At 38.9% G+C, this 72,089-nt stretch overlaps 1 protein-coding gene across 3 annotated transcripts; it reads left to right on the top strand.

Moving 5' to 3' along the window:
* Positions 1-3,562: 3,562 nt before the first annotated feature.
* On the top strand, positions 3,563-27,338 carry TMEM168 (transmembrane protein 168). 3 transcript variants are annotated; one of them, XR_774779.1, is made up of 5 exons: positions 3,563-4,825; positions 16,509-16,651; positions 19,113-19,387; positions 23,763-24,818; positions 27,007-27,338. XR_774779.1 is itself a non-coding variant. In XM_010574023.1 (5 exons), the coding sequence occupies exons 2-5, from the start codon at positions 4,202-4,204 to the stop codon at positions 24,308-24,310; spliced, it is 1,590 nt and encodes a 529-aa protein (XP_010572325.1). In that variant the 5' UTR covers positions 3,869-3,883; positions 4,090-4,201; the 3' UTR covers positions 24,311-27,338. The 3 variants fall into 3 exon arrangements, 2 of the variants coding, with proteins under 2 accessions (XP_010572324.1, XP_010572325.1); XM_010574023.1 differs by having other exon boundaries at positions 3,869-3,883; positions 4,090-4,825; positions 23,763-27,338; XM_010574022.1 differs by having other exon boundaries at positions 23,763-27,338.
* Positions 27,339-72,089: the final 44,751 nt, after the last annotated feature.

Below are 72,089 nucleotides of genomic sequence, written 5' to 3' on the forward strand. Positions count from 1 at the left end.
CTACTGACCCATCGCTGGGTTTTGCTTCTTTTTTTCTACTTTCTTAGACAAATTAGGGTAGAAACTACTTTGGGAATGGAGTTCCTTTACGTATAGGAAGGCTCTCGGATAGTTTAGTCTCTAAGTCTGTGTAGACGCCAGGTTTTGCTTAAAATTGCGCTTGCAAAAGTTGACAAATATTTAAAAGTGGGTGTACGCATTCTGTTTTGGATCTCAATGTGATTTGCTCAGATATGTACAACCTGAAACTTTAAGGCCATTAGTTTAAAAAACAAACATACCACCGCCCTGATTTTAAATAGTCTTTGTCTAAACGGTCAAAGTCTTAGCAGAAATGAGTAACAAATAGCTATGTTTTAAAGAATAAGTCAGACATTGAAATTGTTCATTGAAATTGTCTGAATTACTCTTTTACGTTTATTTGGCAATTTCTGCATGATGGGATGCATTAATCGTGAAAATGCTGCCTTCTCTTTTCACCAAAAAGTTGACCACGTGTTTTCGTTAGAAAAAGACTAATAGCGTGGTTTAGTAGCACACCTGTTTGCTAATTGGCTGGAAGATCAGGAAAAGGAGGTTGCATTCTCAGTCCGAGCTGTCGTTTTGCAAATACTTAGTGCTCAAGCAGACTTTCTGTTTTTCCACTAGGAACAGGCGTATTCCCCTGCCCCGGCACTTGGCGCAGCACGTGGGGCAGCAGCAGAGGAGCTTCTCTTTTCTGTTTCTCATGATGTGATAGCAGCAGAACTCCACTTGGCACGAGCTGAACCAGTCAGAGTAGTTTTCTGTCAGAGTGGCTGCTTGCCTGCAAGGGAGTTTGTCAGGGTAACAATCCCACCAGAAAATAATTTAGCGACCGTAGCAAAATTTTAAGCCAGGCGGTAGGTGGGAGCTTCCGCCCTTCACGTATGAGCCAGCCTGCTGGCTTCCGTGAGGCTGTTGTCCAAATTAATGTCTATAGTGTTAGCCCCTTGACTTGGAGGGGTTCCAGAAAGGCTCAGGAATCAAGATGACAGGATGGCATGGCAGATGTGCTTCAGCGTAGCAGTAATCACGCGTCAGTGCTGTGAGTTGGAAGGAGATGGGAGATTGTTCCTCTGTATTTGTGGTTTGAACAAGACGTAACTGGGGGCAGCGGAAGGGCATGTGTAGGAGTTGAAATAAATGGCTCCAGGTGTCCATAAAGCAAATGTTGATTGTAGTACAAGAAACAATGAGACTGCAGACAGTGCTATGATACCTGATGTATTGTGACTTGGAATATGATAGCTAACTTTGGGCTGTGTTATTTACATAAAAGTAGAAACAAATGAAAGGTGGAGAGGAACAGTAAGCATATTGCCAAATAAGGGGAGAAATATTACGAGATCTTAAGCATCAGGCAACTCAGAATTAAGTTTCTATGTGTGAAACATTAATAATGAGTACTATGAAAATGCACCATTGAAATCCAAAGAACTTTAACTTACAACGGCATCATGTAATAACCATTTGCTTTAAGTATATGGTATGAATTCTATTTCAGTTAAACAGATTTTTAATGCGGAGTTCTTCCGAGTAATATCTGCAGTGTTGTTAGGTGTTTAATGTAATTTGCAAATATATGTTACCAAACTTAATTAATTTAAACAATAGGATTTCTTAGGCCTAGTTTGTCTCTACACTAATTACTCAAGCTGGTTTTACACTGGGTGTCAGTCTTCAAATCGGCCAAAGCTTGTAGAAAAATCAGTCAATTCTCTTTTTCTTTTGTTGTTCACTGGTTTAAAGAACGAGAATTTAAAAGTCAAAGAGAGGATAAAGTCTTAAGTTTTGAGTTTCAGTCAGGGTGTCCTGTCATACTTCCCCCAGCATTATAAATACAAGCAGTAAGCTATAACCTAGCTCTGAGTGTTCTTGACACACTGGTTGCTCTGAAGTCTCTGTAAGATGGGCAATTACATAATTACTTAAAAAATTATAGAGGCTATTTATGAGTCTTCTTATGTGTTGGGGACTCTGCCCATAACCTGTATAATCATACTCTTAGAGAAACTTTTTGTTAATAACTTCAAAAGCAAAAGGCTTACATAAATATAAATACTACACAGCATTTCAGTAAGTTTTAGCTAAGGGAATTTGGATGACTGGTTGTTCTGGGGCTCTTTGTAATTTGTGACACTTCTCAAGAAAATTAGAGACAAAAAAATACTGATGCTGATTTTCTTGTTTCTGTACTTTCTTGTGATCCACCTGTTGTTTTCTGCCTTACTTTATCTGGAGGTATAGGCTCTGTTTTATTCATTCAGTGACTCCTGGTTTAGAGTTTCTAGGCACAAAAGGATCAAAATTGGAAGTATATGTGGTTCGCTTTACAGGTAGTTTCACAGAAAGATTGTTCTCTGAGTAATTCTTATCAATTTGTCATTATAACACATTTTGTGTACAGAGTATGGTTGTGATTTCAAAGTACAAAGTACATTTTTTGCCTTTAACTAAAGAGCGCTGAACTATGCCTCTGACAACTTTGTGTTAAGTAGAAAAGTATATAAATACAGTGAAATGGAGATTTTCATGGAAATAGAATTTCCTGAATAACTTTTTTTCCCTAATCATAGCAATTAGTATCATTGTTTATGTGTAAACTCCCTAAGATTAAACACCAATAGGGTTACAGTGGTCCTCATGTTTCAAGGCTGAGTTCAGACCAGGAAGAAGCTTATCCCATAAAAGAGTAATGATCTCCAGTGAAATCTGCCTAGCCACGTTTTCTTACAAAATTCCCCTAAAAATACTACTGTCTGTTCCTGTACTATATTTAAAAGAAAAGCATGTCAGTTAAATGGATCTGAGTAGGAGGCACTTAAGTTCCAAATATAATATTTATCCCGATCATTTTATTTGGGGTTTTTTTTGTGGGGGAGAAAAGTGGCTTGGAGGGGTGAAAGTGAAGGCTTTGATTTTGCATTAAGAAAAGTCTCAGAAAATATTACCAGATCAGTTGATACATCTGTGGGTCCACTCCCCTTCTGTGAAATGGAGATAATTATAATATCCTTTTTCATTATCTACTGTGGGTTAAGCTCGTTAACGGATTATGAAGTTCTTTTTGTAAATCCTGTAGCTATTTGATTACTAAAAGGAAGTCTTGCAAAGCATACTGAAAAGGTTTAGTATAAAGTGAGAACTTATCAAATGTGATGGTGAAGTAAAACAATGTTTTAAAAGAATATTAAACTATTTTAGAAGGTAATGGATATCATAGCAATATTTTGGATACCCACAGATACCTAATATAGATACCTTATGGATGGATTTTGTGGAAAAACTGCACAGGCCAGGTTTGGTTTACCTTTTCCACTCGTACAAATTATGAAATAAGGTGTATGCAGAACCCATTTTATATTGGTTTTAATAATGACCCCAATTTGAATGACCTTTAACAACACACTTCATCTTTATTATGTGCTTTTTAATTTAGATGTTAAACTCCCTGGTGAGAAAGGATGTGTCATGTTTATGCTGTATATGATTACAAGGAATTATTTGCCAGTAAAACTTTTTTAATTCTTCTTCCAGGACTTCAGTGATTCTGGACCAGTGTTACTGAAATGATATTACAGAAGGCAGTGATTGCATTGTCTTTGTTGGATGAAACCCAAATATTTACTTTCAGTCAAGTGGGCAAAACCCCCTAACTGCAGTTTACATGTGTAGGTCACTGCGTTACTGTGTTAGTCATTGTCTGTATGCAGCAATGACAAGGCTAGAAGAAGCAAACAGAGAAGTGAACATGCACTCATCAGTCAGATACCTTGGCTATCTTGCCAGAATCAACCTACTGGTTGCCATTTGCATGGGCCTTTATGTCAGATGGGAAAAAACTGCAGATGCACTGATTTTGGTAATATTTATTCTTGGGCTCTTTGTTCTTGGAATTGCCAGCATACTGTACTACTATTTTTCAATGGAAACAGCAAGTTTGAGTCTCTCGAATCTTTGGTTTGGTTTTTTGCTTGGACTTCTCTGTTTTCTTAATAATTCTGCCTTCAAAACGGATGTCAAAGAAGAAGCTACTAAATATTTGCTCCTCTCCGCCATTGTTTTAAGAATATTATGTGCTTTGGTTGAGAGGATTTGCGGTTGTATCCATCATCGACCAACTCTGCTGACAACAGTTGAATTTTTGGAGCTAGTTGGATTTGCAATTGCCAGCACAACTATGCTGGTAGAAAAATCTGTGAGTATTATTCTGTTGGTCATGGCGTTGGCCATGTTGATTATTGACTTACGTATGAAGTCTTTTTTGGCAATTCCAAATTTGGCAATTTTTGGAGCCATTGCATCCGTACTCTTTTTTCCATCACTGCAAATCCCCACAAACCCTTTTGCCTTGGCATGTTTCTTCAGCTGCCTGATTTCAGATCCCCTTCTCGACGTTTACTTCAGTGGACTTTCAGTTACTGAACGATGGAAGCCCTACTTGTACCGTGGTAAAATTTGCAGAAGGCTTTCTGTCATCTCAGTTGGAGTCATTGAACTAATCTTTTTCATTCTTGCAGCCTTTAAACTACGTGATTTGGATCTCTGGTATTTTGTGATACCTGGTTTTTCTATTTTTGGAATTTTCTGGATGATCTGTCATGTGATTTTTTTTATAACTCTTTGGGGATTTCACACAAAACTAAATGACTGTCACAAGGTATACTATACCCACCGTGCAGAAAACAACAGCCTTGACAGAGTTATGGCATCTAAAGGAATGCGTCACTTCTGTTTAATTTCAGAACAGCTAGTATTTTTCAGCCTTGTCGCGACTGCTGTTTTGGGGGCCGTTTCTTGGCAGGTAAATAATAATCTCTTTATCTTGATCTCCCTGTTGAGAATGCTTCTGAGAATTGTTGGCTCCTTAAAATTCCTGTGACATTTGATGGTGTGCTGTGGCACAGCAATTCAAAGTTGGAACCCTTGGTTTCACCAGCACGCACTTTGAATTTAATACTTTGTGCTGCCTTGACTATGACCTGTTAAGGCAACTGGAACTTACCAGCTTCCTTATGTTGGCAGAATGGGAAGAGTTAATGCTTCTAGGGCAAAAGAAGTGTGCAAAGTGTTTTACGTTTACCTACTTACAAAATTGTTTTGCTTTTGAATTCATTGTGCCATAAAATTTGTTTTCAAAGTAAATCATGGTGTTGAACCCTAGTAATGCTCACTATATTGAGGGCTTTTCTTATGGACTATTTTAATTGAATTGAGTCAAATTCATGTTTTAAGAATGTATTTTTCAATAATTTTGCTTTGTGTTTAACCATTAATGTGGAGTTAGAGATCAGCTGATAAACTGGTAAATTATTGGTGTAGCATGTGTTCTGTGTCTTATTTTCAAATCTGGTTATGCACCACAGGATATGTCCTCTGAAAGACCAGTTCTTAAAATCACACAGCATCTTTGACTTTTCTTTCCATTAAGGATGTTATCTTTTCTTTAGCAGAAAACATACATTTCTCTCAAAATGTTTGTTCAGTGCCCAAGTTAAAGTATGTTGTGTGTTGTCACAGTTGCAGCAGGGTGTTTGGTGTCTACTTTCTTTTTAAAGTTGATCTAAAACAAGACAACAATCATTTTTTTACCCATGCATCTCGTAAATGAATTACATATATATGATAATAACATATAAAAATTACATATTATTTATGGCAGATCCAGTATACAGAAATGTCTCTATAGTGTTTCCAAAACAGTTTGCTGCCCATTCCTGCAGATTTTCTTAGATTAAATAACTTCGTGGGTGAAAGGTGTTAAAGAACTTGGTGGAAAAGGAAATTGACAGTTATATTGTAAGGTTTTGTGCGTTGTTTTTTTTGTTTGGTTTGGTTTTGGGTTTGTGGTGTTTTTTGGTTTCAGGGGGGTTTTGGTGGGTTTTTTTTGGTTTTGCTTTTTTTTTTTTTTTGCATGAAGAGCATTAGAGGTTAACAGACAAGCCTGAGAGGAAGGCTGGGTGGTTATGCTCTTTCTTTGGAAAAGTATCAGCGTGCATAGCAGTAGTGTGGGGGCTTGCAGAAAGGATAAAAGGAAGAAATAGAACCAAAAAGAAGTAGAGAAGAAAAATCCCCAAAATGTATTTACAGAAAGTGAAGGTGCTAATGCACCGAAAGAAGTGGGAAAGTGATCTGGGAGACAGAAGCAATAAAGGTGGAATATCAGCATGCTAATATTGCTAACTCCCATACTTTTTCCTCTGAGAATTGTGTGATTTTATCAAAATGCTAGTCTTTGATTTTTATATGCTACATGACTGTTTTTCAGTAAAAGCAATTTTTTACCATCTTTATCAGATAGTCTTATTAATTTCTCTATCCTTGCCCTCCTCCTTTAACATCCTGAGACACAGTAGTTAATAATTACATAGTTTTAAAATTACTTGGATGAAGTCATTCCACCAAGTTATACTAAACAAAGCAGTCGGACCAAATCAAGTGCGTTTAAGTTGTCCAGATAAGTCACTGGAGAGAGGCAGTTACTTTTGGTGGTGCCCAGAGCCTGTTGCAGGGAGGTAACCACCAGACTTGGACAGGATCTGCTGCTGTACCCTTCAGGGGAAGGGTTCCCTCTCCCTCTGCCATCTCTTTAAAGCACGCAGGTGCTTCCTTCTGAACTGCTTCATTACTGCAGGCTGTGTGCCTAAGCGAGGAGGATTGGTTCATACCCATCTTGTTACTTTTTTCTCTTCACGTTGATTGATAATTCATAGTAATTTTTTTCTGTCTCTGTCCTCTGCCCCAAAATAACTGCAAGTGTTAGTGGTCATTCTCAGTCCTCTCTAATTCTGAAGAAGTGCGGTTGTGCTGTGGAATGACTTGTGTGGGACCATTCACAAGAAGCAAACTGGCAATGCAGCTAAAATCTTAGTATTTGTTATTGGCTAATTTCAGTTTCTAGCATCCTGTGTGTTAATAAGATAAACTGTTGCTCATCACCTCTGTCTGTTAGGTTGTATATTTGCCTATTCAGTGGGAAGAGGAGTAATTGTAGTGGCAAAAATGAAAGGCATCAAACCAAATACTTTCACGTGTCAGGAGATCCAGTTTTTTATTATAATAATTTATTTTTAGTATTATATTTACATTTCTTTTACTATATTTATATTTCTTTCCTCATGTATTTATAGTAACGAATTAGCTTAAGATTATGAACGCAGTTGTCTCCAACTAAAAGCATTTCTACTTCAGAAGATGTTGTGATGTTTGCCTTGCGGATCACTGTGTCAATTTCATCTGTTGTCAGAAAATGAAATACTTTATCAGACCTGGCCAGAACATAATTTAATAAATGGTTGCATCATTTATTATAGTGATTGCAGGAAGCTCCGGCCTTTTCTGTATTTTTCTGGATAGTGTCAGGTTTCAAAATAATTAGAAGAAAGCAAGCAGTGATGTTTATGCCCTCTTGCAGGGCATTTGTTTTTTTCTAGAGGTTTAAGGAAACTAGTGTTTTTTCTTCTTTGTAGGGGGAGTTCAAGGCCTTAAGACTCTCCTTTAGAATCCTGTGCCGGATTTTTGAGTCTCCTGTTTCAGGAGGTCTAACAAGCTCAACAGTAATGCAGCAAACAAGCTTCTCCAGTGAATATATACTTTCCTCATGGTGATTTATATGTATTGTAACAGTTAAATAGACAAATGAGACTGTTAGAGATCACTCTCTGCCTTTCCTCTTTAAAAAGTAATAGTTCTTGCTAAATACCTAGTGGGTTGGCGTTTTGTTTGGTTTTGGTTTGGTTTTAGGAAAACTGCTGCAGAAGAAACCTAGTGACATCAGTATGTGATAGAATTCTTAGGGCTCTGTTAGATGCCTTTCCATGAAAACATCAGCTTAAAGTTTATTAAGGGTCAAAAACCCAAATTAAATATTGGGAATTACTAGGAAAGGACTGGAGGTATCATTATGCTACTGTATAAATCCGTAGCTTCCATATTTTGAATAACACTGCAATGCTTACTTGCCATCCTATAGATGAGAAAACGAGGGAGCGTTCAGAGAAGGGTGACGAAATTCATTATAGACATAAAACAGTTTACAGGGAGGGAATGAATAAACAAGGATGTTTCAGTCAGGAAAAGAGAAAACTAAGTGAGAATATGATGAACATGTAAAATATGTGTGATGTGGGAGAAGGTAAACAGAGACAATAAATGATCTTTTTCAGTGCAAAAGTTGAGGGGAATCAAGTTGGAAAGAAGCAGGTTGGAACCAGACAGGTGGGAATAGTTCCTCATACAGCGTGAGTTAGCTCCAGGGCTGCGTATCGTGGCATGCGGTGTGTGCCGAGCAGTTACACAGGCTCAGGAGGAAGCTGGACAAGTTCATGGGAGCAAATTCACTGAGGTTCACGTAGTATATGGAAAAACCACATCTGGCTCAGGAAGTCCTTGAGCCACCAGTGGTTGGAGTACTCTGGAAACTTATGTGCTTGGTCTGTCCTTACAGTCTTTCCTAGGCATCTATTTGACTTCTTTGGAGACCAGAGATTCTTCTAGATGGACCTTTGGTGCAGCCTAATACAGCTGCTCTTACATTCTTATACTATGGAAATTTTTTTACTTAAATTTTCAACATATTTTATTTAGGAATGCCAAGTATTCCTCAGTCACCAGTTCCTGAAAATGTGTTTGGTCTTTTTAAAATTGTTTAAAATATTTTTTAGATGTGTAAGATTAACAGTTTTCAGTCTTTGCAACTTCGGTTTGGGATTTATGTAGTCGTTTTAGTAAGTGCTAATTATATTTGAAATCTGTTAAGTGTCACCTGGAAGCTGAAGCATTTTTGATTTATACCTTTCCTCACTCTGAAGATGTACTGAAAGCTTGTTTAATGATACTGCATTTGATAAGAGAGGTGGCTTGAAATCACTTCATGGCCTGCCATTTGACCTCCTGTATAATGAATAGAATTGGCTAAAAATCTGAGCGTTGGAAAGGTACTTCCTAACAGTCAGCTATAAATAATTAGCCATAGCATATAAAAAAAAATCTAGCTCAGCTGTGTGTGTTAGGCTACAGCCAGAAATGGGGTGGTGGAGGGGAGGGGTTCTGTTTCATGGAAAACTTTGTTACAGGCACAGTGTATATGCCCTTTTAACGTTTTTAATAACTGTAGTATCTGTGCATCATATAAATCTCAAGTGTATGAAAGGTCAAGACCTAAAGAGACAGTTGTCTGCTAATTGGTGGCTAGAAGTATCCTATTTGATTAAAATTGCCAGAAAAATATCAAATCTCCTTTTGTGGAAAGGCTTTTAAAGTGAGGTCAGTTCACTCGCTGTTGCACACACAGCGGTTTTCTGACTCATGCAGAACTGTTGAGGCTGGAAGTCCTGTTAGCCAACGACCTTCCTTTAAGGGGAGCTTAGCCCTTGTAATAAGCCAGGGGTTGAAAGTCTCTGTTCCTGGTGCTTCGGTATGTGCACCAGGGAAGAAGTGTGCTTGGGAAGAACTGTGGCTGCTGAAAGCAGAATCCCTCTCCAACAGATCAAGCTTTAAATGTAAAGAGCAGAATTGTCAGGTCTGTCTGAAGCTGGAGGATAAGCTCAGGAAGCACGAGAAGTAGAAAAGTCATTTGTTAAAGCTGGTTGCATTCAAAAATGGAGTAGCAGCTTTTCAGTGGGACATGTTTCAGCTAGGACATGGTCTGCTTCTGAGAATAATCCCCGCTTTAGCTGGAGAGGAAAGACACCTTGCCTTGTCAGTAGAAATACTTGGGCGCTTTCCTTGCAAAATCTGCAGGAAGTGGTCTGCACCTGCCTTTATATTTGTGTGAGTAATTTCAGTCAGATCAATAGACTCCTTAACTCCAGCTTTCTCATTTCAGCAGTTACTCACGTGTCTGTCCATAATTAGGCCCTTGGATGGGACAAGATCCAGCAGAAGTCATGCAAATGACTCTGGCATTACTTCTTTCAGAAGCCAATAAAATGATGAAATGATGAAAAATTTGCAGATGAGGGTCTTGGAATTCACAAGGAATGATCTTGGAAAGGTTTAGGGTACTCTCTTTCTCAGAAACTTAAAATCAGATTTGTGAAGTGCTCTGTGCCAAGGTAACTACAGGTTTTCTGAATTACTGGCCAAACAGAATTATTATCCCTGGAAGACCTGTATTTAATATTACCAAGAGATAAATGAACTGTGTCAGAGACAGGTAAAGTAATGGAATGAAGTACTTTCAGTACATTATTCTTGGTTTTAGTGAATTTTATGGGTTAGTAAAATAATGGTATTCATGATATGCTTGAGCACGTGTACTTAAATGGACAGTACTATTGAATTATTCATGGAAGAAAAGTTAGTTTATTGTATGTATGAGTATTTTCTTGTTTTGAGGAGAGTTAGTGATTTTGTACTCTTTATTGTGATGTGATTGCCTGGTGTTTCTTGACAGCTCAATCTACAATGCCATAATAAAATTGAAGGTGGTGACTTTTTTTTAACTTTTCTAAAACCAAGATTATTTCCTGAATAGTAAGAAGTTTTCTAAGTAACATTATATTTACTTGCACATACTTTTGTTAACATCACAGATTAAGTAACTTTTTTGAATGTAAATCATATCCAGTCTTTCTCCTTCATTTTCCCCGGCTTTTCTTCCTGACTTGTATTTTTAATCCAGTCCTCCTCAGGCTTTGCTTGTCCAGTTTAATTTTTTTTCTGTTTTTTTCCCCCAGAGGCCCTGCTGCATCCTCTGGCCTCTCTCCATGGTTTCTCAAATAGGCATGCCACTCCTGCTTTTTTTTTCCTCTCTATCTGTCTGGTCATCTTTAGTTCCCCCCTTTCTTTTCCTCACTGACAGTGTTTTTCCCCTCCTTGCCAATTTGACTTGCATATCTGTGCCTTGCTATTTCTTTGTAGACTTGTCTGTTCAGTTTCTTTGTAATACCTTTATTCCCTCTTTCCATACGGTTTCATCATCTCTTAAGCTGGATGCTAAACCCCCCTTGCGCACTGCTCATCATTTCTTCTCAAACTCACCTGCTATCCTGTTTATTTTTGTTGCCCGTCTTCCTATCTGCGGTAGGTGCTCAGCCCTCCTTGGCTCTCGACCTCTCCAGTCCTGTCCCGAGGGCTACAACAGGTTGCTTGCTCCCGTCCATGGTGGCAGCAGACCTTGCTGCTGTCGCCACCGCTTCCAGAGGCCCTAGGTCATGAAGGGGATCTCTGGTGACCAGAGAAAGAAAGTGTTCATTGTTAGTCCAAAGAATCTGATTTATGTCTTGCTGTCAAAATCTCCTTGATTTCAGAATTCAAATTTTTATATTAAAAAAAAAATCAGAAATCCATTTAGTACGCTTTTAAATTGACAACCACTTCTGGTTTTGCTGGGACAAATACACATTTATTAAAGAACAGGCTTTCCCGTGGTTAGAACAGAAGTCAGGGATGGGAAACATAACACATTAAATACGTCTGCCAGTGAACGTGACAAGTATTTTCTGCAAACTGTTTTTTAGATTTTTCTAGGGCTCTTTTAATAGTCAGAAGTAATGGATTATTTATTGTTCTCTAGAGACTATTATTTCATTCAGTAATTTGTTAATAAGGCGGTTTCCTCTGGTAGTTGATCAACACTGTAACTTTAAAAATTTTGTCTTTAAGCTTCTTTTTACCTGTAATACACATATCTTGTTTTCATTTGGAATAAGCTATCCGTCAAATATTTGTAGATTAGTTATCACATTATCCTTTTTCTCCTGAGCCTTCTCTGTCATGAAGCGTTTACTTCTTTGCTTTTGTAGGATCACTGCAGAGTAGCTAAGCAGAACTTTTTATTTTATATTTACTTACGTGTGTGCGTATATAGATATATAAAAATAGGTAAATATTATTCAGCTTGGATAATAGAAAGCAGGGCAGAATTTTTGCTTATAAATACACAGACATCTTTGTAAATGTCCTTAGTTGTTGGTCTGTTATATACAATCCTGGGCAGCCTGCTGTAGGTTGCCCTGGTTGAGCGTGGGGCTGGACCAGATGGTTTCCAGAGGCCCCTTCCAGCCTCAACCATTCGGTGATTCTGTGATCATCTCAGCTGACATCTGTTTAGGAATTTATTTCTATTTTAATCAGAAGGGCTTTTCTGTATGTCTTTGTAACTGGCTTCAAATTTAAACTAACGTTTCTTTTTTTTTTTTTCTTCCTCCTCATTATTTTTGTTAGTCACATGTCAGTAATGCTCCATTGTTAAATACAGTTCTAGAATTGTTCCACTTCCAACAGTGGTTTACTCCTTGGGACTGGAGTTGTCCTATCCATCAATATAAAATTATATATCTTGGCTGTAAAATACCTCTAAATTCTTCTGGTGTTTTAACAGTTGCACTTAACAATAAGCATTACTTGGAAAGCTAAAGAAAGTGGAAAGATAATACTACTAGTGAATTTCACCCATCTTTTATTGTTTGTCATTTCAGTCATCAGAGGCAAGAATTACATTTTTTTACCTTTTATACATTATGAGAACACACTATGTATTTCCTAAATATTCGTTTAGAAGAAGACAGACAAATCAAAAATCCCCCAAGATGAAGAGAGAAGATGGCTTCTCATGTGTTCAGTGGGATTGCCGAGACGGTCCCTGTCTTCTGTTTGCTTTTTGCGCAGTCTGTCTGAAATCAATGGGCACTTCAGCTACAGGGATGTACTGCAGGCTGAGATTGCCAGTGCAGTCAAAAACAGAATGAAAATGAGTTGAACAGGTGAAAGAACAAAATCCCTTTTTGGCTCTGCCTGTGCATCCATGGCCATCTGCTCCATTAAGGACCAGTCATCAAATCTTCTGGACTTAGTAAAGCACTGACAGTCTCCACCTGGCATCTTAGCAGTTACCTTATAAGAGGGACCTATGTTCAGATTTACTGTAATTACCAACTTAATTAGATACTATTTTTTGCTAGTTCAAGTTCTTACAGATATTTTAAAATGCCACCAGTCATTTTTTGCAGTGCTGAATTAAAATATTTTATTATCTTACTATAGAGCTGCTCTAAACATCATTAATCATTCTCATGTTTGTTAGTGATATATTTCTTCTAAATCAAAATGTTGAAGAAGTGCTGACAGCAAGTGCCAGCATCTTTACATTACATAGATGTCTATACATGTAAAATTTCCATACTAGCAATACTTTCCTACTCCATAGCATAAGATGGCCACTAAATGAAGACAAAATTTAAACTTCACATGGAGCTGAGTTGATTCATAACATTATAGAGCTTATTTCCTGTTCCTCATTAATACTTGGTACAAATTGAAAGCAGGATACAGAGCAAGATGGATCGCTGAGATGATCCTTACAGTTTCTATATAGTCTTGTCTCACAAGTACTTGTGAATTTTCTTGCTAGTATCTTCATATTGGTAGGAATACTTTCAACAATTAAATGTAAATTTTTTTTTTTAGAAGTCAGACTCGATCAGAAGTTTGGTGAAAACTATTAATCTTTGTGATGATCTCAAGTTGTGTTACAGTAGAACACTGTAGGCTTAATAACTTGCATGTGGTTTAGGGGATCTGGGAAATGCAGGGAGTGTTTAGAACAACATGGCATGTAAAAAAACTTCTACAATAAAATTCATATAAAGTAATAATATAATAGTATTCTTTAGGATATTATGGTAGCTGGTTTTTTTATGGGCAAACGTGTTTTTTATTTTATGATGTGTTCGCTGTGATCGAAACACTAATGCAATGTAAGAGCAGTTTGCTCTAACAAGATCCAGGAAAAGTAGTATTTATGTATGCCATATTTATATAGGACGGAAAAGCTGAACGTCATAAAATGCATGCTTCCCGGTCCACGCATTATCTTCCCAAAGTTTAGAAAATCCTCTAACTAACTGATGATGAATAGGAAACTTTTCCAGACAAGCTGTTCAATTTCTGCAGGATCTAAGTATTCCTTTTTTTTTGTAACTTAAAACAAATTATCCTTCTGGTATCTACAGTTGCAAAAGTAACTCGCCAAATCTTGAAACTAATTTAGCTGGAGAGCTCTACTATTTCAACAAAGTCTTATATTTTACAAGGTTTCTGTAGAACAAAAACTAACCAAGTCTTTGTAAGTTTTTATTGCTGCTGCTCCGAGTCCTTTTCATTTTCAGAGTGCATTTGGGAAACTGAGCAACAAAAATGAGCACTTTCTGCTGACATATTTGATACAAAAATTATGTTGTCTTAGTTACAGGATTTTTTTCCTCCTTATTGACAACAAGTTGAGGTTGCACCATAACTGTTAAGGTGTTTTAAGCTTTGCTGCCTTCTGGTGATTTTAGGTAATTTGGGGGAAATTATTCTGAAAATCCTTATTCTGTGACACAGAACTCGAGAATCACTATGTGAATGCTTCTCTGCACTTGTCCTAAATACATTCCATCTGGTCACTCACTCATTGATCCTGACCCTCTGAGCGCAGGCAAGACTGGGACGGGGAAAGGATTGTATCTGGAAGTGTGCAAGGTATCTCCTGAGGTGGCTAAGAAAATTATGTACGTAAAAGTGATTGTGAATCTCCTATAATGTGTGTGTGCTTCACAGGCACACATTGCTCCTTGTAGATTCAAGTTATTGGCACCAAAACGTCAAATCACATTATACCACATGAAATCAGATTGCAGTATTAACACTAGCATTATCACCGGTTGATAAACTGGTTATATCCAAACCAGTTTTGTAGCTCCAGTGTTAGCAAGTCAATAAGCATATTAATTGCACTTCTGTGCTAAGATGTGCAGAGCTATGGGTAAAGAGAAGCTCTCCATGGTTGTTCTGTAACATGATTTGATGTCTGCTCAATGTCACGTTCTCATGTCCTTGAGAGCTAGAAGCTAAATAAATAAACTTTTCATTTGTCATGAATTGTATAAAGCTTAGTAGGAGCTGGATGTAGTTTTGTAGTGGTTTTAGATGTTGGAATTTGAGAATAATGCTATCAGTTAACAGTCACCAGTTAATTTGAGAATAGTGCTATCAGTTATATAATGCTATCAGTTATCAGTTAATATCAGATTCTGGTGTTTGTGGTTAGAAGTGTTGCTGTCACCATTTCAAGACACATAGGTGAGATCCTTCCATCAGAAGTATAATGGGACACTTTTTAAAACTGGGACAGGTAGCAAACAGTGCTCTTCCTTAGGTCAGGAAGCACATTAGATGGGTAAAGCTGTTCTTTCAAACTAAGTGATGTAATATTTGTGTTTAAAAACTGAATATAGTTGAGTTGATGTCATGTGCCAACAAGAACTGAGTTGGTTTGGGTGTCATTTTTTTCAGTATAATTTACTTTCCAAATTATTAATAGCTTTGTCTATATGTTAGGCTGAACTACCAGTTCACATCAAATCACTAAGTGTTAAACAATAAGGCAATATCCAGGTTTTTAAAAAACATTAATATTGTAGATCTATGCAAAGAGCATGAATAAAACATAGATGTGGTCAGAGGCCACAGGACTCTTCTCAAGACAGAGATCTGAATTTATTTCCTTTGCTACATAACAAACATTAATAGCTGCACCATAGATATTAAAGGTCTTGGTTAATTATATGTTATAATACTGTTTCTACCTTTCCTAAAGCATTTAATGCCTCATTAAACCCATTCACATCATATTAAAATAATTAAAATTAATCTGTATCTGTTCTGCCTCTCACTGACAGCTGGCATTTCAGAAGTCCATTTTTATTTTACTGGTACTAGTGGTTGAGACTTAACTTTTGAAACTCCTTTTTTTTACAGAAATCATGTATGTATCAGTGACTGTAATCTTTTCCAAAACTGCTTTTTACCTACAAAACAGGAAAGCTCAATGTAGGATGTTAGCTGTGTGAATGCTTCAAAGTTCCTGTAGTGGATGTCCCTTCTCATCTGATGTTTATGTAACTGATAAAGAATTGTCTTTTTAATTGCAGTAATGTTCACAGATGTTCTCAGAAGTCATCTTTCGTGTGATACATAGTATTCATAAAGAATATTTTAAAAATATTGCATTAAAAAGCAAGGATGGTTAAATCTATATTTTTAATGATGCAATATAGTATGCTATCATTTGATGCTAGGTACATAATATTATGTGTTCTACTTTACTGATTAAGGCCTGATCCTGCAGATATTTACAGATGTACTTATTTTATGCACATAAATAATTTTGTGGCATTTTATTTTGCTGCTTAAATGGGTAAAGCTAAGCTCTCATCAGGGCTTTTAAACCCAAGTCCTGTGCTGTTAGCATTTTCAGTTGCATTCCTTTCAGGAGAGTGATCCCTGCTTACCAGCTGCTTTCTCCCCAAGCCTTTCATTTGTCTTTAGAGTACTTCACTGTGTAATACATGGAAAAATAAGTATATATTATGTAGAATAACTTGCATGTTTCAGGACCCAATTATGTGTGATCAAACACAGGGAATTATTCATAAAACCGCAACCAACAGACTGGAGGGATTTTTCATGCGATACCTAAATCTCTCTATTTACTTTTTTAGCCAACCAATGGGATCTTCATGAGTGCATTTCTCATTGTTTTACCTCTGGAGTCCATGGCTCATGGGCTTTTCCATGAGCTGGGAAACTGCTTGGGAGGAACGTGTGTTGGGTATGCTGTTGTGATTCCGACCAATTTTTGCAGGTATAGTTACCATGTATTTCAACTTCACAGTTGTGTAAGTGCAGTGTTAGCTCTTAGGGGCAATGCAGTGCTGTTGCTTGTATTTTTCAATAATTAAATACAAATTTAAATAATAGGCAGATTTTCTATTTTTCCTTTTCCTCATCTTCCAAAAAGAATGAGTAACTCCAACTCCACCTTTTTATATGTATTGAGTTTGCTTTTGGAAAGCCAATGAATGCTTTTAAGCATAGGCAGATTCCACAGTCCATATCTCACTCAAAGGAGGATTGGGGGATTTGACTGAGTACAGATATTTTACATGATGAGATTTGATAAACCAAACAGATCAGTTCAAAACAATTTTGAATTCTATTAAATGAGATGGTGTCTACATTTAAAGGACGTTGAAATTAGATTTGTGAATGCACTACATGTCAGTTATTGGTATTGTGAATTTACAGCTGATTTTTTGTTCCAATATAAATGTTACCATATGAGAAATGCAGTGGCGGGATCGTACTATTATTATTTGCCTGTTTTTGTGTTTCTCTTATAAGCTTTAAACTTGCAAATGATACTTTAGTCATATAATTAAAATTGTGTGTACACATTTTTTGTAAATGATAAGAACTATGTAAGTTATCTATTTGAGTTACAAGAGAAACAGAGTAGTAAGCTGAAGTGAGAGGCTTAAAAAGAGAACTGCATGGTTTATGAAAACTGCCCAGCTTGAGTATGTGTAATGGATTCAGTGGATAGGGAAAAAAATTAATGGGCAAAGAAACAGAAGGTAGCGTGCTGATCTTATCTAAGTGTATCTTAAATAGTGTAAAATGCTGTAAAAAGAAATTTTCTGAGCTTCTGATCTACAGTCTTCAGCTATGCACTCTTTAAAAAAATCCATGTAGTCAATTATTGTTGGATTAAAAAAATAAATTTTCAAAATTTACATTACAATATAAATAAGTTCTTTTTGTTTCCATGGCAACAATTTAATTTTTTCATTGTATTATATTATTCTGGCTCTGGCAGTTCCCTCTTAATTTTTGAGTGAATGAGGTACTCTTGAGAAACTGTTTAGGACTTCACAGAACTGAAATTTCTTATTAACAAAGCTTGACTTTTTCAGTGATGGGCTCAGTCTTCACTTGCTGAGACAAACAGTAATGATGATGTATTCAATATAACTGTAGTAGTGGAACGTTAGCCTTCGTGAAGGCACTAGACAGGTGAGGAGGTGCAAAATTTAATCAGCTAGACTGATAAAGAAACCAGGTAGCTTTACACACTGACTTGCAAACAAAATACATGAAGAATACATACATACATGCATATATATATATATATATATATATAAAAAACAGAAGTCATATTTTATATTAGTAGAGTAAGACTATCTTCATATTTTCACCCACAAAATCTCTCCATGTCTGTAACTGAGCATAAATCAGGCCAGTTTGGTACAGCTGTCAGTCACACTCCTTATCATTACCATTATTACACTGGCTGAAGAGTGATGAATGCATTTCTTTTTCTGAAAATACATCCTGAAGAGCGGTCCCATAACTGGATGTCTTGCAAGACCAAATGTCTTCTTGTTGTGATTAATGAATAGCTATGTAGACTTAAAAATAAAAGTGTGTGTGTATTTTTAGATATATATGTATTTTAATACATATTTTTATATAGAATATATATAAAAATACAAATAAAATGCATTTTGGAACCCAGGGACTCTATTGTTATATGCATTTTCATACACATATACATATATATACACACACACACACACACACATATCTATATATACATGGTTTGTTCCAGGTCTAGTTTGTAGTTTTCTTAGAACTTTAATTTTCTAAGCTGTGAATACTGTTATCTGAAATGCATTTCTTATGCTGAAAGATCAGCATCTGAACAGCATACACAAGTAAGAATTACTGTATTTGCGTGAGTACCATACTGAATAAAGGCTAGTTTGGAACAGAGAGAAATTAATTCAAAATATCTGAGCAAAATGTATACTTGGATTTCTGTTCAGTCTATTATTGGAAACTAGTTTGCATGATGTTTTGTGCAGATTAGAACTCATTCTCCCTGCACTTCTTTCCAGTTGTTTGTGAAAAAGTGCCTGTCTGAAGGCAGTGCTCTCTCAGTGGGACTTAATGGAATTGTTGAAGCCTACCTAGCGTGTTCATGTTACAGCTCCTCTCTCTCTCTGTCTCTCAGCTGCAGGAATAGCATGGGGTTGAGTAAGGATTAGAAGTGAAGAAGTGTGGCAGAAGGGAGGGGGAAATAGTGGTCCCTCACTCAAATACAGTATTTCGAATTGTTTATAAACTGTATGTTTCAAGTCAATTTGAATTTAGAACAGTGCTACTTTATAGCAGAGAAAATATGCACAGAGGAAAAAAATCACTTGTTGCTGGAAGTCCACTAAGCACAAAATAATAATCATAGCTGTTCTTCTTCTCTTTAGTCCTGATGGCCAACCAACTCTTCTTCCACCTGAGCACGTGCAAGAGCTAAATCTGAGGTCTACCGGTATGCTTAATGCTATCCAAAGATTTTTTGCGTATCACATGATTGAGACATATGGTTGTGACTACTCTACAAGCGGACTGACCTTTGATACCCTTCACTCCAAGATCAAGTCTTTTCTTGAACTTCGGACAGCAGATGGACCCAGACATGATACCTACATTTTATATTACAGTGGTCACTCACATGGCACTGGCGAATGGGCACTGGCAGGTAACTGGTTTGGAGATTTTTTTATTAATAGTTTTGGTATTGATAAACTTTCCAAATCAATTAATTCCTTCTTTAAAAAAAAATCAATACTGTATTGTAAAACTTTGAAGTTTTGGTCACATTTATTATCTGATAGTCCAGAATGGCAAAGAGCTACCAGTCTTTGGAGATCAGGTTGATAAAAGCTGCTGGCAGAAAAGGAAGAAAGGAAAGGGTAATGTACAGAGCACGGCCGTTAAGAGATTCAGAGGCTACAAGGAATCGTCAAAACAGGCAAGGTTGCAAGCTAACTACCTCTGCTAGGGCAGAGAATGGAGAAATGCAGAAGCCCCTTTTGTATGTAGTTGACTTGATCTAAAGCAGCAGCTCTTTCCTTACCTTGCTCTGTATGACAGTCAGGTATGTTACTGTATGAACTTCTGTGTCATCTTTAGTATTTAGTCACTTTGATAAAAATCCTTGTGCAGCTAACTATTCTTTTAGTTGTTCTCAAAATTGTCTAAATATTGTTCACCCCAAGTGTACACGTAGAACTTTAAGCATGATTTCTTATTCCCCTTACAGTTCAACAAGGTAACTCGAAAGATCACTTTTTTTCCTCAGAAAAGTAAAGTGGAAATGACCCCCTTCTGCTCTAAAGACAGATTTCCCTTGTATTTTGAGGAATGTTTGTTCCCTGTAATGAACAAGCATAATCTCTTCTCATTCCCTGGACATGGCAAGAGCCCGCACACCTACCTCTGAGTGAATTATACCGTGTTCTGTGTCACTGTGTGAGCTAGGCTGTCATGAAGGACTGCATGCATGTCCTTAATATGTGCTCTGGTTTTTGTAAAAGATAGAATTAATAAAAGAAATAGGAGGCAGGTCAACAATCCACACTAGAAAAGCAGGTCTTCAAACATACAGCAAACCTTGTGTCATGAAAACAGCTATGGTTTACTGACATCTGAGAGTTCGGGAGTCATTGTGGGCACAGTGTAGCCTCAAGACTATGTAAAGGGCTGGTTTAATGCCTTGTCATGTACTTGGCATAGACCTCACCGTTTCCCCTTTTCCTGGCTCGTTTTTGATCTCTTTACAATGGGCAGTTCTATCTCAACTGTATTCTTTGGTAAACCTACTGAAGTTTTCAAATCTTTGATAGGTTTAGCCTTGCTCTCCTGCTGTATGGAATGGGGCTTCTGAGGTTGCTGTGTGCAAAAGGTGAATCTTGTAGTAAACACCTTGAAAATTTGCAACTGTTTTTCTTCCTGGGATAGAATTAATTCTCTTGGATAGCACTCTGCCTGCAAGCTCCTGGCTGTTCGTCAGCAGTCTCTCTCCAGGGGCATGTGCTCTTGAACAGTGTAGACAGATAACTAGCTTTGTGTGTGGTCATGCTGAGGTGTTCAGGTGCAGGTCAGTTTTCATATGGAGGCTGTATACCTGTTTTGGTGCAACTCCATGCCTGGACTGTTAGACCTGCTGAAGAACAACGCATAGTTTTTTCTCAGAAAAGTTTCATCTGTATCAGTGGGTTAAAAAAGCTACAGCCATACCCTGAGCTCAGCGTGAGTGACGTACCGCAGTGTACGCCAGGGTGGCTGAATGACTTCTCTGAGAATAGGGTGGTCTTGTCCATAAGAGCAGCTGCCGCCTGGTGCATTTGCAGAGTGTGTCCACACACTGCGTGGAGCAGGCTGGCAGTGAAACTCTGCCTCCCACCTGTGCTCCAGCCGGCAGCATAGACGTGGTTGGCTTTCTAGCATATATAGAGCCAAATGTTGCTGCAAAAGTCGGACAGGCTTCCAGCCCAGTCCTGGCTTAAATCTGGCCTGCCTGGAGTGTGACAGGGGAGCTCAGGTCTCTGAATACCTGTTCAGGTAGCTGTAGCCTAAATTAAACTCTGTTTTCACTTTTAGGATAAAAGCCAAGGTAACCGTTAAAATAAAAAGAAAGTTCCTGTGCTAAAAGGTACAGTGTGTAAATGCAGTGGTGTTCAGCTTTCTCACAAAGCTCCTTTTCAGTTCTCTATCCAAGCGCATCTTCAGCTTTTACGTGGAGGTATGTATAGTCACATAAAGGAGAGGAACAGGCAGCTGTCATATGCCTTGCATCCTTTTTTGTGATTAATTTTAGATAAATCATGGAGTGTAACCTGATACTCCTTCCAGATAGCATTGCTGAATGTAACTTGAAGTGTAAACTGACAATATGAAGGCTGTTTGACAGGGTAATTGTACCGCATGTGTTGGACAGTGGCATTTCATGACAGATGGAACATTTGGTCATCAGCTCCAGTAATGCGTACTGTCCTCTGACCTCTGGAGAGGATGAAGAGAAATGGGAACAATGAAATATAACATTTGGATCTAATAGAAAAAGTAGTATCTCACTGCCAGCTTATGCTGTGATACAGCACAGCAGTAGCGGTGTAGTCTTTGCTTTGTAATGACATCTTTTAAAGGAGGCTTACTGGATTTATTAGTTCACTAATGATGTTTCTCTGTTGTTGGAAGCTGAGATGTAACACAGTGGTATAAAAGAAACTGTTACCTAGTCATGCATAAAGTATGAGCAGTGAAAGGACCTGGGAGGTCATGTTCTCTGAGTGAAGGCAAAGGCAAGAGCTGGGCTAATGAAGCTTTGTCTCTGTTGCTGAAACTGTCAGCTTAACTGCCTGCGAAACCTGCCAGAGAACAAGATGTGGCCAGACGCATGGATTTCTTACACAGCTTGGTGCCTAAATCTTGGACTGGCTGATAATTCCATGTGTCTGAGGTCAGTAGGGTTAGAAGCTGAGCATGTGTTTGTGTGTGTGTATGAAGGATGAGATGGTTTTCTTTAGGCAGTTCTATCCAGTACTGTTTTGAAATCACCTGCACCCCTGCATAGCTACACTAAAATCAAGTTTATTTATAAGCCTTTAAATTGTGAACAAATAAAGAAATTTTTACTGCTAATTGACACAGAAGGCTTACCTAGAGAAGGGAAACTGCTTCTATATAAGTCTCTGCTGCAAATAACTACAGCAATTTGGGGATCATGTACCAAGACAAGTCATTACTGTAAGTTTGTATATTAAGATTTTCTTTGGTACTAAATTTTCCAGGTTTGCATTTTTTTGGAGAAGGTTGTAGCCCTGTAATTTTGCTTTAACTGCGATAGCATACTCAAAGCTTTAACTCTGAGCTAGAGGTAGAAATGTAAGTAAGTGCTGAAATATGCAACTATTCTGTTTGAGATTCATCTGGGCAGTTAAATTCTTACTAACAAGAGTTTAAACACTGCTAGATGTACTTATATTCCACAATGAAAATCACTATGGAATTAAAATGCAGTTATTTTAAATCACATTTTTCTACCTTTCTCCTAAAAGTCTTCTTTTTAAAAAAAGAAAAGTTGACATTTTCAAACTACAGTGGTTGTGTTATAAGTCTCTATCATAGCTCCAGCCTGCCAACACCTAGACTTACCAGTTCTTCACATTAGTAGTCATTATGGAGCCAATGGAGATTCATTAACTTGTTTGCAAGATGTTTTCCTTAGGCACTTGAGTAAGTAAGTAAGTACTCTGCTTTTCAAAGCTATGTAGATCCTGCAGTATCCATTACACTTAAGCAGAAGGACTCCCCACTATAGGTAACTTGGTTTAATTACAATCTGCTCTTGCAAAGCATTGTTGGAGCAAGAGCTGAGATAGAACATGAGAAGTTGGACACTCTAGCTGCAAGTGTTTTCTGAACTGATAGGAAATAAATATTGTGGAAAAATTATTATGAGATTTTTGTTTCATTTTGTTGTAAATCCATACCAATTTTCTTGAAGCTCTGAAGACAACTGTGTCTATAGAGTGAATCTCTCCATTTCTGGTCACATGAATTTTTAAAGCCAAAGCGATGGTTATGCCTGTAGGTGGTTTTCCTGTTGTGCTTCAAAACTGTTAGCACATGTTGTGTTCAAAAGTCCTCTCTTTTCCTTAAAAGAGGGGGTTTTTTTAATATTAATAAAAACTTATTAAGAGTCCTTTTTTTCCCCATAAAATTACTAAGATTTAATACAAAATAAACTCTATTTCAGGTTTTCTTTCCCTATTTTGCTATATCCAGATTTCTTCAATAGGCTGTAATTTCTTTCACTATGAGGGAATTTTTTTTTTTTTTTTTTAATCAAGTGTGAGTTAATGGCCTCATCTGCCACAGTAAGTCAGGTGGAATCATTTAGTATCTCTCTGGAGATGTGCAACATCTACAAACAGGGAGGATCAGTTGAAAAACTTCTGTTATATCTGTCCAGGTTGTTAAAATAAGGGATTCTTGGAACCCGCAGTCAAAATACTACAGAGGTTTCTGTTTCTTCATCCTAATATTAAATCTTTTTTTCTTTGTGGCAGGGGGCGATGCTTTACGACTTGACACACTGTTGGAGTGGTGGAGAGAAAAGAATGGTACTTTTTGTTCTCGGCTCATCATCGTTTTAGACTGTGAGAACTCTCAGCCTTGGGTTAAAGAAGTAAGAAAAGTAAATGACCAGTATGTTGCCGTGCAAGGAGCAGAAATGGCCAGAGTTGTAGACATCGAGGAAGCAGACCCTCCACAGCTTGGTGACTTCACCAGGCAATGGGTTGAGTACAACTGTAACCCTGACAGCAACATCAGCTGGTCTGAAAAGGGACGTACAGTGAAAGCGGTGTATGGCGTGTCAAAACACTGGAGTGACTACACTTTGCATTTGCCAACAGGAAGCGACGTTGCCAAACACTGGATGATATACTTCCCACGCATCACCTACCCATTAGTACATTTGGCAAACTGGTTTTGTGGTCTCAATCTGTTCTGGGTCTGTAAAGCATGCTTTAGGTGCTTGAAAAGACTGAAAATGAGTTGGTTTCTTCCCACAGTGCTGGACACAGGACAGGGTTTCAAACTCGTCAAATCCTAATTAGCAACCAAAGAGAAAATGAAGTGAGAGCTCTGGGAACTTTCTCACTGTACCATACTTACAACTTTTTATATGACTATTTTTCTCTGAAAAAGTCTGCTACACTCACTTTATTCAGCTCTTTGAGCAGCTACAGTATATGCAACAGTTAGAAACTGCAATCTTAAACAGAAGAGGGTAGGACTATGATATTTGAGTTTTGTTACTGCTCTGTATGTACATATGTAAGCGACTTATTTAATATGACCATGCATTTTGGAGGCAGTTCGCATGTTCATACGCGTTACGTAAAGCAGCCTTTGTTCAGAGTCACCAGCCTGATGGACAACAGCTCCTGCAAATGTTAGAGCATGCTTGTGATTTATATCCACTGTAAGGTTCAAATACAGGAAAGGAACCAAGCTAATATTCAAATAAATTTATATGTCCTTGAAATTATATGCTGGGGTCAAGGGTATTATAAAACAGCACTGAGCCAAAAAAATAGAAGAATGAATAGCCATTCTAGGTAAGTAGCTACTGAGAATCTTTAGTTTCATTTGCTTTTACATCTTCAGCCCCTGCCTCAGTTCTCTACTGCCATCATCAGTGGAAACCAGCCACAGAGAAGGAAATCAGACAACCCTCTAATGTTCTGATGCTGCTCAGTCAATGTTTTCTGAAGTGCAGTTTGAAAAACTTTCAGCGTTAATTTCAAAATTCAGTATCTTGCTAGTGATCTTTTTTAATTAGTTAATTCATATATGGAATAAAAAGTGCACTGAGAGTTTTTCCCTCACCTGTTAGGGTAGTTCTGTCTTTTCCAGGCTCTAACGAGTTTGTATTTTGAAAAGCTACCCTGAAGGAAAAAAAAAAACCAACCCAAGGAATTTAACAAAGAAAATAATCCATAGATAAAAAATGGAAGTGCAAGTGTTGCCTTGCTTCCATGTTTATCTGAAGTCTTTGCTGTGCATAAAGACCTTGATTCTGTAAAATGCCGAGTACAGGATTGGACCGATGAGTTCATTATCTATTAAAACCACGAGCAAAGTTTGTCAGAAAGAATGGATTATTCCTGTAGGACAGAAGTGAATCCTGAGTATTCCTCACCTCTGTTCTCTCAGCCACAAGGTCCTCATCTTAATCCTTCCACTTACAGAGCTGGATGGGACTCTAGAAATCCTGTCGTGGCCTTTCCTCTTCGGTCAGAGAAGCTGCATAGCTTTCTGATCTCATTTTCTCAAGTACAGAAAATAAGGAGCGAAAGAACTAAGCAGCTAAGACAGTACAGTTTGTGGTGGGTTTCTTGCATATGTGTGTGCAATCCAGTAGTCCTAGGGTTTACTTTTTTATGTTTCCATCAGTATTTTAATAAAAATGTTAGGCATTAGCTGATATTTGTCTAAAATATAACTTATTAATTTTTTTTTATTTAAAGACATGAAAATACTTTAGGAGCTCTTTAAGTCTTTGCCATCAAGGCTTTTTCTAATTCCAATTGAACTTTTTAGCCAGCTAAGTTAGAGAATCTGCTAACACTGATACCTGCTAGTAACTCCTGAAAATAAAATGTGTGATTAAATTATGAGATCTGCAATAGCCAGAGTAATTTGCACCCACCAACTTCAAAATGGTGATTTTGTAGGATTTACAAGTGACAGTCATTAAGTTTCTTCATTAGTGTGTATTACACAACTTTGCTTAGCAAGACATCACCCCCCGCCCCACTTTGCCTCTCTCTATCCCCTTCAATAAAGTGAAGAGTGGATAAAGAAATGAGAGATGAGATGAGGTATTCTAACAAAACTCAGTTCCATTGGGTCTTCTCTAAGTAAATGCTGTGATTGCAGCTGTGTCACAGGTTCAAGAGGTGGCTGTTCTCAGTAAGGAGAGAGGGTAATCGCACCATCTAACTTCAGGTATCCAACTTAAGTTCCTAACATGGGAGCCTGAGGTAGGAGTCATCTCATTTCAATTCAGATATCTGAAAGCTAGACATCTGAGTCCGTGCTAGTGACCTGACGCACTCCACTGCTCATTAACAAAGAGAAATAAGTATTTCCAGAACAATACTAATTTGATCTCTATTTTAGGATGAATTTTCCTGTGATTGTGTCTGTTAGATTTGTTTAGGTTTTGCTTTCATAAGCCAAAGGTCAAGCAGACAAATGCCTCTGTCTGTTGAATGACCTTAGAGGTCTTCTGTTCTAAGTCATCCTCTGGAGCCTGGGCTGGGTACATAAGCTCCTCATTCAAGCACATAAATTGGATACTTGAAGTTAGGCTGAACGAGCATGTGTTGGGTTGCAGAAAAGCAGCACTGCCTCCTTTGCAGAAGTCATTTTCAGCCATTTCTGGTCAACAACCCTTGAGTACAGAGAAAAAAGATTGCATAAAGGCAATCATTTGGTTTGTAAAATCACCATTATTTTGACTGCTATTTCAGTAAAAGTTCATCTGATTGCACCATAAGCTGTTCCAACTTGAGCACCAGAAATTTTTAACAAAGTCCTCGTAAAGCAACACTGTAATACCTGATAGTCTGGGAACTGGGAACATTTGAAAGTCAAGAAGTTAGTCCTTTCTGTTTTGGAAAAGCTTTGAATATCAACCATAACACTTCCCACTAATTACAATAGGTAAATCTTACTCTGTACCTGCTACTGTTAACATTTTTACAGACATCATCTGTATCTTTCTTCTTGTACATCAAGGGGAACAGGAAGAGTGTGGGACTCCAGACCTGTCCTGGGACTGTGAGCAGTATCTGCTCTGCACTGCGGTGATGGGCCTAGCTGTGGGCAGAACAAACACAACAGTTGGTGCTGATCTTTTGCCTCTGTTTTTTAAATGGTTTCCATCTTATCAACTGTTAGGTTTTCTTTAGGATAGACTGGGTGATCATGAGCAGTTTGCTGAAAGATAAAGTCAGCTAAAATACAGCAAAAAGATTATTTGCAAAACTAATCATGTGTTTCAGTTTTCTCAATTAAAGAACTCTAGTTTTCTGAATTTAAAATAGTTTTAACATGAGCTAAGGTATCCCTACTTTTGATTTTGTTGGTTTTTTTAAACGGCAAAGGTATGGTGAAAATCTGATTTAAACTAAAGGAATGTTTACAGCCATTCAAACTATGAGGCCTTTTTGGACAGAGACTGTCTTGTGTGTTTCGAAACACAAGAAAACCAGGGCTGTGGGGTGATGAGCCTCAGAAATTCAACAGCATTAATTCTCCACTTCTACACTGACTCATGTCAAGGGCTCCTACTGTGACCCACATTCGCAGGTGGAATTTTTCTCCAGCTCCTGGCGCTCATGCACCTCCACGAGTCTCTGCCCAGCCCCGGGTGCGTACCTGAGGGACAACGCACCAGGAGCTCCTAATCCCAGTGAGGAGTTACCCCTCTGCTGTTCCCTGTATGAAATACTGGGGCAACGCCTGAAAGAGAAATTTAAATCTAATTCCAAAGAATGTTACATATGCTATCAGTTACGTACAAGTTGTTTTTCTTTAACAAGAACATGCTTACAAATTGTCTGGATGGAGAAAATCTAAACTTTTTTTTTTTTAGAGGCTTGTCTCTGTACTGTATATTCAGACATTTTGTTATAAAGGTTGTTATAAATATATATCACAGTAGTAATTTTATGTTGACTTTGTTTCATTTACCTCCTGTATAGTATCAGCCTTGCTGAAACATGCAAATGCACTAAATTCTACAAATTTAAGTCTTTAAAAGGAATTCAAATTGCAAATTCACAGTAGTATTTTTCTCTGAACAAGTATTGGGGGAAAAAAGCCATTCTTCTTCATTTTTGCACTACCAGAGTTACATATTTGCAGTTCCTTATGCTTTGTATGCCTTGTTATTGTTGTTGTCCAGCCTTCAGTTCAAGTTTTTCCCAGAAATAATTTCTTCACCTGTATTGTTTTCCCTTTATTTTACAAAGGCATAATCAATGCTATGCTAGCTGTAAAGCATCTCTGTTGCCAGCAGTAGACAATGTAATTGGGGTAATTTTCTTGTTTATAAATACCTTTCTGTGGGAGGATTTTTACTGGATGTACTGATTTTAGATCTGTAAATAGATTTTTTTGTGTGTGTATTTGTGATATATATACTTAAATATATTTTGCTGGTTTGGATGCTCATTTCCAGTTCATGTTTTTGTTTATGCATTGATCACTTCCCAAATTTCTATGCTCCCTCTTGAATTACATGGGGTTTTTTTCTGTACAGTTTGTTTCAGAGCGGTTTTTTTTTAGCTAGAAATTGCAACAGGGTTTACTGAAAATCTAAGGATTATTTGTAGTTTAACAATTTAATAGAAATGAGAAATATTAGCTTAAATTATTAATACCTTTCACCTTGTCATTTTTTTATCAGTCAACAAGCTAGTAAAAACGTTGTATATATTTTGCAACATTATTTTATAGAGACTTAATTGAAGACTTCACTTACATGAGTATTTGTATTTAGTCAAACTTGTCATCTCCAATAAGATGAAGTTAATGGAGGGTTCCTGTCTGAGATCAAGCCTGGGAGACGAAGCAGAGAGAAACTGTGACACTGCAGGATGGCGAGGACAGAGCTGCACATCTGCTGCTCTCAAAAACTGCTGAGGAGGTTCCTGCACTCCCTCCCCATGAAACAGTCCCAGCAGTACTCTTAACAAGCCGGGGCTTGTTAAGTAAAGACTTAGGTGGGAAATGGAGGGGAAGCAGAGCGTTTAGCGTGGCGAGGGATGACGGGCATGTCAGTGGTAATCCAGGGTCCAGAGCTGCAAAGAAGGGCACTGCACCATTAGCAGTGCTTTTAACGCATTGACTAGCTGAGTACGATGAAGATTTAGTGGCACTTTTTTCTTTTTTTTTTTTTTTTTTAAAGAGAATTTAATTTTGACTCATCCTTCTAATTAATGGTTGAATCCATTACTTTTGCAACTTATTAATCAGCGTTCCTTTTTTATTAAATTTCTGTAGATCCTTTCTGTTCAGTCTCAAATTCAGAGGTAACCCTAGAGAGCAATGCAGCTCACCCTCAGTTCTGCCCTGCAGCTATTCTAAGTCTCTTTGAATGGACTCGGGCAACCCAAGGTATGTCTGCATCCATGGCACTAGGTCTGGGGTTTTTGGAGGGGGTTTTGGTCAACTTTTTTGGTGACCTAGGAAATAAAAGTCAGTGTAAATAGCCATATGAATGTTCAAATAATGTTTCTTCTTACGTGCTGTTACATACATTATTGTTGGAAAACAAGCGTAGCAGAAAAATTCAAGCACATTGATTTGGAGCAAGAAGCGCATAAGGCTTTGATCAGTGTTACCTACTGCACCAGCACTGCGCTCGGCTGGACTCCATCAGCTCTTTAATACATTGCCCCCTACCACTATGGAGTAAAATACAAGTACACTATTGCTGCTGTATCATACTGGAGACTGGAAAGCTGGATCCAATAAAGGCTCTCAGTCTTACAGAGCTCACCTTTAGAGATTCAGGCCCAGAACGAGTACAACTTCCTCGCACAACCAGATACACGCCGTAGGCACTTGCGAAGGGTTGGTCACCCTGCAAGGCAGCAGTCCGACTCTTCGGAATACTGAGTAGGAAGCTATTCCCAACAGGTGCCTGCAGCATCCAGCTGCTTACAACTAGTGATACAGAAATTTAAAATTCAGCACTGAATTATTTTCTCTCTATTTAGTAACTATATAGCCACTTCAAGGTGTAGTGAAATACTCTGGGCTCAGATACGACTGCACGGAGCTAGGGAACTGCCAGTTCAGACTCATGCCTGTGCTGAAGCTGATGGAGAAACACAGCCAGCTTTGTTGATTACAGACAGTTCTATAGTTAATAGCTGCAAAATAAATCACTGTGAACCTGACTTTGCCATCCCACAAATGCAAAGCCAGGATACTGCAAGACAGTCTGTGTTGGGAGTATAAAACAGATGACTTGGCTTCCTTTGCAAATCAAAGAGAACAGCCTGATTCAGAGATTGGCAATAGCCAGAAGAGAAGTAGAAACTTTTTGCAAAAAAAATGTTTGCTTTATAAATTGTGTATAAGGTCCCTAGATACCACGGTACTGAGTACATTATAAATGCATAAAAGATCCATTAAGAGAGATGGGGAGGGGGGAAAAAACTGACAAATTAGGTTTATATAGCTGAAAGCCCTAAAGATTTCTTCTGCCTTTCAAAAGAGTATAAAGATTTTTATCCTTAGAGAAAGGTTAGTTCTTTTCCCAGGAAGGAAAGGACAGAAGAAGAGGAAGAAAAGGAAGAAGGGAAAAAAAAAAAGAAGCCAAGAAGAAAACTAATACTATCAGATGGGTCAGATTCAGCGCTGGGGTCAGGAGAATGGGGTTCACAGACCTAGAACTAGGGAGAGGATTCAGAACTGATCAGTTTTGTTTCTTACAGATGTGGCCTGTGTGTACTGCCAGGCTGCCTTACCTTCCAAACCAGGGCAGCAGCATCCAAACCTGCTACTGAACATGTCCCACACCAGCTCCCAAGCCCTGCCAGGGAAAGCTGTCAGCCTGGCCAGAACCATGCTGTGGCCCATCATAACAGACCAACAGGATAGACGGGCAAGTTTCTATTCTGGGCTCATGTCCTGGCACCATTTAATTTACTGTTATAAAGATGCCTCCTGAAAAATTATGATTATTAAATTTTTAATACAGTGCCTGAAACCAGATAATGCTGTACAGCTACAGCTGGCCGAGTAGGGGGGCTTTTGTAGTACGAAGGCAATAGTGGATGTTCCATACTCTCAGTCATGTTCCCACAGCGGTGTTTGTGTATGAAAGATCTGTGGCACTGAAGAAGGTTCCCTGTCTTGGGCCATCGCTGGTCAGGAAGATGGCTCAGACCACTTAAGCCAGGTCTCCAACTCTATTTCATTTTTACTCTCAGGTGAGTCTCTAGATGCTTCTCTGTGTGAGGAGACGTGGTACCTTCCCAGCTGAATTTGAAGCAGGTTTCCAATATCTAAAATTACTCAGCGAAATAAATTGTTTAAAGATCGAGCATGTTCTGATAAGAGATTTGATGAATGCAGACAGAATACAGTGCTGGCATACCCAGACAGGGCATGTGAACTACATCCAGAAGGACAGAAAGCAAGGCTGGCAGGGGAGCAGGAAGCCCTGTAAAGGAACCACATCCTGCTTGTCTTGCACCCAGACGTACCACAAGACTGCTTGATCTGGGGCAGGAACTCAAATATTTTGTAATTCCTGCTTGTTTGGCATAGGTGTATAAAAATAGTAAAACTGAGATAACTACCAGGAAGGATTCAGATGACTGACCTACAGCCTACCTCATCTACAAATACAGAAAGTGCGTAACAGGCCAGCAGCCGGGAGTTTGCCCCTATCCAAACAAGCCACAACAGACTGGTTCCACCCAGAGACAAGAGGAAGTAAGCTTTTGGACCAGCCTGGTCTTGATGCACAAAAACACGTACATACATGTCAGAATTAGCTGTGGGAGACTTGTAATAGATATACGGAGTCTTCAGGCATCTCCAGTTCTGGGTAAGCAATTTGTCCTGCTGGGGATGTCAGACTTAAGCTTAGCAAGTGTGGGGCTCCTGGGAATCTACTCCAAAGCTTCTAATGCATAGTACAAAACTGTATTATTTAGAGACAACTTCTGTGAAGCTGGGGGAAAACACCCAGAACCCAGCCATCTGAAAAGCTAGTGCTTTTCTGGAATTCATTGCTGTGTGTCAGCTGCCCTGTGGCTCTTCCGAGGAAACAACAAAAGGAATTGATGGCAGCCAGGAAATTGCTACGCACAATCGCACAGTGAACTGTTGCCACTGGAAAGTTAGCAGCTCTCGCTCGCACGTACCCTGGAGAAGGTTTGTTGGTCGTTCCATGATGCTAGATATCAAGTTGCAGCTGGAGTACTGTTACCGTAGTTCATTTTCTAATTCCCCAGCTCTTCACTAAATAACCTTAATAGAGAGTTAAGCTGCGAGTCCGGCCAGAGGCTGTTGCAGATGCTTATATGGATTAAAGAGATCTGGGACAGACTCATGGGAGACAGCTGCACCACAGACTCTGAAGCACAAAGCTAGTAACCCTCTCAGTAACCCTCAGGACTCCTCTCAGCTACAAACCATTTGACCCATTCGCATGGCTCATCCCATTTTTGGCCAGTCCTAAGAAAAATGGTCCTGGACTGGATGGGGCTTTGACCAGACCCCATGCAGCTACTCTCATTTTATGTTCTCCTCCCCCCAAAAAGACCACAGCCCTCCTGTCTACCCAGTGAGCAAAGCACAAAACGACCCCCAAGACCAGCACGCTGCTCAGTGGCTGCCAAATGGTGTCTACCGTGTGTCACCTCAGGGCTGACAGAGCGTGAGAGGGTTAGTGGGTATCTATTTGAGAATCCCAGGATCTTTACAGTCAGTAAAATACCCCAGAACCATAAACTGTGAAAATATTTTCATCTCTAGGTCCATATTAGATTGTAGGACAGCCACAGTGCGACCCCGAATGCCCACAATTGTGTCAGTACGCTGATTCGACCTGTAATGTCAAAACTGAAGTACCCAAAAATAGCACTTTGAGGAGAGAACTCATTCCCTTTTTGCTGCCTTTTGTCTTCTAGTTACAGTCAGTGCTCTTTATATTTCCAGCAATCCAAGGATGGTTTCAGTTATGTTAGTTACAGTTTTGATGTCTTCAGAATTTATGAGGCACTCGGCTTTAGACCACAAAAAGGAAATAAGTCAAGACCAGTCACAAAGCTGTCAGTTCACAGCTCATTCCAGCTCATCCATCCTTCACTTCTTATTTATTTATTTGGTTGTCTTTCCCACGGCAGAAATCCCCAGTTTGAGTGCCGTAGCTCAGATACAGCTCCTATTCAAGCCATGAGACATACCTCAAACCCCGCTCAGATGAAGCTGTGACAAGAACGGTACAACCAGAAGGCTGGGGAATAACCACCGAGCTCGCAGGCAGCAGAGTGAAAGCACCCCAGCGCTCACGTGGGAGCATCCTGTATCTGCACAGCTCTGGACACCCACGTCAGTGCTTCTGCCAGTCCATATATCCTACAGTCTAATAAACATTGGTTTATCTACTGAAAAGTCAAAGGAGGACGTAACATAATCCAAGAATTCCTGATTTTATGGGATACAAAGTAGGACCTAGCTAGCACTTTTCCACCAAACATCATCCTGCCACCTGTGCAAATCCAGCCCAGCTTTTAGCCCTCTGGTAGGGTTTTCTCAGCATACAGAAATGGCTCCTTCCCTCACCTGAGCTGTCTGCAGCCTCACATGCATTGCACAGCAAGCCTACGCATTTGGGTGTGCACAGCGCTAGAGAAGAGCCACCCTCCTGAGAAACCCTGCCCTCCGGGAGAAAGGGGGGGCCAGTCCCAGCCTCTCCACCTACTGTCGGTGCGTGGTGTGAAGGTGGGGTGCAGCCCCACACCCAGGATTTGAAGCCTTCATATAGAGAAGGCAAGGCATGCGAGCAGGCCTCCAAGGCCACCAGCAAGGCAGATGTGATTGATGAACTGTCAATAACAACAGCTGAAAGCCCAGCCACGGATGGGTAAATAGCTTGGGACTGGGAACTGTGAAGTCCGTTCTGGAGTTAAACGTTCAAGTTAATTTCTGGAGTCTTGTTTCACCATTAAAATGTTATTTCAAAACTGAGGGAAGGAGAAGGAGGCAAGAAGCTCAGCTGGCACTGCCAGCAGTAAGGCTGTTGGTTGGCACTAAAGTCACAGTCAGAGCAGTTTGCAGTGAACGACACAAGGTTCAGATCACCAAGGTGATTTCAGTGCTTATCCCGCATCTTCCCAAAGCCCCGTCTAAACTCTGCACCAGTGCCTGCATTTGTCAATGAAATGCTGGTGTCCCCTCAGTTCTGCTTCTGCGTCCGGCTGGAAACCCACAGTCCTCAGGGGGCTGGGTAGCAAACCACCCAGCTCAGGGTTATGAGCACCTCTAAGTCTGTAAAGTTTTACCCTGTTCATCTCTGTATTGGGTTTGCATGGCAAGGTTTTGGCAGCCAGGGGGCTACAGGGGTGGCTTCTGTGAGAAGCTGCTAGAAGCTTCCCCCATGTCCGACAGAGCCAATGCCAGCCGGCTCCAAGATGGACCCACCACTGGCCAAGGCCGAGCCCATCAGCAATGATGGTAGTGCCTCTGGGAGAATGTATTTAAGAAGGGGGAAAAACTTGCTGCAAAACAGAAACTGCAGCCAGAGAGAGCAGTGGGAAGATGTAAGAGAAACAGCCCCACAGACCCCCAGGTCAGTGCAGAAGGAGGGGAGGAGATGCTCCAGGCACTGGAGCAGAGATTCCCCTGCAGCCCGTGGGGAAGACCATGGTGAGGCAGGCTGTCCCCCTGCAGCCCAGGGAGGTCCACGTGGAGCAGATCTCCACCTGCAGCCCAGGGAGGACCCCACGCCGGAGCAGGCTCCTGGCAGGACCCCTGGAGAGAGGAGCCCACGCTGGAGCAGGTTTTCTGGCAGGACTTGTGACCCCGCAGGAGACCCACACTGGAGCAGACTGTGCCTGAAGGACTGCAGCCCGGGGAAGGGACCCACACTGGAGCAGTTCGTGAAGAACTGCAGCCCGTGGGAAGGGCTCACACCAGAGAAGTTTGTGGAAGACTGTCTCCCATGAGAAGGGCCCCACACTGGAGCAGGGAGGAGTGAGGAGTCCTCCCCCTGAGGAGGAAGGAGCGGCAGAGACAACGGGTGATGAACTGACCCCAGTCCTCATTCCCCATCCCCCTGCACCGCTGCAGGGGGAGGAGGTAGAGAAATCAGGAATAAAGTTAAGCCCAGAAAGAATGGAGGGTGGGGGAAAGGTGTTTTAAGATTCAGGTTTTATTTCTCATTATCCTTCTCTGATATTATTAGTAATAAATTAATTTATATTTTCCCCAAGTTGAGTCTGTTTTGCCCACAGCAGTAATTGGTGAGTGATCTCTCCCTGTCCTTATCTCAACCCACAGGTCTGTCATTATATTTTCTCTCCTCTGCCCAGGTGAGGAGGGAAGTGATCGAGCGGCTTTGGTGGGCACCTGGCATCCAGCCAGGGTCAACCCACCACAATCTCCTTGTAGATCTTGACCTTGTGGGTACAATTAGACAAGACCTACAAATGTGTACTAAACAAGAGCTAGTATGAGGGGAAAGAGACTTTCCCATTTAACTGGATGACTGGTTCCAGTACTCACTGAGGGCATTGGAAACTGGCCTTGATTGCCAACACACCAGCTACTTTAAACAGTATTTAAAGCTATTTGGGATTAGGTTTCCCACTCAGGACAGTGGGATACTCTTTAGTACAGCACATCACCTTTCCCTGAGCCAGTCCACCCCACCACGTGAAGTGAAACACTTCTGTGATGAGGACTGGAAAAGATGCTCCACCAGAGACTACAGTAACACGGGGTGAGAGGTGCTGTTCTCACTGAGCAACCACGGGAAGTGAACTGTGACCACCCACACCATGGGGGAATAGCTGTAAATACCAAGTTTTGGGTAAATAAGAAAATTCCTGTCTCATTGCCAAACAGCTGTTGATTTATTAGGGCAAGGGGGTATAAGGTTCCAGTAGCAGCTTGTCCTTGTGTACAACAAATCCCATCCTGTACAGCCTCGTGGTGTTCGCAGGAAAGCCAGCGGTGGGTATTTACTTACCACCCTTCGTCTCAGGAAACCATGCATGAACGCAAACACAGGAAGCTGCATTTTAAATGTCAAAATATGCTTTAAAAGCTTCATGTCAGCTACGCTTTTCCAAGCTAGAAAAATACCAACAGCTTCGAGAATAATACAATGCAAGAAGAAATTAAATTACTTATGTTTTTTCTTTCTTCCCTTCATAAACCACACTCTCCTGAAGTCAAGCACTAATATATTAAAATGTTTTTCAGCAGTGGCATTTTGCACATCAGGAAGACCTCATAATTTTATTCTGAATTGGCATTTGCATATTCAGTTAGTCAAATCCATTTCCTCTCATGATTAAGCATGCTATATAATTGATATTCTTCTTCCCTGTAGCGTGACACAGCATGTGACGCAAAACTTGCTTTCATAAGGATACTCATGAATGCTAAAGCACAACACATGCAGAAAAGCATATTGCATTCCTGTATGCTCAGGCTAGAGGAAAATAGCTGTAGTGCTCCATAACTTAGCTTTCTTCAGAGGATTGGATGGTGCCTTTGATCTGAGAGAGAAATATTTGCAAGGAAATACCAAAGAAGCTCTCTCCACTTGTAATTTTGTTCATTTCAGGCATGTTGAGGGAAATGAGCTGATCATACCGAGAAGTTATCCATTTCTTATAAGGAGGACACCAACCCTGAAGACTGTTTTGGGGGGGGGGGGCCTGTTTTATTTTTTCGTTTTGGTTTGGTTTTTTAAGTATTGAATTCACTTTAGGAAACAAGCCAAACTTATACTTAGTGAGTTGCTCCAAAAATGCACAAGCATCCCCGTGGGTTTTTTGCCCCATGCAGAGTATGGGCAGCCAGAACAGAGCCCTGTGCTTCATCAAACATTTAGAGAGGCATCACATGCCCAGCCACCATCTCCCTGGATTTAAAACTTTCTTCCACCTAACCTAGACTTTTCAAACTTGTCCTAATTGAAAAGTAAGCCCCTGGCAAGTATAAAATTTTAATATTAAGCCACCTGAGACATCCAGTGAAGAAGAAAAGTTTTTAAAGAAATTGAACCTGAGAAAAAGATAACCACTGAAGCAACCACTGGAGTAACTGAAGAGCTTAGCAAGCAAGGATCCAGGTGTTGAACACAGGCTTAGAGGCGGCACACTGCTGCAGTGCTGGGACGGCGTGCAACGTATTCTTCACATGCTTATGTGTACAGGCCCTTAACGTCAGCTGTACATGTTTCTCCACTTCTATACAAGTCTTAGTTTCTTATTCAGATCAACGTTTCTAATTCTAAAGTGATTCATAATACAAGGTAATGTCATTGTATTACAAGACGGCTTCATTTGCAAGTTTATTCCGTGCCAAGAGCAAGACAGCAGAGTCCCCAATTCTAAATACAAATCTATTTCATGCCAAATACCCTTGCCAAAGCCAAATGAGCTGGCACCAAATGGCTTCACAGGAACATCCTACTGTCAGCAGTGCTTTCCAGGCATTACTGGTACCTCATGACAACTCTTCCCCCCGCCCCCCAAGTTGTTGTCGGTTTGTTCTACCCTTCTCCAAGTAGCAAGCATCAGAATTTCCTCTCTCAACCACCACACACATTAAAAAAAAGCAGGTCACTTCAGTATATTGTACTTCGTGTCTGGAAATATTAAACATTACTATTAAATATTTATATGGTGAAGCAGTTCTGTCGCTGACAGAGAAAGCGGTCAGTGTTGGAGTCTGAATCACAAACGTTAACAGTAAACCTCTCGTCCATACACAGACAGGAGAAAAACTTTACGTAGGATTCAATTGCTTCAAGTGCTTACATGAATTATCCTGAAGACTTTGCTCAGCCCAAATGCTCTTTGCCTGTGGAAAAGCTGAAGGTTTCACTTACCAGCCTAGTGGGAGCTGAGGATATGAGAATATTTTAAGGCCTCTCTTGACAAATAAGCATGTTCCTCTCAGGAGGAACCAAAAAATTAGATCAAAGCTCTGCCTTCTCTCTATTAATTTAATCATCATGAGCCAAATTATAAGCTAGTTTCTTACAAACTCCCACTAGAGGAAGCTTTCGCTAAGAAGTAACTGAACAAACTCCAGAAGAAATCCCAGTGTCTCTCCCCATTGCTCAGCACACACAACACATCCCTGCAGTAGCAAAACATACTGCCCAAGTGCTTTAACATTACAGGTAGAATATTTGTTACTCAGGAGTAGTTACACACATTAATTGATATATTTTACACTGTATTGCCATCCACAGGCACTGATAGCCAAGTATAGCAAAACATTAAAAAAAAACCCCCACCAAATAAAAAAAGAGAAACAACCCAGAAGAGAACCTTCTTACCTGATAGCTTGCTTCTGTGAAGGTCTAGTTAGCACCAAACTGTGGTTTTCAAAAGCAGCTAACACATCTCCACCACCTCCCTCCTCCTGAGACAGTGAGTCATCTCCAGGTCATTAACCAGCGTGTCAGACACAGAGCTCCACTCCACAGCCCTGCTAACACCCACACAGTCTTGTAGAGATGTGCTTGGCAGCCCGCTCCTCACAGCCTCCCCTCTGCTCGTCAACAAGCAGCAGCTTTGCCGACAGCTCCAGCAGATCACAGGTGAGGAGCCATGTCCAGTAACGAGTTTTCCTGGTTGCCCCTGGTGTGGTGCAAAAAGGTTTCAGGGCTCAAGGAGGGAGAAAGCCTTCCCTCGGGTGTGGGGGGATGTTTCCTCAGACCTGCCCTGACTGAAGAACCTCACCGTGAGACAGGTCATGCCTCTAGAGATAGAATAAATGACCAGCAATGTTGGGGAAGCAGCACACCAATACCAGATTCCTATCTCTGCAAAAGCCAGTCACCAGGAGCACCCAGAACCCTGCTGCCTCTGCTCATCAGCCATCATTTAGGCCTGAGCAAGTTACTTGCTGGCTGGTGGTGGGACTGTGCTCTGCTGATGCAAAGAAAGTACAGCTGGTGCAGGTAGGATGTGATATATTTCAACAGGGTGGAAGCGATTAAAGAACCTTATCTATTCCTCCTTGCTGTTACATTAGGTGTGTGCCTCTGTTAGTGGAGTCCCTTACTTCGAAGCGTGGTTTAGCACAGCGATATGTTTGTCAGCATTAACGCACCGTGCTGTAAAGCATCTACTTCTTCCCACAGCTAGTGTAATTGGTAGAATTGATGGTCTTCCCTCTGGAGACCCACCTCATCCTCTGCTTCCCTGATTAACAAAGCCTTTTCCTGAATGGCTGGTGAACTAATGTCTAATTAGCTGCAAAGTAAGGATGAAGTATGAATTTGGAAAACTGAAAGGCAAGTTTCAAGGCTGGAGACTTCCATTTAACAGCCTTTTAGCGTTGAGATTATACATTTCAAGACACAGAGGTAGAAATTATGAGCAACTAGAAAGCTACTCTCTCCAGAAGAACATTATGCAGCCTCTGATGAAGGCTGTCAGAGCAGCATTCCTGCTATGACAGGAGGGGGCTATTTTTTATTATTAATAATTTAAAATAAATTCCAGTGAAGCTATGGCTGTGCTGTCTTCATGCTTTGTGTAATTTTGAATGGCTAGCCTATGAATGGCTGGTGAGAATTTTAAGACCTATTTGGTGAACCTACCATGAAACATTGCTTGTCTGTCTTTAATGAAATATAAGAAAAAAATGAAGCAAGATGTCTGTTCTCTTACAGCTCGGAAGGAAGTTTATACTCCTGTGATTTATTAAGCTTATGGCTGTGATTTTTTTTTAATGCTTTGTTTAATATTGTATGCATATTGCTATTAAATATCATGAATATTGCTATGAAACTTAATGAATATTGTAAAAAATGGGGTCTGAGCTATTCATAAAATGCAACATACAATTTCATGAAAACTGGGCGTGTGTTGTCTTGGAGTTTGCCCAACTTACAACATATTTCACTGAGATCTGAATTATTTTCTTTATACACTGGCATCTATATTTCATGAAAACATCAGGGAATCTCTTTAAAATACTTTAGATATTTAATGAAAATTGCTGAATATGACAGCAGAACTTTTTTGGCTGAAAGTTATGCTTTTATAGAACTTTTTTCAATTATACAGATGTAAAATACTTCTTCATTTAAAAAAAAATAGAATTCATTTTGCTGTAATAAAAGAGGAAAGCTTGTAAACTTAAGAAGAGTAAGTAATTAAATTTTGATGCTTACAGAAACTATTGCATGAATTTGTCAAAATCCAAGAGATCACAAGTTTCCAACTTTAAAATTAGCTGCCCGCTTTGTTTCAGGTATCTTGAGGATCAGGATCTTGTGTGGGAGAGAGCCCTCAGCTGGATGTCCTGTTTCATATGGCCCTCAAAACAAACCTGCTGTTCTTAATGCCCTGTGCTATGACCTATGCAGAATATAAGCTGTGATGGGGGGCTGGGAGGGTGGGGAGCACCTTGTTTCAGTCTACTTTCCAGTGAAGCCATTTGCCTGTTCTTTATCTGGGGGAGTGATACTCACTCGTCCCTGGTTTTCCCAAGTCTTGTTGCTTATGGTGAGATTTTCTTCAGTTGTAACAGGGCTAACCCCTCATCTTTCTCTTTTCAGTCTTGAGAGATCCTGAAAACAGTCCTCAAAACACTTGCTGTCAGCCTTCCTAAACTACTAGATGCTGTTCAAGCACTTCCTTGATTCATCTCTCCTTCTTGTTCAGAATTGTCAGGAGGGAGGAAATTGTCCTTGACAGCACCGATGGCTCATGTTCCACTACTGTGAAAGGCGGGTAGATTAACATGAACTTCTTGGATGACTTAAAAGATGCAGTCTCCCACACCCTTCAGTTAAGAGATGTTTGCATCTTCGCTAGACTGGAGACAAAAAATTGTTTCCCTGCCTTGTTTCCCTCAAGTATGATACCATGTCGTCAAGATTCCTCTCTGTATCCTCCTGTGATATGTGGCCAGTGGCGGTAGGCGGGTGGTTTTTTGCTGTGGACCATTGCTCGAGAAGAGCTGACTGTCAGCAGCAACGGTTCCCATCACTGCAGTGGGAAAGGGAAGAAGAGCTCTCAGAGGACATCGGCAGGGAAGTATTTGGGAAAGCCATGGAAGAAATGTCATGCTTTGAATGCCTGCAGGAAGTAAGCTAACAATTGTACAGTGGTTTCCACTGGCAGACTGCATCTAGTATTAAAAAGCACAGATGTACTTGTTTAAGAAGGTAAATGGAAACTCAGGAAGACACAGACAGATTGAATCCCTCACAAAATGCTGCTGGCATGTAAGGGTGTAGCTTGATGTAGTGGAGCAGATGAGAAAGGAGTGCTGCCTGGCAGTGTTACAGCTGTACATTCAGTGTATCCTGCAGATAGGTACAAAGTTCATTCACTGGTTATAATAACCCCTGTAGGATTTCCTTGTAGAACTGCCTTGTTAGGCAATTAAATGCTCTATCACCATGACATAATTCTATGAGTCATCTGTCATAAGTGTCATCTCAACAACCTAATGATAAAACTGAATCAAACTGCTTTAAATGATGCCTCGCTTCTAGACTGCTCCAGAAACTTACTTCACTGTAAGGTTTTATTGCCCTAAATCTAGTATGTGGCACACTAAAAACACTGCCACGGTAGACAGGTTGGTTGCTGATGCCAGAATCCTCTTGGACTTCTCCCTCGTCAGCCCTGTGAACCTGAAGCTGTCCTCAGCTCTGAGGTCCTAGCTTTGTCAGCAGCCCAGAGAGGCTCACTGCGGGCTGCTCTCTGCCAAAATGCCATCCAGCTAGTTGGAACATGAATATGACAAAAATACCACTGGAGGTCTGGGGTTTGCCCAGTTTCCGATGGAGATGACACATAATAAACTTGTGTGTGCATACGTATGTTCCCAGTAACTTTCGAACATAGTAATCAATATAAACCTTGTTTCATGTCAGGCTAGAGATGTTAAAGATGTTAGGTTCCTACAAGTTTCCTGAAAGTATCCAGAGGAGATGGAGAGGGACCTCTTGAATGAAAGGCTGAACCCACTTCAGGTGCTAGTTACTGTATACAGAAGTGAATACATCGTGAATATCCTTATTGCTCTAGCATAAATCATGGCTAGTATCATTAAACACCAAAGACTCCAGCTAGGAGATTCAAACCCACAGGTAACTCATTTCCTTTGTTTTTTGCCACTCATGAAACCCGCTGTTTGTTCTTTGGGTCTTCTACAATTTGCTTTTACCTCACTGTGTTAATAAAACAGGCTAGCCCAGATGCCTCCTGGTTCAGGTACCCCCTCAGGCGATACTTCTCTAGCCCATCCCGAACCTTTCCTTCTTCCCCAAAGTCACGGAGATCTGCCTCTCACTGGCTGACACAGCACTGGAGTACCACAGCTGTATTCTGCTGCTGATGATGCCTGGGATGTGCAGGTAAAAATGCCCACAATTTTCTCCACAACTGGATAAGGCCTGAAGGCAAAAGGACTACTTGGTCCTGGTGTGAAACACACTGGAAGGACTGCCATATATTAAAAGTGTATCTTTGTCTGTACTACATCAATAAGCAGTGGACTTAAAGCACCTTCAAAACAGACTGAGGAACAAACACTGTCTTGGCAGTCAGTATACTCTAATGATTTTTGCATTGTTAGTTGTTATCTGCGGCCGCTTTCATGAGCAGTAGCTAAGCTTAATGCGAAATAAATACCCCTGTGAAGACACATCTTTAGTTTGGGGCTTGTCATCTCATCCAAACAGCTGCAGTGTTCCAGGAAAACAGCAGTTTTTAAACATTCATTCTCTATACTGCTTTCCTGAACTGTTTTGTAATCTTCCAGACATGTTTGTGGGGCAGTTAATGGTATCCACTGAACCGACTCAGCCAAAAAAACCCAAGTACCCTCAGAGGGGGAACTTTCACAGAGCAGGTAATGCAGTATCACAGTCCAAGCTCAGGAGAGCCTAGAACAGCCCCCGTATCTCCGCAGCGGACCCCTGCCCTCTGCCCCCGCAGCTGCCTGGCTGCCTTTGTGCCGAGCACCTGCAAAGGAAGCAGGAAGCCGGAGCCTGCCAGCACTATTCTTACTGACAAAACAAAAAGTGGCTGGCAAAAGTTGAAGGTTGCTTTGCGGTGTCTAATGCCCTCCTCAGCTCGCTCCAGATGGAGTCTGGGACAAGAAGACTGGGGTGATTAGAGGGTAAGCGGCTCTCCTAGCCTCTAAGGTAAGAGGCCTAATGTCAGGTCTTGCAGAAGGACCCCAGGTTCGCAGGCTCACGAGAGATGAGTTCCTCCAAGATCCTGGTACGCAGTAAGAGGCAACTGACCTCTATCTCCTCTAAACCTGGTTCCTCCTACTTCTCCAGTTTCACCCCACCAGCCACTCTCCCCAGAGTTGCCCCAGCACTTCAACTTTTCCCATAATTTGCCTTTCTCTTCATTGCAACCCCAAGTTTTTTCCTCCCCAGCTTTTCATCCTGTAGTCTCTGCCCCTGACAAACATTCATGGGTCATTTCTTTTCTGAACTAGCTGAATTGCAACCCAGCAGATAATTTTATAAGATACTTCCTTTAAGTAAAAAGAAGAGAAACACAGTTTCCTGCAACAGTCATTTCTAAATTCAACACTGATTTCTGTCAATGACAGGCATGAACTTTACATAGACTGGATGGTGTTGCAGTTCAGTGGCCGCAGTATGTCCCCGCCAGAGTCATTCTCAAATGGCAACTTCACACGGCCACATTTTATTGGCCCAGGAGCCCACCTCCAGTCTCCCTAAAGAGAGAATTAAGCTCTCCATATAAGTCCCTCAGAGGTGTACAAGGTGCTTTGCTCTGGCTAGGATAAGTGTGGAGTAACTAAGAACATTTGAGATATAAATCAATTAATGATTTGCAGGTCACATCTTCCCAAAAGATGTGACCTTCACTTACTAGCACTAAAAAAGCCCTGTTTCATGAAATGGAAAATGAATTTCAAGATCCTGCCTGAATTTGAGTCACAAGTGTTATTCCACATCAGCACAGGACATGCCAGATTTCAAGGTAATCTAGAGTACATGTGTGTACTTTAGACTTCCAAAAGAGCCAATCTTTACATTTGAAGGGCATATCAACTTCACTCTAGCAAAGTCAGCACTGTAATGTGATCCCCAGATGAAGCTGAAGGCTGTAATTCATGAATGCGCAGAGAGTACCTAGGAATTCCTGTTGTGGTGACCTCAAGCTCTTGGAAAATCCTACCCCCGCTTCAGGTGTGCCTCTGCTCTTCTTGCAACAGCTGCTAAAATGTCAAAGATTTATGAAGATTACCCATAAATTGCAATGGTTCAGTTGCTGCGACACGTACATCTGAGACTGCAATAAAAATGGAAGGAGTAGGGCAGAAAACAGGAGCATGACAATTCCTCCGCATTACAATGAAAAACTAGATTATACTGGCCAAAGGGATACATGCATTTCAAAGAGGTCTCTTTGTAAAGCTAGCACGGCGCGTTGCGAGCGATTCTGCTTGACCTCATCATAGTCTGCATTTTGGTTTTGTTTAAAGGTACAACAAGTCACTGCAGTGAAGTAAATAACAGTCACGGACTTTTCTGGAGTATACACCACTATCTGTTAAAGCTGATAAGGTAAACAGCACTGCTATTAAGTCTTCAATACCTTGGATTAAAATGAGTTTTTAGTAATTGCACTGATTCAAAGCTGCTTCTGAACTCATTAGTCACAAGGGGTCTCTTTAATTTCTCCCTGCCGTGTTGGACTAAATGGGATTTTGCTATCAGTAACATCCCCCCACAACCTTTTAAACAGAGAGCTTTCCTGTGAGGACTCAGTTGTATGAGTTGTATGCACGAGAGGCAGGTAAGTCTCCCGTTACGGCTATAAAGAGCATCGAAGCTGAAACATAGAGTTTGCATTGAAGAGGGAAGAAATACTGTCACCAGTGTTCCTTTAAATGCCTCCTCTACGTTACAAATGTAATCAGTATTTTCTTAATAAAAAAACAACTGGGTCTGTAGAATCTCTGAAAACTAAGCCACATGTTTTAGTAACTAAATTTAAGAATGCAAATACCATCAGTTTAACTTAAATTAGCCATGAAATTTTACCTTCTTATACAAGACAAGCCTAGCATAGACCTACTGTCCTAAGACCACCTTCTCTGGCTGTATTTTTGGAAAACAGGCCGACTCAGGATTCTGTCCAAAATTGCTGCAATACAGTTTAAAGTTTCCCAGCTGTATCTCTGAGATCCCCTCTGGAACAAGTGAAGCTTAGTCGGAGGTTATGTGTGCACCAGCAGGACATATCCTGGTAGAACAGTTAAGCATTAACCAACGCATGCAAAAGAGCAGCTAGACTTACTTCATGCTGTGGGACCCAAGACCTCTAATAGAGTTAGGCCTTTCTCCTCCTGATCTCACCAAATCAGGCTATGATGCACAAAAGGAAAGAAAAGACTTCATGCCTACCACTTTGTTTTATTGATTGAAATGAAAATTAGTCTGCTGGTTTAGTTTTATCCATCCAGTACCGAACAGAGTTGTTTTATCTAGAGCAAAACTCAGACGTGCTGTTTCCATAGCTTAAAAGCTATGAAATCTGCATGTTATGAACTCTCTGTTATACATACAATCCTAAGATTGTCCATTTTGCTTTCTGGAGTTTTTTTGAAATCAGAACCGGTACGCTTCAGGACAGGAAATTGGAAACCAGATCTTCTCCTTATGAGACAATCAACTGAAAAAAGTTGTGCAGGGAGTTAGGTTAGGAAATGGCTTCTCCTTATGTTGTCCATAGAGCTAGAAAAGATGAAAATTAAAGAGTTGAGGAAGTGAAAGCAAGAGCTGTCAGAGCTGGCTTTTAAACCTTCAGATGAGAGGTTTAAAGGACATGCTTTCTCAGGTAGAAGAACCATCTTGATTGTCAAAAGAGTCCAGGCCTAGATCAAATCCCCCAAAACACTCAAGAGGAAATCAGGTACGTAAATTCTACTATTTCGCATAGCTCTGGATGTCCTTTGTGACTTATGTAAGAATACAGAATAGCTGCTTAGAAATCTCTTTGTAAAGCTCATCTTTCTTATTTCTCTTGCCTGAAAGACTTCAAAATTTCTGCAGCAAGCTCCACTGCACAGTGTAGCTATTTCCCAGGTACCTCACTATCCAAGAATAAACACTGTAAAACATGAGTGAATGTGGAGAGACTGAAGCAAAGGACAGCAGTCCTGCAGAACCACAAAAACTTTCTGGGTTTGCTGGCTAGGTCTGGGTAACGCGTGTGTATTGTTTGGGGAGCCAAGGCTTGTAGCTAGAAGGGTCTGGATTAAGCTTTGGAGGACGAGGGAGCAAACTTCAGGCTCAGCCAGGTTGCTGGCACATAAATTCCTTCTCAGACCTACGGCAAGTCCAGGTTTCGTGCTGTGGATTCTGCTATACACCGCTTAGAACTAGGTGCTGCAAGATCACTTTCATTCTCTTTATTTTTACCTTATAATCTTGGGAGGATTCAGATCCCAAATGTTTTACTAATATTTTCTGAAATATACTTCATACATCAAGATTTATTTATTCTGGCAGAGTAACACTTTATCTTGTCCCCAGTGTCACCATTCAGGAAACTGATCCTTTTTAGTATCAAGGGCTGTAGTCTGCAAGTTACAAAAACCTGACCCAAACAGTAAAGACCAGCTCTTCCTGTATTCCTGTTGGTTCTGGGAATATCCCAGTGCAAATGGGCTTTCTCTACATTCAGGGAGCAGAGTGAAAATCCTTAGTGTACACATCTCAAACTGAGCAAGTCAACAGGCGATCAGAGGGCATTTTATTACAGGTTGAACAGGGCATGCTGCAGGAGGGCATGGCTAAAACATTTTTTAGATGCATCTTAGAAGCTGACAAGATGTAGATGTCTTGCAGCTAAACTCGGAGATGTCTGACTGCTTGGCAGGCCCAAACAGGTAAAATGCCATATTATCTGTACCAGAAGCTAGTGATCCAGTGAACCAGGGCAGTAAAGCTGCCCGCAAAGGGGACAGTGCAAAGCCATGTCATCAGGCATCGGGACCAAGACCTGCCGAGTTAGCGCAATGCCTCTGTCTGAAGCAACCAGCTTTGCTGAGAAGGTTCAGTAAAGGAGTGTTATGCAATTGCACAAAGTTATGCAGCTGGTCAAATGCTTCTTCCTACTTCTACTGCTATTTATATATTCCCAGACTGAAAGCTGGCATGCAGACACTAGCTGGCCTGAGAGTTGTATGTGCTTTGTTTTCTTAAAAACTGAGCTTAGCTTCACCTCAAGAGCTTTGGAAACTTCCTAGGCTAATAGATCTGTTAAATTTAGGCTCTGAACAAAACTCTGCAATTCTGTTTTTTTTCTGGGCACTACAGCTATCAAGCAATGTTGAGAATGAGGTCATATATTCCGTAGCCTTTCTTTATATAACCATAGTTTAAAAAAATCCCCACAACCTTGGCATTAATATGTCATACCATTAAAAGATAAAAGGAACTTCAATGTAAACTAAAAATGCCTTTTGAGACTGTTTTAAAAATACAATATTATGATGCTACAACAAGTTAGATTAAAGCCTGAAACTTAAAAATAATACTAAGACAAAGTCCTTTTACTATGAAGTTTTACTGCTGCTTTAAAAATCAGCTAAATACCTGAAATGGATTGAGGTGATACACTATGTCTGCTCGGTTTTTTTAATTATTCACAAAAGCATGAAAAAGAGAACTGTGCCAAAATTCAATTTAATTTTTTTTTTTTTAAACTATAGGGTTGTCACATAAACAAAACTGGTTTCTAATCTGTGCATGAAAGACAGCAGGAGCTTTTTAATGCAGAGGCGAGAGACATGCAAGCATCTGGAACAAAGGCAGTAAGAGAGCTCTCCAGAGCAAGAGCAGGGAGAGCACAGAGGTCACTGGTCCTCAAGACCTGCAAGGAGCAACTGTCCCTGCAGGATCCAAAGCAGGTACTGAGGTAGCCACAGTAGTTGTCTGAATTATTTACACTGAGAAAATTGAAATCAAATACTCTGGTGCTACAATAATGGCTCTTTTTAGCAAGCTTAAATAACCACTAAGCATGTGAAAGGTTGACAAGAAAAATATGAAGACACTTACTTTATTGATAAGGCCTTAGTAAATCTGTTTTCTTTACATTATTTGTCCTCTGAAGGAACAGAAGATCACCTCCAGATTTTGCTGCATTATGGCCATAATTATGCCAGTTAAAGCAAGGTATGTGCAACTAGGCTTGGGTAAAAATAAGTGACTGAGATGTTTTTCTTGTTTAGTATCATCATAGATGGACGTGCTGTCACAGGGACTGTTAAATGCAGAAACAACATTCTGGTTTTCTGGTTAAAAATCTTTCATTCTCTACTGAAAAGGGAAATCTGCAAAGATTCTAGAATATATTTTTTAAATTAGCAGTAATTCTAAGTACTCTAACAGTTATCTAAAATGAGTAAATATAATGCTTTAATGCTTTGAATATAACGAGTATAATGCCTTTAAGAGACCAGTTTTTCACGACTGCTCCTCCTCAGTCAGCTCGCCCAAGTTCAGTAAGAAAAAACAGCATTCAGTGCCTCATTAGGAAGGAAGAGACGCCCCACAAGGTATACTGTAAAATACTGGGAATACTGTAAAGCACTAGCACCTCCCAGAGGCTGCTGACTGCTACTAGCTCTGTAGCACCCCAAATAGTCTCTTCTCCCAGCTAGTAGTCTCATTTTAGGGGCGCGAATATTGATAGAGGTGTGAGTTAAGATGTGAGGTATCTTGCAACTACAACGCAGCAAGTTCTCAGCTGAAGCCCTCCCAGAAGTTACAGTCACACTGCCTTCAATCACAGCCAGTCAATAATCTGTGACACAGAGATCTTCCAGCTCCAGGAACGAGACCCAAGAGCTGCAGAAAGCTGGGGCATTCAGCTCCATTTGGAATCAGGAATATGAAAGCAGTTTCATTTTCTAAATGGAAAAGGTTTTAAAACAAATTGCAACTAGAAAAGAAATCTAGAAATATAGATATTATATTTAATGGGAATGCAGACTTGTTGAAATCTCAGCATTCTCATGAATTCTTAGTTTTGATTATGCTGCTTAATTGTAGTAATATTGGCTCTGCAGACTGAGGCTGAAGTACTGGATCATAATACATTACAGCAGTGCTCTCCGTTCAAGGAACAGACAGAACAGAGTGCTGAGATACATCTTCATCACACAGCAACATACTGTTACCTTTGATCTAAAAGCTATCATCCATTCTTGTGAAATCTGATTCACTCTCCATTGAGATTAAAAGAGAAAGACTTTTGTGGCTTCAGCAGCAGCTAGATGTGGTCTCTGTTGTCTACAGAACCATCATTGCCACAGAGAAAGTAAAAGAAGCACCAATGGAATTATCAGGCTTTCCCTTTTTATAAGTGAGAGTGTAACAGAAGATTTCCAGTCCTACAAAAATCAAGGGGAGAAACAGATTCCAAATCCCTGAACAAAAGTGTTTCCTGAATAAACACAGGGAATGTCACTGGTAAAAAAAAAAAAAAAAAAAAAAAAAAGTTATCCCAGAATCAGAGAATATTTTTTAAATAGAAGTATTTTAATATGCTCCTTAATCAAACATATTGTATTAGATCACAAAGAACTATAATTTAGGCACTAATGCCTTAAATGTAAAAAAAAAAGAAAAAGAATGCAAAAGAATGCATTCCTCCATTCTACTATATTTATGACAAAGAATGTAAGCAGTATAGGATGATATTATTTTGAAAATCCATTACACAAAGCCTCCTGTCAAATATTTCAAAGTGACTTGAGACAAACACAATTTTTTTGGATACTTTAGTGAAACAAAATACTGTATTTAGAGAAACTTACTATGATGATAAAGTTTCACTGAAGTGGTTTTGGCTTCCTCAGAAATGAATAAATAGTGGCATTGATGCTCTCATGATCAGATAACCGTTGACACCAAGAGCTGCAACACAGTTTAAGTTAATCTTTAGCAAGGATAACTTGTGTGAATGCCACCAAAATGAATACCAGAGACATAAATATAATACACCACTTAAAGACACATGCTGCCATTTCTTAGACTCTCCATCTCCAATATGCAATGCTGCTTCTCCCCACCAAGTCTGCTGCTGACTGCTCTGGAAAGTGCAACTGTCTGAATTTTTACATGGATGCAAAATTGTTCTAAACAGCTGCACCAGATAGCCAGACCTCTGCTAAATTCACAAAAGCAAGGCACAAGGACAGCAATCCTTCTTCAATTTTTTGATAAGTAACTATACCTTAACTCAGGAAGCCTGGTACCTCAAGGCAGGGGCACAAGCTTGCAATTCCGATTCTGCATGGTACCAAAAGACTTCAGAGGAACTTTTGATACTCCACATCACTTCAGTCCTAGTTGTACTACAGGCCACCAAATTCAGACCGTTACCTTTGCAAAAGTCTGAATGTGTCAGAAGTTAAATCCTCAAATTTGGAAGGAATTAGGCTCATTAAACTGCATTTCAAACTGATATGTGACTAAGCATAAAATAATCTCAGTCCAGAAGTAAAACTGATAGATATTTCTGCAGGAAATTTGTTTTATTTTGCTAGTAATGACTAGACAGAACAGTAAAATGTAATCATTTATAATCCTACAATTCCAAAATATTAAAATATCTTCACCAGATAATCCATGCCAATAATCCAGGAATTGGTTCTCCAAAAAACCTGCATGATTATCTTACTTTAGCTGACTGCTGGCACTGTACCACACACGTCAACATATTCTCCTCTTTGTCTGTGTAACCAAATGGATCTAAATGAAAACATAGACTTGATGAGATTAATGGAGTATTACCTAACCCTGAGCCACAGGAAGCATATTCTATGGTGAGATAACAAAGACTTCCTGTTAGAGAATGATACGTCCTAAGAGTTAAACCTATCAACCTTTAAACAAGTATTTTGAAAAATAGCTTGGAAAGCCACCAAAACCCAATCAATTTAAAGAAGTTCAGGAAACTCCTTCTTTAACATTAAAGAAACAAATTTTTCATAATTCAAACAAAGCATGTGAATGTTCCTATTCCTACAGCCGTTGATTTAAACAGAAATAAGACACAAGACTGAAACACAGGGTGTACATATGCTGAAGGGTACAAGATCACAATAGCTTTCTTGAAGTTAGGTTAAGGAATGAAAATGTCTGATGCTGATTAATCAAATCACATGCTTGAACTAAATGGAAAAACAATGTGAGCTTATAAATAGTCCCAAAGTTCATACATGTGTGCAAGACAAATCATCACAGTATTTAGGTACGTCCACTATGTGTGTTCAGTGCCAAAGTCCAACATGTAGATTCTAAAATGCTTGTTCAGCTGTTGCCTACGTCAGGAAGCATTTAACTCCAGTTTCATAGAAGGATGTAGGTGCCCAAAGTAGAATTTAAATCAAACACATGCACTTAAATCCAGCAGTGACAGTCAAGTTAACAGACCTCCACATTTTCACCAGTAGAGATGCACACAGTTCTTGATAGAAAACACTGAAACAATGAAATGATTGGCGATTAAATCCAAAGTCTCACCTTGTACCACACATTCTCTCTTTCCAGCCCAAAGAATATTTTCTTTGGAAATCTTTGGAGTTTGAGAGCACTCTTTCACTGAGCTAAAACTGCCTACTTCAGGAGTTAAGTCCTACGAGTTCAAATCCTCTTCAGGAAAAGGGAAGAACTGAAACAATCTCCAAATCCAAAGTGAGTGGCCCAAGCCATGAAACAAAACATTTGACATTTTCAAGAAAGATTGCTTATCACAGCATTTCTAAGAGTATTGCCAAAGATATCAATTTCTTACTTTCGGGGAAGCATACTTTGTTAAGTAAATGTAAGGTTACGAGCATTTACCAGTGCTCAGAATGTATATTGTCTTAGAAAAATCACTTAATTCTTCAAAACTGAGTAAATTAAGGATAAGTGTGCCTTCTACAGAAACATCAAAGCTACTTTAAAATAAGAGCTACAGCCTTCATTTAATCTAAACTGAGAAATGCAGAATGAAGCCTCATGCTAGTGCAGAAAGTCAATGGGAGGAGGTCCAGAGAACCTGAGAGGGTAAGTCAGAATAAGTCTGCATGTCAAGCAGACAACATTAAGCCTTGGAAAACCCAAGGTAACACATGCAGAAAGGAACAATGTGTCGAGTCCCAAACTAACTATACCTCTCACCAAAGAAAAAGTCTTGAGATTAAAACCACAGTTGAATGTGCTGTCGCAGATAATAATGCAAACAGTGTTAGAAACAATAAGGATGCTGGAAGGAAATAAGAGTATATTTCAACATTTTTATATATCACTGAGGTGTTCTCCTACAATACTATTCTGGACTCACTAAGTGAAAGAACACATAAAGAACATACATATGCAAAGACAGTCAGGAGAATGATTACAAAACAAAGTTGGGAAAGGCAAGTATGAGAAGACAACCAAAAGGCTGCAATACGTTGATTCAGAGAAGAGTAAAAATACTACAGAGGGACAAAAAATAATGATACAAAGAAGGAAAATTGAATGCTTCTGCCCACTTTTTCTTAAAAATACAAGAAATAATATATAATATATTTTTAATAAATATAATCTACAAGGCTTCCCATTCTGATTTAACGTACCCCAAGTGCTTGTCATCATATCCTCTTTGGCTTGCAGCAATCATGAGGAATCTCAGCTGAATTCTGAATGCCCTTATGCCTCATGTTGGAGCAGTCCCGTTCCTCTTGCAGTATATAATGTTCCACAGAATTACAATGAGAAGCTGGTCTGGTCATGGAATCCAAATTGGAAACACAACTTGAATCATCATCCTTTCTTTAAATTATAAACCTATTCTTTCTTTTCCAAGTGAGCGAGTTCCTTCATGGATTACAAGATGAGCAGAAAGCAGCTACAAAACTGCTGTTCAGATTAGATATTGAAAAAAAAATAAAATCTAAAATTTCGCTTATATTAGTGAATCTACAGAAGCAGTCCGAGTTATAATGGAATGGGCTATAGTCTGCGTAATTAGATCAGTTGTCTCATAATAGCATCTACCACAGTGAGATATACATTTAAACAGTAAAAAATATAAAAATCTTGACATCTAATCCATTTGTAACAGGCCACAAAGCCAAAGTGAGCTCCAAAGGGTTCTGTACTGTGCAGGTTGTCTTAAAGATCCTGATCACGTCACTGGTTAGAAACTCAGTGTTTTCCTAGTTCAAATTAAGCTTGGTCAAAGAAAAATGAGAAAGTTAATTAACAATGAAAGTAAAGATTAAATAATATCTTTGGTAAGATACAAAAATATTAAATTGGTAAAGAAGAATTTGTTTTTCAACTAACAAAGTTAATATAACTTTATGGAAAAAACTGACAATCATTATATTTTCCTCCTTTAACTATATACGAATCAAATCTTGTATCAGCATCCCTCATTTTGCCTCAGACCAATGTCAGAGAAGTCTTCATTGGTCTATGGAATGCTTCAACTAATAAAATAATTAAAAGGTGTTACTTATACCTATAAACCTTCATTTTCTTACATCCTCAGGCTACCACCGCTACAGTAACACTACTACTAGATAACCCACTCTCTACAGAATATAAAGTTGTAGAGTCAGAAATACAAAAGGAGCTTGGTCAAGTTGAAACTATGCTTTAAGAGTTGGAAAGAAAAAGCCTGAATACAGAGAGCGAGAGATGTTCTAACATCTCACCGGGGTGGCTGTGGGAGGGAGACGATGGAGCTTTAGAACTGATGCAATAGAATCTCATCTGCATTTCAGAGCTGCACATCACAGCTGCAGTGCTGTTGCACTGATCAACAGAGTTACTTCATTGCAATTTTTCAGTGGAAAGAGAGAAGAACTTACGTTCAGAAAATGGGTATAAAGCCCACAGAAACAGTACCTGGAACATTCAGGAAAGCTGAAAAAACACAGACACATCCAAGTGTTTTGAGCTAATCAAATTTCAGGTATTATTTTTTGTAGTGTGGTTGTTCCATATGTTATTTGGGTAAACAGATATGGACTAGTCTGCTTTATGCCTCTTGCACTGATGATTATATCTAGTCACAAATTCTGTGCTGAGATACACAGTTCTTGCCTAAAAAACAAGATGGAGCAATAGAAAAACATTACTCTTTTTTCCAAATTACTTTTGTCTTTTGAAGCCAACATAGATCTGGTAAGGAGTCTCAGTCAACATCCATGCTTATAGTACAGGGGCATCTGGAGAAGCTGCATGCACTACAGCAAACCTAAATTGTCATGACTGATGTTTACATCTAATCAGCCCCACAGATGTGACAGAATAATTCTGCCTGAGTTGTTTACTCTCAGCACTCTGAGTCATATAAGGTGTCAATTACACTGAAGTTAATAAGCAAATATTTAATTTACTGACTGCAGGATCATACAATGAATCAGCCTCTGAAGAAACAGGATTAGTTAAAAATGAAAAAACCAATAATTGCTTGTAATTTATTTAAAAAAAAAACCACTATAACAATATAAAATCTAGTTCAGTCTTATTTTCCACATGCAACTCAGATTATTTAAATTCATGAATAATGGATACGTTTCTTTTATGATGTCTTGTTGCTTTCTATAGTGTGAAAAGACAAGCATTATGCAAATATAATATCTTAAAAACAGTCTCTTGTCAAATAGGCATCGTTTTCTATTTTTCTGTTGCCAATATAATTGACAAAATACTTGATACCACTGATTATGCTTTTTCTTGTAAACCACTTATTTTATGGGCTTAAACAGCTGTGTTTTCGCCTCTATGAGTTTGTGATTGCATTATAAAGTTGTAACCATGCTGTGAAAGAGCAATAGGCAAAGTCTTAGGCATACTATCCTACCAGCTGGTAAACAGCATTTCATAGCAATAAAGGTATAATTCAATCAACATTGATACATTTCTAAAAAAGGGAGAAGGTTAATATTATTCTCTCCTCCTCCTCCTCAAGCAGTCAAACCCACATGAAATGAACAGGGACTTAATTTACAAATCTGAATGTAGATGTTCTTGATTTATATAGAATGTCTTCAGAGATCTGCAAACATCTGTCACTATTAACAATTCTAGGTCTCACTCTGGGACATCTTGAGTTAATTCAGCTCTCTTCAAAATTTCTTTTAGGATCCATTGTATCTGCTATAAAATTAGACCACAGGCTAATTCAAAACTAGTGGCTCCAAGATTAGAGACAACAAGGTTACAGTTAAGGCATAAGTCTTGTTCATTCCTACATTACACCATTTCTGCAAATGAAACCTGACTAACTTCTACAGCAATAAAACAGTTACAACAAAGAGGCAACTTCTGGCTGAAGATTTTGTTCGGAAACACTTATTACAAAGTTATTTGCCACTAAAGTACTTCAAACTTTTCAAGTACCACACCAGATTAATTCAACAGTGTTACAGCCATTGAATGAAAAACACCGTTCTGAAAAATATCACTTTCAATTCAATGAGATACTGGGGATCAAGCTAACAGAAACTTCATGAAGTTCCATGAGAAGTGCAAAGTTCAGCACCTGGGGCAGAAAACTCGGATGTATCGTGACAGACTGGGAACCAACTGGCTGAAGAGCAACGCTGCTGAAAACCTCCTGGGGTCATCATGGTGGATCTCAAGTTGCATATAAGCCAATAGAGTGCCCTCATATAAAGCAAACCACCACACATTAGGACGATTATGGCCAGCAAACTGCAGGAAGTGACTACGTCTCTTTCTGCTTGGCATTGGTGAGGCACACTTGGAATAGGGTATCTAGCTTTGTGCCACTTACTTTGAGCAGAATATTAAGGTAACTGGAGAAAGTACAGGAGAGGGCTCTTGAGACAAAGAACAAAGGCCTACAAGAGGAGGTTGAGGGAAAAAGTCTTGTTTAGTTTGACAAGGAGGAGATGAAGGCTGAGAGGAACTAACTGCAGCCTACAAGAACAGACTGAAAGCAAGTTACAAAAATTATGGTGTCAAGCTTTTCTGACAATGGCCTCACATTGAGGTTCATACTGAGCATTAGGAAAAACTTATTCACCAGGAAGATACTGAACCTCAGAACAGGTTACCCAGAAAGGCCATGGAAACTTCATCCCTGGAGATTTTCAAGACTCAGCTAGACAAAGTCGCAGCTGACATGGCTTAGATTCGGCCACAGTCTTGCTACAAGTGAGAGGCTGGACTGGCTGACTTAAAGATCCATTCCAACCAATATTTCTATGATCCCACAGAAACTGAAACCCAGCATGTAGTCTTAAGCATGCTTATCCTTGGAGAAATAACAAGTCTTTTTATTTTTTTTTAAACTATGGAAAAAAGAACTGCAATTTGCATTACACAGCAAATTGTAATTAAACAAGTGCCATTTTTAGAGCCACGTTTCATTTTTTTTTCAGCTATGCTAAAATGAAGCTACTTCAGCAGGGAGAAAGCTGAGATCTAAGAATCCCACCTGGAGGCAAGCACCTTTGAGAAATGGAATTCAGACCTTATTTCTCTCCTCTGCGTTTCTCCACTCATCTTTGCAGTTTTGTTGAAGTCACTTCTAGAGGCACTTCATTTTCCCTGTTGTGTGTTAGGCACCTGTGCTCTTAGCAGTAACTAGTAGAGTTAAGGCCTGCAACAACCAGGCAGTATTTGCCAATGCAGCTTCTGCGCTCTGCAGTACCTCTGCTGAAAGAGATGTGTTGAAGACATAAGGGAGAAAGTGGTTTTACTTTTAGCTATTTTGTAAATACAAAAAATAATAAATTGGAATACACTATACGGTAAAGATTCACAGGATGTATTTCATACAAAGGATACTCTAATTACCTGCCAGCTCTTTCACTAGTGTTAAAAAGTTGCAGGACCATCCTGGTTTGGTTTCCTTTCCTTCAAGCATATACCGTGGCTGGAAGAGGTATGGAAGATGAATAATAAGCTTAAAACCAAGAAACCCTTTCTCGTTTCTGCTGTCAAAAGTATTTTTAAAAAGCACATAGCTCACAGTTGTTGGTGACATCCAAAATCTGTCACTGCTGACTGTGGCAGAAGGACCAATGTTTTGCCATCATTTGTCTGGCTTCTGAATGTTAAAATGTTCCTTCTACCGGGGAGGGTCTTTTTCCGTAATGATGAAGGAACACAGTTTTGTCCCTGCACATGTATGTATGTGCATTTACGTATATTGACCACAACAATTTAACTAATCAACATTTACTTCACAGATCTGGAACCAATGTTCACCATGCAGGATAACTGGTACTTTATTCCTGTGATGACACTTCTACTGCTATTACCATCTTTGTTTTTTTGTTCATGGAGCTAAAGGCTTCCTTCTCTCCTGGCCACTCTGAAGCAGTCTTGGTGATTCACAGAATCCTCCCTGAAACTCACCTTCTGAAGAAAATAAGGCCAGGTAATTTTATGTCTGAACATGTTTGTACCTGGACAACAGTTTAGGAATTAAATTAAATTTGAACTTCTGTTGTATATTTTTTCATAGAATTCTGTCTGTTCCAGTGTTGCACTAAATTGGGATATGTTTCTTACTCTAGTTTTCCAAAACACGCTTTTGTGTTAAGTAAATCTCATTTGTATTTAGTTTTATACTCTTGGTCTAGTTGAGCTCTAAGTACAGTGACACAGGGCATGCTAGGACTGCATCAACAGCTCTGAAGGTCGCTTGCCTTTACCACTAGCCTAGGTATGGTCTGACAGCACAGAATCAATGCCAACACAGGTACGTTGAGGCCATCTTGAATTTTGTCTGGCTTCCCAGCAACAATCCTTAATATCTACAGAGGTCTCTTGTGGTCTGAAAAGGTTGGCATGAATTAGAATGGCCCAAAGTTTCACTTTCTTCCATATTTCATGATGGTAAAATGTGGAAGAAACACTGGGAAAGGAATCGTGTAAAACTGCTTATGCTAACACTGCTGTTTCCTCCCTTGGAATAGCAAATTTTGATGAGGCTATTTTAGCCTCATGAAAACAAAAATCTCATCTTACCTTCACATTAGTGCTTAGATGAACAAACAAAACAAAATACAGAGAAACAACAACCAGAAATGAGTTTACATTTGCACTTCAGTTAGTTTTAAAATTTCTCCCTGTGTTGTTTCTGTTTGACGTACACATGCAAATATACTCGATATTTAAAAAAAAAAAAAATTTGTTTTGAACTTTCCCTGTGGGTATAATACTTCTTCCTTGTGCCTCTAGCCAAAAAGTGTTACTAATCTTTAATTGTTTTTACTCAGTTTAATCAATTTGACATGTTCAAGGAAAAAAAAAAAAAATCTTTCTTGGCAATTCAACTTAATAAGAAGAACCTCAACCCCTTCTAATCATCAACCCAGTATTGTTGGCAAGTATTGCTGAAAAGCATTAATTTAGGTGTTTCTAGCAAGAAAATAAAAATCTATGCCTAGATTTAAAAAGTCATAACTTGGTCATTTGCCCTCAGTAATTTTATTTGCAAAGTTTTGCACATGTAATATTTTACAGATTAATCAGCAAATGTAATCTACCTGTCTTCAAACTCCACCACTCTAAGCCTTTCATTCCTTACCTGTCCATTCTTTCCATATTGTCAATTAAAAAATCCCCCCAAATCCAGCCCACACTTTGGGTAGCGACTAAGTGGAACTCTGCTTTATATTCCATGAAAGCACTATGTACTTCTGTATTTCCATAGAAATGCTTCTCAATAAAAATAAGAAAACAGAACATTCTAGAGGAAGAGAAATAGGCCTTTGGGATAGATTTTCAGTCAGTAAGAACGGATATATTATTACCTCCTGATGTTGCATCCAGTTCCTTCACTGTCTCCATATCTGATATCCTCCTTAAAAAGGCAGTGTTGTCTGGATATCTAGTTGGAGTGCCACACCTAAAAGGCTGCACTTTTTAATTTGGAATTGATTCAGTTGCATGCACTTTCCTTAATGCTGCATTGAAAGAAAACAGACTTCCTCAAAAAATGAAACAATTTCAATACTTTAGTAAAGGAAGTTTTATGGGTCAGAGACACATTTCTTGAAAAATTATGTCATAAATTCTTGAATGCATTCAGAACAACGGCCTGTACATAAATAACTATAACAATAGAGCTGAGAACATAAACACACTGATAGGTATGGAAAATGTGAAGTACTGTAAATACAATGGTATTTTATACTGGCATAGTTGTAAGTCTACCCCTCTCTAACCATTCCTGAAGGCCTGCCCCCCCGACCAGAGCGGCTTGTGCCCAATGATCCAAAGTACAGCTCTGATACAGCCAGTTGTGTAAGTTTAGCTCTAACTGCTAAGCAAATGGCAAGGTGAGAAAGAGCAGTGAGAGGACCTGTAGAGTAAAGCCAGGCAAGATAAGAAAGGTAAAGCTGCAAATAGGGGATTACTGAGATAGGGATCCTTAGCAGTTTAAGGGGAAAAGAACAACAACATAGAAGGGTATAAAAGTTTTCAGGAAAAAACAGGGAATCAGAGAATGGCAATTCAGCATCACTAAGGTTCTGTTCTAAGAAGGAACAGAAGTCAACCGTCCCCCACTTGACTGATACCTGTCCGGCCAGCAAATAGTCATCAGGTGTCTTATTGGGGTGGGGAGCATACTAATGCCTGAGTAGCTCGTTAATCCTAGTGAACTTTTGTGTGTCTTAGCCAATAAGACACTGATTTCTGCATTTGACTTGAATGCGTTCTGTATGCAGAGTGCTCTTGGTGCGTGGTAAGAGGTGCCTGAACAAAGTGACTCCTCTGCAATCACAGGGGGAAAGTAACTTACACAATAAGGGATCTACAAGTACAGTGTACAACCTAGCTGCAATAGAAATAAAGAGGTCTGGCTATACACTGTAGAAATATCTGAATTTAAAATAGTGAGGGGGTGTTCTCTGAAGGTAAAACTCCATTTTTTCTCCAAAGAAAGGAAGCTATTCTTCTTGAAAATAATAACAATTTTAAAAAAATCTGTATTTTGAGGCCTGCAAAAAATCTTAAGACAAACTAAAAGGTTACATCATGGATACTTGCAATTGCAAGGATCCTGATTCAATGACCCAAGACGTCCCCTTCCAGTGTTAAGTTCATATTTTTATCATATCTGTTTCATGGTCAAACAAACAAAAAACCCAAGCTTTGCAAAATCAGTCCAACTTGCTCCTCTAAATTTTATACTATCAGGTGTTAAGAATTGTAAGGCATGCATGTCAATTTTTGCTTTTGGCTTGAAGTTTATCTACACAAAAAGGACCTAAAAAGGAACAGACCGGTCAGGAAAGGACTACCAAGCATGGTCAGTTTTTTGAAAGGAATACTTAGACAACTTCTGTATCTTTATTTTTAAGCCATGCATCCTGAAGCCAAGGAGAGGGGGCATAGGAACTAGCTCTGCTGCCTCAATGGAAGAAAAGGAAATGACTGAATGACTTATTAAAGTCAAAGTTACTAATCAGTGAGGAACATTTCATTATTTTAAGTAATAACAAATTGAAAGACTTAGGAAAAAAGGGTCTGATCAAGTCAATATTTATGTTATTCATAATCAGTATCTTAGGGTGAAGTCTGAGCGCCGGCATAAACATAATTCCCAGGCAGCATCCTGCAACTCATAGAAAGTCTCAAAAGCCTAGTCTATATTAGAGAATTAAACAGGGCCAGGACAGTCTCAAGCACTGTCTTGCAGTTCTTTATACTGTTTAACATATTTAACTCTTAGCATGTTCCTTTACTATGGCTTCACTGTGCCAGCTACCACTCTCCCAAGTTATGCCATATTGCTAGGATGGCGTGGGCCAAGTGCATGCTCCCAACAGACAGTATGATATGACCTCAATGTTTAATGCAGATAAAAAAGAGAAAAGTTGGTCATATGAATATAAGTCATAATGTGACACTTGCTTTAAGAGTCAGGGAACAGGTTCAGGTGTATTTTATTTAGTAATACAGACACAGCCCTATGTTCTGGACTAGCAGAAGAGAGGAGTTTTGCAGAGACAGCATGCTGAGGACTATATAAGAAATGTATCACATTTCCCCAGAGCAGGTAGTAGAGCTTTAGAGGTTAATATCCTTCAGTATCCCTAAGTTTCAATGAAGGCAATAGAAAGGTAGTTTTTTCATAGAGATAAGAAGTTGTAACTCTCCCTAAAGACAGTATTTGTAGGACAAAATAATTTTATTGCCCTATTGACCATAAGTAATTATAATGATCTATATTATAAGAAATACTGCTGATAAAAATATAGTTCCTGTTGAAGGTCTTATCTAACCACCACCAACAAAAAGTATCATTATAACTAAGTTATTAAATTATTAAATCCCCACTACAGTATAAGTAAAGAAAAATTCACATAACATGCTAATGTTGATATAGACTTTTTCCTCCAGAAGGAATGGCAATAAACCATACTGGTAATACAACTTCATAACATAACTACATTCACACTACAATTTGTACCATTTACCAACCACATTAGCTAAAAATAAAATCACATTCTTAGCGGACATCATAATGGCAAGCAAGTACCCTATTCAAAAAAATTGGCTTATTTTCTAAAATAAATGCTTGCAGTAATAAATAAATGTTTCCTTGTGGTCTTGAAGCACCTGCTAAATACCAAGTGAATGATCTATCGTAAGCAGTGTTCATACACAGGAATCTGGGGTACTTTAACTTAGACTTATATTCAGATCACCTAAATTCTGACTGAAATGGAATGCAGGCAAACTTTCAGTGACCAAAAAATGTTCACCAGTTTTGGGACACCCTTTAGATACTTATTTTGGGAAGGCAGGAAACAAGACAAATGTTTCCACCTTCTTTTTTTTTCTTTTTGTCATCATACATTTTATAATGTCAGTGGAACCTATAATCCAGGATTATAATCTGCCGTAAACATGGAGTGAAACTGCACTCAATATTTTTGTAAGTACTTTGGGATGACGAAATTAGTAGACACGAGTAGTCTAAAAATATAAAATGTTTCATAGTATTCTAAACAATTCATTGATTCTAGGCAAAGGCAAAATATGGAAGATAATACACTAAAATAAACACTTTAATAATTTTTACAAAAGAATGATGACTGTGGAATAAATGACAGTCCAGCCAACAATAAACAACAAAAGTCTGTTCAGCCAACAAGCTGTTGGGTGTCCAGCCAAGAAGCTGGTTTCCGTAATTGTGTGAGGTACACTTAGCAGCCACAGGTGTCTGAAAAAAAGAAAAGCCATTGAAAATATTTTTGTTATTATGAGGTTTCGGTTCCTTGCCACTCTTCAGACAAGTCTGCCTAAACAGAATGATTCTTTTTACTACAGCCCAATCCATTCTTTAAAAAGAATTTAGTCTTTCTTCTTTGAAAAAGTGCTGCTGTAAGAAAATGAAAATTAATCTTATTTGGTATTAACAAATATTTTAATTCCATATTCATTCATGGATAAGTCTTTGAAGGCATAGGTTTGTTCTCTTTACATTTTCATCTTACTTTTAAAAAGGTATTAGTAAGTATCAACTGAAAAAAGACACCAGTGTTCCGCCTATCTCACCTTCATTATTAGGTTGCTAGGATAAAACAGATGTTTTCTCAGGTGTTCTCTGCCTGATAAGCCATTAGTCTATGACATAACTTTCTAAAATATACTTGCATGTATTGTATATCAGATTAACTTTCCTGTAGAAAATCTTTGAGGTACTGCCGCAAAGTATGTCAATGTTACCATATTTTAGTGACTTTTTTAGAAGCGGTTCTTGCACATCACAGAGGTTCACAAGTCTTTTAAAACAAAGCAGTATTTGCCTAAAACTTAATTGATAAATTAACTTATTCAGTGTGAAACAACATCAAGATACAAAGTATGGACCTATAGACATTTCTGCGTTTCAGGGAATTCCATCTGTTTATGCCAAATGTTACAATTCTTTGCCATGAACATTCACTTTAATTAATCTCTCTGCTGACAGGATCCCCCCAAAAGGAAATGTTTACATATGCTTTTTTATACAAAGCTTATGTTGAATAAACAGATGTCATTAATTATTCTTAATTCCTAAATCAAAAACATTATTAACCTATAGCTAGATTAGAAGACAAATCAGTAGTATAAAGATTACAAAGTAGGAATCTGGTGGTTAAATAAATGAATAAAGACAAAATCAGGTAATTCAAAATTAAGGTCCCAATTAGACATGCAACAAGTTGAAAGTATGGACATGCACAAATAGCAGTGACCCATACATTTTTACATTTTTTTCTGGCACTGCTTGCCTGTCTCTTTTTCTTTTAGTTTCTTTAAAGTAACTGTAAATTTTGGATCAGGAATTCTTTAAGGGCTCTTTATTGAAAAGTTACTGCAACAGAACAGCAAATTTTACAACAGCACAATCTTGCTTAATGATTTTTCATAAAGATAATCACTGTAGAAACCTAAATTGGAAGACACTGTGCTTTTACAGCCTAAGACGGGTATTAGAAATGTGTTTGCACTGATTTTGTAGCTGATTTCATAACATATCTTTCCTATACCAACTCTGAAACTATCACCAAGCTAGGCTTTCATGCAAGTACCATAACTTCCTAATTGGAAGTACCAGGTATATAATCTCAATTGTATGAAATCCATTTGCTGCATAGAGAGGGCCCTATTGCATAGGCATGGAATCTGCTGTGGAGCTGACACATGACTGTGTTTCCTTCATTAGAGACAAGAGAGTACCTGTAGCTTTCATGAGGCATGTGCGAACACGCTGTGCATCCATGCAATATTATCACTATAAATTTTCAAATGCCTTAAACGACAGCATTACCATCCAGAGATGATAATTTCAATACCAATATTTTTAACTGCTTCGCTACTGATAACTTTTAGCAACTATCTAATTAGTGCCAAAGTAGTGGCACAATCACAGTTTCTTACTCCCACCTTCCCAGGAGCCAAAAACCATTCCTAGCCAACCTGCCAAATCTTCAGCTATGGCTGATAACAACACTGCTATAGTTAGTCATTTTCAATATAAAATCTACAGTATGTCAAAAACCTCAAGGTACATAGAACATCATAAACTGATTCAAATTAAGTGTGAAAACAGATGACAAGGCCCCCTGTCGTTATGTTTCCACATTTAATTCAATAGCTAAATCATTCTGAATGGCCTATTGCTGTGTATTTCTCCAGCTGCAACTAAAAATGCATCTGAAGCAGCTACAACATAATCACTAAAGTGATACCGTGAAGATCATGAAGAACACATCTTGTCTGACACCATGCATTGGCCCTGAAGTTGAATGTTAATGAAAATGCCTTTGGTGTGCTATCTGTTTAATGTGGCACTGCATATTTTTCCCTGTTGTGTCTATCTTAATCCAGTACTTGTAAAAAATCAAGCAGCTGAGGCCAATGAGTAAATTAGTTTTTGTTATAGCTGAAAAAGAAGCGAGAATCCCAGGGTTGGGTCCTTGATTCCCATGGCTATTAAATGGAAAAGTGCACGAGCACCCTCTTTAGAAAACACAAGGAAGACACCTTAGAGATACTCTCTCTCCATATGAGTAACCTTACTACAAGGCCACAGAATTAAGTTTCCTTTTGAAAGCCATCGGGACCGATGAGGTTTGCACTGATGTCAATGCACGCCAAGCAAGGAGTGGTCCAAGCTGACTAATGGATTTAGATTGAATTAGCCATTTAGATGGAATTCAGTTGCTTTGCTGCCCATTATTAAATCATAAGAGATCTTACAGAGGACCTACATAACTGCTTCCCAGGTTAGAATGCCTCTAGGCTTACTCTAGCAGCCATCCTGAGGCACTGGGACTTTGTAAACCAAGGTAGAAGAATGAAAATACTTGATTTCATTTGCCCCCACAGCTAGGCAATGCCAGAGAACAGTCAATCAATCTGTCTGAGACTTGACCTTCTAACAGTAAGATACAAGTAAGATATAAAAGGTGTTTGGGCAACCTGAATCTGCCCCCAAGCCTTGAATTCAAAGGGACTAGGAGATTCTTCTGTAAGAGTGTAAAGACCCATCATTCACTGGAGACATCACCAAGTAAACGTGTTATCTGCGAGTTCAAATTCAAGAATGATGACAGCACTGTCTGAAGTACTATGCCAAGAAATAATGACCACACCATCCAGGAATAATGAGCTGTAGTCTAGACCTTTTATTTCTAGTGCAGAATACATTTTATTAATGGAACAAGAGATTTGTGCCGTAACTATTGAAAGAATCCAATGGTAAACCACAAGATCAATACCTAAGTGATAGAGATGATTCACATGTTGGTGTAGCTCAATTGTAAAAGAGGAGTATTCCAGATTTTTATATTTACCATAAGATGTTTTGCAAAACACTGTGTGAACTGTATTTTAATGATTGTTTTATTTACGCCAAAAGTGATACTTGTATTGCTGGTTTTTTTCAGAAAAGCATTATTTATAAGCTCTTCTCAAATATAGGGAAAGAAACAAGTGTACTTATTTGGATCAACATTAAACCCACAGAATACTCATTCCTAATTTAGCTTTATTATAATTGTTCACAATCTTGCCATAGTTTCTAGATAAAATGGTAGCCATAGCAACTACATATCATGTATCAGATGGAAATCGGTATCAAATCCATCCACCATACACAAAAATTTTAGGATTGAGCTAAGAGAAAATAACTGAGGAATATTCATGCATCAAATTTGTCATATTGAGAAGCTAAATTCATATACATTACCTCAGCAGATTATGTTTTATGTGTAAGGAACTGTTGCAACATGTTACTCTGATGATCAAAATTCAGACCTGAGAACAACTCTGAACAATAAAGGGTAACAGCAGAGGTACAGAGCTTCTCTTCAGGACAAAACAGCTTCTGTCTCCACCAAGTGACCTTTTTACTAAAAAGTAATTTTACTTATGTAAAAGCACTGTCAAATATACATAAACTAAGACATACTAATTCAACCTCAGTGTGGCTATACGTTTAAAAAAACCCCATGAAACAAAAATGGGTTTACCTAATTCTGTTCTCAATAAACAAGCGCTACAATTTCAATTTCAGTGAGATATGACTACATTTAAGGCCAGCATAGTGGTAGATGCAATTTTATTGTAAACATTCAATTTTCTGAACAGAAATTCTCAGTCATGGGAAGCATGAAAAGAACAGTCAGCTTAAACAGAACAGCTTCCAAGACTCTTCTCAAGGTACAAAAAGACAGAATTTTTACCTAGCTTTATAAAATGAGCTTTTATCACTCTCTGGCATAAGCAAAAGACTAACTGATTCTTAAACCCTTGCCAGTGTAACAGCTTGGCCTGGCTTTTTTCATAACACTATTCCTATGGGAGATCAGAGCTATTCATTGTTCCATTTTTCAGCCTCATTTATGGCCTTTTACCACAGCAGAGAAGTTACAGGAATGTTAACAATCATTCCTTTACTGAACTTTCATTTAAAGGTACCGATTAAGCAGCTTTCAGTTGAAGAGTGTGCTTGTTCTCAAAGAAATAACGCATTTTACCCAGCTAGCCAGCTATACAAAAACCCATCTCTGAATCAGGACTCAGTATCTCAAAAACTGAAAGGCCAGTTCCGAACTGCTACAAGAACTGAAGATGCAAATACAGAGTACAGCCACATTGAAAAAGCAGCAGGCAATTATTTTCTCATCCTTCTTTGTGTTCATTTCTAATCACAATGCACACATATGATGGGTCAAATTCCTTAAGAAGCAAACTAAAAGATCAAGCCAATGCTCATCTTGGTCTAACCACATTAACGTTTGAAAAGTTCATCACATCAGCTCACAGGTGGTAAGTTCAAGTGAAAGCTTTTATAATTAAAACCAATACTTTTTATCATGACATCAAAGACTGTTTTTGTAAATTTAGTTCCCAATTATAGCATGTATTTTCACATCTTTGGACTTAAACAAGATTGGGACTGGTACTTTTCAAAAAGCTTTGGAAAAATTTACTGGCATAAACCTAAGGTTTCAGAGGTGACATTAATCTTTTTCAGGGAGAAAAGAAACTTTGACAAGTTACTACATGTCAGCTCAGCAGCAATTAATAGAACGTCCATTTCCACTTGAGTTGATGAGAGTCATATAGAGCTAGGTTTCTACCCCTTGGATTCAGTGCTTCAACACTAATATCTACCTGCTCTCAGAAGAGATTTTAGTTTTGCTAAAATTTCAATAGGTTACTCTTCCTCTGTCTCAATTTGCCCAATATGATTGCTGCATCAGTGCAATTTTATTAGTTCATTCATCTCATCTAATTCAAAAGACACTATCACCAGGGGACTGGCATGCAGGTCATTCTTTTTTGAGAGGTAATGTTTACCCAAAAAAGCAATATGGCACATGAGTCTGCACATTCTTTGGGTTTTGTTAGAGGTCTTCTCAGTGAGCATAATCCCTTCTCCTGCATCCAGTAAAACACTAGCATTTTTCCTCATTCTGCCTCTTAGCAATTTTTATAGGGGAAATTCCCATCATAAAGGGAGATCTGTATAAGCAAAGCATGAATTATCTTCTTCAAAAACGTTTGAAAATAGTGTGTAGCACCAAAGTCACATCTCTGTTTCCTCACAGGTATATTCTCAGTCTTTGATTATCCACTGCAAGATCTGCCTTGGAGAAAAGCAGTGCTATAAAGTTCTGCGTGTGAGTTATGTACATACAGACCCTCGGGGAAAAAAATCCCATAGATGATTCTAGTATGACAATCCCATGGCCACTGGGAAAAAAACTGGAATGACCAGGGGCTCTTATTGCCAAAAAGAAAAACCATAATAGATCAAAGCTTGTCTGACTGGTCATTACAGATAAGCTCTTTATTTCTCTATACAATCAAATGAGTTATCACTTATCATAGAAATATGCCGTTTTAAGACTAGAGAAGTCCTCCACATCAAACTTTTCCACCATAGACTTCTCTTGGACAGTTGAAAGGCCTGTTAATGGGAAAAGAACTGAAATTTTAGCTAGATTATCAACAGTATAGAATTAAGTGCATAATAACATAGTGATGATTCCTTGAGTAAGCATGAGCATGTGGAGAAGCTACAGATACCAGATTCCAAAAACCATCACTCTTGATTCCTTGATGGATTAATAACAAGAAATAGGTGTCCATGTGGCCAATTTTAATACACATGATGTCAGTGGTGATCAAGAATCACTTAACCTGTGAAAACTAGCTAGTTGCCTGAGCAAATCCTACAGCCTTAATCAAGGGGTCCTCATTCTGCACTGGCATTGAGTCTCAGCAGTCCCACTAAATAACTATCTATGGGTGCTAAGTGGACCTTACTTTTCCATATCTTTTGCCTCCAGACCAAGGACAAAGCATATTGGAAAGGCATTTTTGGGAAGGCAGAATACATGCTTACTATGCTACATCTGTTCTGTGAAATAACGGAGGATTCTCTACAGATTCTCTGCGCTTTCACAGAGCATTAGAAGTAAAGTGTCTGTTTACTAATTGCACATTAATTACCAGAGTACTTGCAGCACAATCCTGTCCTGTAATCAGCAGCATATGAAAATTGCAAGCTATCTAGCAAATGAACTTGAAACACTCCAGATATATGTGTTGAAGTCCAATTGCAAAAGATTAGAGTTAAAACATTGGTTCCAGTGAGCATATAATTAATTTTAAGTCACACTGAATTCTATAAAATTACTTCAGTGTTTAAAATTAAGCATATTCTTCAGTGTTGCTCCTTCACAGCTTTAAGTCTGATCATCCAGTCTGCTTGAAAAACTCTTTGAAATCGCATCTTCAATTCCCAGCCAGCAAGGTGACTTCATTCCTTTAGCTTTAAAGACTGATTAAGTACATTTCAGATACTTTGTCTTCATTGGCCATGTTGGTAACATAGAAACTGATGTTTTATCTGCCCAGTGTAGATATTAACAATCTCATAAAAATAAATTTGGATGGAAAAGGCTTATCTTGCTGTTGGAATGCCATGATCTGTCTTATAAGATCTGCTTGTAAGAACTATTCCAAAAATCAATTACTCATGTAGTAAAAGAAGTGTATTCTTCAGTAAACTAGCTTGAAGTTTTCCTGAGGGACTTTCCAAATTTTAATTTGGTGTGTTTCATATAGATGCAACTTGAATTTCTCACCTGCAAAAATCTCTATGATGTTATAATATTGTCCCATGCCAAGTAATTTGCATCTAATGTAAACTGAGTTGAAAAGACCTATGGGTCTTTCTTAAAACACGAAAGAAGGGGGAAAAAATGCAATAAAGACTTATCCTCGTTTATTTCAAAATGTACTTTCTTTACTGATCCTCAGATGTGTCAAGAGATGATAAAACTAACCCAGGTTTGATACTTCACTGATCAAGCATTTTACTCTGTGAACTGAAACATTGTCTAGAACTGTTCCACTGATGCTTTATTATTGTGTGCACACACACTGCTCAGCAACCATAAGTCTTCATATTTCTTAATAGTGTTAATTTTAACCTTAATGATAATGTTCCATCTACCCGTAATTCCTTTTTTTTTTCTTAAAACCAAAATTAAAACCATATTTAGTCATGCTGCCAGAAACAAAAGACACTCCCAATTCTTTGGCAGTCTCAATTTCTTTCCATCCTACTTCTTGTAAGTATTCTTTCAGTCACTCTAAAATGACTTCACCTTTGGAAAATATTGTGTGCCACAGTGGAGGGTAGTATCAAAATGACAGTTCTTTTGAGGCTGGCCTTCTTTCATTATTGATATTATCTCAACTTTTCAGAGACTAATCAGCTCAAATTTCAATGCCTCATCACATCAATACATCCTGGGAAATCACTGTAAGCTTCCCATTGATTTCAAACTGTAATAATTGTCCCTCTAAAAGGCTACATTCACTGTAAAATCTCCACTGGTATCCCTCCATCTGTTTTCTGAGAATGCCTGTGGTAATAGGAAAACATTTATTAAACAGGCAGATTACAGTGAATAAAATGGAGTTCAGAAAGCAGACAGTGATGGTCAGTAGTCAGCTAATTCAGTACAGCCCTTCATCAGTTGCTATATATTGCCTTTCTATCGTTGTTTTATTCTATGCCTGTTTTTATACCACATTTATCACAGTAGTATCTGAATGCCTTCCAGTAGTACACATAGCTCTGTGACTAGCATCTGTCACACATTGTCTGTTCCCTTATCTTCTCCCTAGGGAGAACTGTATGTGCTGAGAAGCATTCTGCTTTGGTAAGGCTTGATTTTTTTTAACCAAGCACTACTAGTTACTACAGAAGGATGTGGAATTGTTACTGAAAAGTGATGCAGAAACAAAGCTTTTACTTAAACCCTCCGCAATGAGAAGTTTAGATCATATCAAAACTCAAAAAACAAAAGTATTTGAGGTCCATTTCAGTTTCAGCAGAAACAGTGGTTTAGAAAAGATATGCAAGTGCTTAAACTAAAGCCTAATTTGATCTCATGTTTTCTTTTTTTAAACAGCATGAGAAGCAAAACAAACTAAAATTTCTGTACCTTTTCATGGTCTTCATTTTTTTCCTAAAGGCTGCAAGCTCCCTTTTTCCACAAGAGTATTTATGATAACCCCCTCCTTATGATTAAAGCACAGACATGAGAATGATTGAGCCTGTGGCTGTAGCCTAAATCAACATCTCTCTTTTTGTGCTTTACAGCACTCCACACAAGGGCTCTGATACAGTATATATCCTGTAAAACACAGCATAACAGCAGGCTCAGTTCGCTCCATCCTGAAGGTAAGGATTATTTTGCAGCACATTTCTTGTGTGCAGACTGAAGGTGTAAAGGTGCCTCTGAGGCAGACAGAAGCCTCAAAGAGCACCATCCAGCAGGTTCTTTTTAATGCATGAGTAGGAATTAACAGAGCCAGGTCTGGTTAAACACAGTATACATCTGGCCAGTGTGTACCAAGAAGCATAGTGTCACATTTCTGACACCAAGATGAGTATCTGTTACACTTTTTTTACTTAAGTAGCAATATCCCAGACCACTTGTCAATGCTTCGTGTTTTATGCAGTCCTAGTGTTTCTTGCCATAATGGTTCAAGCAGTTATCATGCTTGCTGCATGACTGAGCCACTATAAATCTACATCAGTAAGCCCATTTCTTACATGCTGGTGTCACTCAAAGTATGCCTGCACCACAAACTCTTTTATGACTTTGTACACAAATCCGTCCAAGTACCTCCAGTACCAGAAGAAGTCAAGCTGTGCAACTTGGAGTTCAGTATAGGCTGGTGATGCAAAAATATATTAATCTTCTAAGCCTATGTTAAACCCTGGATTTTCATGGTTTTTTTCCCAGTAGCCAACCTTACTAGTTTGAAGGTGGCTTTGACAGATCTACACTACATAACCATGTTGATATACGTAAGAGGAAAAGCCTTCCATTTACATGGGAAATTTGAGATTTAAATTCTTATATCTGCAAATCTTTCTCTATCAACATATTTTCCCCACTTCGAAATATCTTACATGATAAAAATATTTTACATGACTAACTAAGCTTATTTTAATTACAGTGCCACTATTTAAAAGCTAGTCAAAGTAGTGCTCTCTTGTAAGAAATACAGCAGACTAGATTAAGAATTTCTAGGAAATCAGTAATAGCTAAATGAATAAACTCAAGCATTAATAGAAATTAAATGTTAGAACATACAGTTCATACCATGATTACTTACAGGGTTTGCAGGGTCCAACTGGAAAGCTTTATTAGCATCACCTATTGCTTCTTTCCAATTTTCTGTTACCAATGCAGAATAAGTGAGAGAAGGCAACAAAGAAAACTGTGGATATCTTTCTTACAATTAGATGGTTTTCACAATGAAATCAGAGCCTTTAATACATACAGTATGAGTATGCAATATTGGCATTTTCTACAAAAACATTTCCTTGGTAGTATCTCAAAGTCCTCTTCTAAAAATCTTAAGTTTGCTTTACCCTAATGAAAAGTACTTCTACTCTTTTTCCTGTGCAGCCATTATATCTAAGCATGTCTCCTCCAAGTGCCTCCTCTGAGACACTCCCAGCTAGTGTCTAACACAATCCTTTCAGATGGTATTTCCTCAC

Source organism: Haliaeetus leucocephalus, unplaced genomic scaffold (genome assembly GCF_000737465.1).
Source record: "Haliaeetus leucocephalus isolate CR32 unplaced genomic scaffold, Haliaeetus_leucocephalus-4.0 Scaffold406, whole genome shotgun sequence".
In the NCBI taxonomy this organism is placed as follows: Eukaryota; Metazoa; Chordata; class Aves; order Accipitriformes; family Accipitridae; genus Haliaeetus; species Haliaeetus leucocephalus.

Bases quoted from the DNA above. Each gene is read 5' to 3' on its own strand.
- TMEM168 (XM_010574022.1), top strand. From the start codon at position 3,689: ATGTGTAGGTCACTGCGTTACTGTGTTAGTCATTGTCTGTATGCAGCA. The intron at 4,826-16,508 runs GTAAATAATAAT...TTACTTTTTTAG, and splicing joins TGGGGGCCGTTTCTTGGCAG to CCAACCAATGGGATCTTCAT. The intron at 16,652-19,112 runs GTATAGTTACCA...TCTTCTCTTTAG, and splicing joins ATTCCGACCAATTTTTGCAG to TCCTGATGGCCAACCAACTC.